Source organism: Gymnoscopelus braueri (assembly GCF_963280865.1).
Source record: "Gymnoscopelus braueri genome assembly, chromosome: 23".
Lineage (NCBI taxonomy): Eukaryota > Metazoa > Chordata > Actinopteri > Myctophiformes > Myctophidae > Gymnoscopelus > Gymnoscopelus braueri.
The window spans coordinates 767,173-839,261 of record NC_137625.1 but is presented as its reverse complement, the minus strand read 5'-3'; the positions used below and the strand labels follow the sequence as shown (position 1 = coordinate 839,261).

Genomic DNA, 72,089 nt, shown 5'->3' with positions numbered 1-72,089 from the left:
AAAGGGATAGTTCACCCCCAAAATGACTTATTTTCTATCAATTACAAACCCCACGTTTTTGTCTCATTCCTGAGACAATAATTTGATGAGTTGCGGCGGCTCCGGTAGGAGACACAAAGAGTCTCCTTTGTGTCTCCTACCGGAGACATTAGCATCTTTCCGCCGGTCATCAAATTATTGTCTCAGGAATGAGACAACATTTTTAAAAATATCCATGAATTCAAGTCTTCATGGGGTGACTAATTGATTGAAAATAAGTTTTTTTTGGGGTGAACTATCCCTTTAATGTGATTAACATACTTTTTGTTTCAATTAAATTGTTAAATTGTTATATTATCAAATCATATCTGTCTGCATTTCCCCAAAAGAAGCAGAGATTTAAAACAATAAGACATAAACGTGTCTCTCAGAGCGAATGCATTGATTCTCATGGGATTATAAACACAGTGCCATTTTGTCTAAAGTCTATTTTAATGTGAATAAAAAACTATAATATTGTCGTAAAACATCTGATTCAAACCAAAAAGCAAAAAAAAAAAAATCCTTTTTTCCAGATATGTATGGAGTTTGTAAAACACACAGAAAACACTTAAGTGGTTCTCAAAGCTATCAGGCCGTGACCCCCCAAAAATAATCATATTTGAACTGGGGACCCCCCCAAAATAATCATATTTGAACTGGGGACCCCCCAAAAATAATCATATTTGAACTGGGGACCCCCCAAAATAATCATATTTGAACTGGGGACCCCCCCAAAATAATCATATTTGAACTGGGGACCCCCCCAAAATAATCATATTTGAACTGGGGACCCCCCAAAATAATCATATTTGAACTGGGGACCCCCCAAAATAATCATATTTGAACTGAGGACCCCCCCAATATAATCATATTTGAACTGGGGACCCCCCCAAAAAATATCATATTTGAAATGTGCATGGACCCCCCAAAAATAATCATATTTGAACTGGGGACCCCCCAAAAATAATCATATTTGAACTGGGGACCCCCCCAAAATAATCATATTTGAACTGGGGACCCCCCAAAAAATATCATATTTGAAATGTGCATGGACCCCCCAAAAATAATCATATTTGAACTGGGGACCCCCCAAAATAATCATATTTGAACTGGGGACCCCCCAAAATAATCATATTTGAACTGGGGACCCCCCAAAATAATCATATTTGCCCCCCCCCCCAATAAAAGTAGGGGGTCCCGACCCACAGGTTGAGAACCACTGTGTTAAAGGAGGTTGGAGACGCAGAGTGGAGCCATGTCTGTCTGTCTGACTGACTGACTGACTGTAACACATTGTCTGAATATTAACATGAATTATCATTTTACAATGAATAAAGTTTGAATGGATTATGAACCTGTGCAGAGTCACTGTTTTTATGACTTCTTCTGTGCTTTACCCAGCTGATGTCTGCCCACAGAGGAGCAGTTATGAATGTTTTGCTCAGGCCTTATAGGGACACACTAGTCTCTTATAGGGACACACTAGTCTCTTATAGGGACACACTAGTCTCTTATAGGGACACACTAGTCTCTTATAGGGACACACTAGTCTCTTATAGCAGCAGCAGGGCCAGTTGCTTGCTCCCAACAAACCTTCTGGCATGTAATGACATTTTAAATTAATCTTATCTGGACTTCTGTGTGTGCTCCGGGTTGATCTGACAGGAACACCCAATCCCAGATCCTACCTCCTGCTGCTACTACTACTATTATTATTATTTCTAGCCTGGCTAGGTTTGTCTTTAGCCTGGTGGCTAGGCTAGAAGGCACCCTCCACTCAGTCGTGGTTTCCACTTGAGAGACTGAGTAACTCCGCTTCCCTGAACTTTCCATTTGTGACCCCCCAGTAGTGGATTGTTCACAAGAGAGACTAAATGGCCACGGAACTGTTGACCATTAAAACGGAGCTAAAATCAATTGAGGGGATAATAGATGAGCTTCTCCAACGACAAACCCTCCTCAGCTCCCGGCTGGCGGCGCTGGAGCCGACTGACAGCTGTCAGGTGAATCCCAGGGACGGCGGTGCCAGCGTGGACCCATCGCACCGACACCAGTGCAGGTGGCTGCGGGCAGAAGCGAAACCGTCTCGGACAACAATAATCCCTTCCGTGAAGCTGCCCCTACCCCCGATCACCCACAGCATGCCCCGACACCAGTGCAGGTGACTGCGGACATTGTCGTCACCAACTCGGTCAATAATGTCCCCCGTGTAGTCCCCCCTAACCCGGGTCATATTGGGCCAGGGGGATTCACGGTAAAACCCCCCAAAGTTTCTCCTTGTTGGGGATTCTATCATCAGGTCCGTTGTAATTCCTAATGGCATTACATATTGTTTTCCAGGTGCCAAAGTTTTAGATGTACTGGGAAATATTCCGCTACTCATTGAGCAATACCCCTCTGTCCAAACACTGATTGTTCATGCAGGTATATGCGACATAAAGTGCAAGCAATTATTCAAATTACAAAAAGACTACGAGCTCCTGGCGACAACAATTAAGAGCCTCGGCAGGAATTGCATTTTCTCTGGCCTAATCCCCACTCTGTTGAGGGGTTCAGAGCACTTTAGTCGCCTAAATACTATTGATCAGTGGTTGACAAATTATTGTATTGCCACAGGCCACGATTTTGTTAACCATTATGACTCTTTCTGGAAGAAAACACACCTGTATAAGAGAGATAATATTCACCCAAATATAAAAGGCTCAAAGATACTCACTGACAATTTTGCTTCCCACTTTACATGTTCAAGGTCAGGTTGACTACATGCCAACATTTTGCACCATCATCATAGTCACACTCCCTGTGTCCCTAGTTCAGTGGCTCTCTCCATTCCCACCCACATCACTGACAGGTGCAACCCTAGGCCCACTCACTGGCAGTAACCCACATAATCTAATAAAGATTAGCCAGACAGAATCTGTCTCTGCACATTACAGACCTAACATATTGTATTTTGCACTTTTGAATATAAGATCGCTGTCCATAAAGAAGATTTCTTATATTAATGATGTGATCTCTAATCATGGCCTATAAGCTTTTTGTTTTTAACTGAATGTTGGCTGTCATCTGCTGCATCAGCCACACTGTTAGAGGTTTCCCCACCAAATTACAGTTTCCTATATTCCATTAGACAGGGGAAAAAAGGAGGTGGAATTGCTACAGTCTAATGATTTCACCTGCACTAAATGCACCTTTGAATATCTGGCAACAATCATAAAAGCGCAGCAGTCTGTACTTATTGTTACTGTTTATCGGCCACCTAAGTATGACACCAATTTTGTATCTGATTTTTCTGACCTTATGTCCATTGTTCTCACCAGTTATGATAGACTGATCCTAATTGGTGATTTTAACTTTCATATTAATGACTGCACTAATTCAAGGGCTATGGAATTCATGGACCTCGCTGCAAGCTTTGACCTAGTCCAACATGTAACTGGCAGCACCCATGACCATGGAAACACGTTAGATTTGATTTTCACAAAGGGAATAGATATTAACATCTCATCAATCTCTGAAATTCCTGTTTCTGATCATTGCTGTATATATTTTAATGCCACAGTTTTAACATCAACAGATCGCTCTGAAACTGTTTTTAAAAAGCGAAATCTTGATGATACAGCCATAGCAAAATGTTCTGATTTAATGAGCACTCCTACTCCATCTAACATGACCTCAGTTGATAATCTTGTAGATTATCTCAATGACAAATTAAGACACTCCCTAGATACAGTGGCTCCTCTACAAATTAAGAAAAGGTATAAAAGCCATAAAACACCATGGAATAATGCCGCCCTCTGTCAGCTAAAAAGAAATTGCCGCAAAGCTGAGCGAAAATGGAGGGAAAATAAACTAGATGTCCGTCTTGAAAAGTTTAAAGAACACCTACATAATTATAACACTGCTGTCAGAAAGGCGAGACAAACCCATTTCTCAGACATAATTAATGGAAATCAAAATAATCATAAAGTCCTTTTTTCCACCATCAACAGTCTTTTAAATCCTAGGCCCACTACAGTTTTAAATGATCAAGCACTTGCTTTGAAATGTAATGATTTCGCATTATTTTTTAGGGATAAGATTGTCAATATCAGAGCTGAAATTGTTAATCCTATTCATAATTTCATCTCTAACTCCCCCTTAGGTACTCAATGGGATCTCCCTGGGCGGGGGCCTACATCGGCGATGACTTCATTCGAGCCTGTCAGTGTTGACTATGTCAACACTTTGATAGGAAAAATGAAGTCATGTACCTGTGCCCTTGATCCCATCCCAACCAAGCTTTTCAAAGCTACCTCCCACTATCTTTCCCAGGATACAACTAATATAATAAACTCTTCCATTCAATCAGGTATATTCCCCAAATCCTTCAAAATGGCCCTTGTAAAACCTCTGCTTAAGAAGCCTAATCTGGACAGCACTGATTTGCACAACTATAGACCCATATCCAACCTCCCCTTCCTCAGTAAACTCCTTGAGAAGATCAACTTATTAATCATCTTAACAATAACAGCATTCTTGACAAATTTCAATCAGGTTTCCGATCCCAGCATAGTACTGAGACAGCACTACTGAAAGTAGTCAGTGACCTCAGATCAGCAAGTGATAAAAATAGAGTGTCTGTCCTCATCCTTCTAGATTTAAGTGCTGCATTTGACACTATTGATCACTGTATTTTAATTGACAGACTAGAAAAATGGGTAGGTCTCTCTGGTAGTGTCCTTAACTGGTTCCGATCGTATCTAGCTGAACGACAGTTCTCTGTCTCCCTAGGTGATTTTGTATCGGATCCAGTTGAGACAGAGTATGGGATTCCCCAAGGAAGCATTTTAGGACCCATCCTCTTCTCACTATATATGTTGCCACTTGGTCACATCATTAGACGCCATAATATTAACTACCACTGCTACGCAGATGATACCCAGCTGCACATATCCGTCTCACCAGACGACCCCAATGCTTTAAGTGATCTTAATTCCTGCCTCAATGAGATCCATCTTTGGATGGGTAAAAACTTTTTAAAACTCAACGAGGGAAAAACTGAGATTCTCCTCACTGGCCCCAAATCAGAGAGAGACAAATTACAGGCAATGCTTGGCTCTCTGGCCAGACTGGTCAAAACAGAGGTCACAGACCTGGGTGTGATCTTGGACTCCGACCTAAATTTTAATTCCCATTTTAACAAGGTCACAAGAACAGCCTTTCTCCATTTAAGAAACATGGCTAAGGTAAGACCTTTTTTAAATCAGAGAGTCCTTATCCATGCTTTTATAACAAGCCGGCTAGATTACTGCAACTCTCTTTTTACAGGGCTACCAAAGAAATCCATTAGAAAAATACAAGTAATTCAAAATACGGCAGCTAGAATTTTAACCAACACTAGAAGAAGAGATCACATTAGTCCAGTCTCATCAACACTACACTGGCTACCTGTATCTTTTAGAATTGATTTTAAAGCACTTTTATTTGTTTACAAAGCACGAAATAACTTAGCACCTTTATACATAAAGGAGTCTAAATGTTATGTTCCAACCAGAACACTCAGGTCCTCCTCCGCTCTCCTACTAGTAGTCAGTGCAGTGCAGTGCAGTGCAGTGCAGTGCTGTACTGTACTGTACTGTATTGCTATTGTACAGCACAGTACTGTACTGTACTGTACTGTACTGTACTGTACTGTACTGTACTGTACTGTTCTGTTCTGCATTGTTATTGAACAGCACTGTACTGTATTGTTATTGAACAGCATTGTACTGTACTGTACTGTACTGTACTGTACTGTACTGTACTGTATTGTTGTTGGTTACCAGTTCACGATTTAGTGAAGAATCTAGGCCCTGAAATTTTTCACTGGATGTGATGTTGTGTTAGCCAGTGGGAAAAGGCAAAAAGACAGCATGGCAAACCCGGCAAGTGTGGCCTGAAGTGTCTCAGTCTTCCAGAAGCTCAGTCAATACCCACCAGTAACAGTGCATGACAAGAACAGCACTGCTGATAGGGTTGATGATGCAAGATTTTACCTGTTTGCATGGAAGCAGAGGTCCTATGATGCCATTCCACCTACAAGGGCATCTCTTGCACATCATGTGAAGCATGCCACTTATCAAGTTGCCCGTGTCTGAAGCCAGGCAACTGTATGTCAAATGCATACAGAGAGCCCTGCCAGCTGGGGATGGCGAGCAGAAGATGATATTTGGCAAGTAGCGTGGATGACACTCTACCAATTGCCCAGATTTGTGAACTGACAAAAATGCCGGTGCAAGACTGAATGTCGTGGTAGATGCAGTTCTACCGCTTTGGCCTTCAGTGCACACAGCTGAGTGCCAGCAAATGGGACGATTAGAACCATGTGTGATCCGGGGGGGGGAACTCATATGTTGATACCAAAATAATCCAAATCCAATCACAATCCAGGTCAAAATACACATAAAATGTCTTTCCCCAGCAGCCATTTTGGAAAGTGGCAGCCATATAGTTTTTTTTTTTGCGTGGCTAACGAGGGAGGGGGCGGGGGTCAAAACTATATTCTGATGCCAAAATAATCAAAATTGGATAATCCAATCACAATCCAGGTGAAAATACACATAAAATGCCTTTTGCCTGAAGCCATTTTGGAAAATGGCAGCCATATTGTTTTTTTTTTCACGTGGCTAACGGGGGGAGGGGGCGGGGGAGTCAAAACTATATGTTGATACCAAAATAATCAAAATCCAATCACAATCCAGGTCAAAATACACAAAATGTCTTTCACCAGCAGCCATTTTGAAAATGGCAGCCATATTGGATTTTTTTGCGTGGCTAACAGGCTTTTCTGCAAAAGTAGGTCCTAGGCAAGGTTCATGCCAAATTTGGCGCTTGTATCACAAAGTGAAAAGTATTGTAACATAAAAATGGACTTAGTGGCCCAGAGTATTCAATTCAATCTTTATTTCAGAGTCAGGGTCCATACAGCAAAACAGGATGACAATCACACAGTAAAAGCAATAAAATAATAAAAAGAAAGAAAAAAACACATAAAAACAGTCCAACTACAGCTTTTCAAAGTCAGTAGAGGCTGTTACGCCAATGTCTCCATATCGTGGAAGAGAACCGAGTAGAACTCTTGACAGGGTTAATTAAAATCTTAATAACATGATTGTCAGACTTTTCAAGACGACATATGAATTTGTACATTAAATTTCTTAACAGGGCTTGACAGGTAGCTACCCCCAGGTTTACAAACAGCTGGCTGGCACTGTGCCATCTTGGTACCCTCGCCAGCAACCGTAGAGCATCATTATATGCTACTTTTAGTTTTCGCATGCTGCTAGCTTTGTAGTTACTCCATAAGTGAGCCGTATACAATGGTGTACAGAAGGCTTTAAAGAGTGATACCTTGACATGTACAGAGCATTTGTGAAATTTCCGCATTAGTATGTTTGCCTGGGCATACAATTTGCATCTTTGTCTATGGATGTCTTTGTCACCAGAGAGATCATCGGATATACAGTGTCCTAGGTACTTAATCTCACTGCACACAAGTAGTATGTTGCTACTGAGAATAAAATTAGGAAATACTGCCTTTTTATCATCTTTACTTCGCACAATCATGATGCTACTCTTCTTGGCATTATACTTAATATTAAAATCAATGCCATACTGGGAGCAAACCCTGAGAAGCTGTTGTAAGCCTGCACTGTACGGGGAAAAGATAATTAAATCATCTGCATACATAAGGTGGTTGACTACAGAGTCACCTATGACACATCCAGTTTTACACTGGTTCAGTTTCCTAGACAGACCATCCATGTATAAATTAAATAATAGAGGAGATAAAATCCCCCCTTGCTTAACACCATTACCAACATAGAAATGTTCGGACACAGTATTTCCCCACTTCACCTGCATAGTCTGATGTGCATACCAAAAGGCTAGTATCCTTATAATGTACTTGGGTACCCCTCTTTGGCACATTTTGTCAAATAATTTGAAATGATTCAACCGGTCAAATGCCCTAGAAGCATCAATAAAACACAGAAACATGGTGGAATTCTGGCTTCTATATTTTGCAATAATGTCCTTTAAAGCAAAAATACACATATCAGTGCCGTGTTTCCTTTTAAAACCAAACTGGTTGTCAGCTGTGGTAATATACCTATCCAGTCTGTCCAACAGGATTTTCTCCAATACTTTGGAGAGAATACTAGCTAAAGCAATGGGTCTGTAATGATCAATGCTATTTATTTTCCCAGCTTTGTCCTTAATAACTGGCACAAGTAGTACAGCTAACATGGAATCTGGTAAGATACCATGGTTAAGGAAACCAGTAATACATAGAGCAAGCATAGGAGCAAGCTTCAGACTGGCATATTTTAAGTGTTCAGCTGAGATGTGATCCGGGCCACAAGCTTTGTTATTTTCTAGCTTCATTATAGTGTTATAGACTTCCTCAGCTCTAACTGTCACATTTTCAGTGGGGTCAACCTTCTCCACCAGAAAAGAGTCACTCTTAACACAGTTGAACAGCTCATAATAGTGTTGCCGCCACAGTTCTGCAATGTTGCCAGACCCACACACACCTTCAATGGAGGACGGTAAGGGAGTTTTACTACTGTTTAAGGTTTTGACCTCTTGCCAGAAATCAAAACAGCTGTTGTTGCGCAGCTTTCTGGCAAGTGAGTCAGCCCTCATTGTGTCCTCATTTTTTTTAATGAATCGGACAGCATACTTGTATTTGGCGTTAGTGGCCTGTTTCTGTTCAAACACAGACCCCTGTCTTGGCCTACCTGATTCTGACCATACTTTAAAAGCATCTCTAGCAGCAGTGTGTAGCTCAGTCACATATTCATTCCAACCAGGTTTTATACTGAACTCCTTTTTCTTACCCTTGTAAAGACCCTTACTTGAGGCATTTAAAATGCTAATGATAACATCATAAGTAGAACATAAATCTCTACCATGATGCACATTTTTACAGTTGATGTCACTGCACTGCATGGCTTCTCTAGGAAGTCTAACAGAGTCTAATGATTTGTCTGTGAGTGAGGTATAGTGATTAATATCCTTCTCACTTAGCTTAGTCCAATCCAGCCTCCCTGTGTATGTTTTACTGTTATCCACAGCTATAGCTGGGATATTTTCAACATTTAGGGTCATTATAATCGGGATATGATCTGTGGTGGCCAGATCATAGCAGATAGTTATGTTATCAACGGAAGCATGTGCATCAGCTGTGCATATACAGTGGTCGAGCCATGACACTGTATGCCATGCTTCACTAATATATGTATAGCTTTTCTCAGGTAATAGTGATTTACTTGTCAATATAAGATTATTATCATTACAATATTGCAGTAAACATTTTCCAAACAGAGATTTGTCATCCGATATATCAGCATTCAGGTCACCAATGATATAGACACAGGTTGTGGCATTGTCCTTGATGAATGCATTAATAAATGCCAATCTATTGCGATATTCGTCTTCATTTTGATATGATTCATAAGGTGTGTATATATTTACAATAATAAATGACCTATTTTCATACTTGATCTCTATACCAATGGCCCAGTTTACCTCTAGTCTAATCACTGTAACCAGAGGATCATATTTACTGTTCCAGAGAATCGCCACACCACCTGGTATTCTACCATGAGCTATTCTATCACAGAGGTCAGTAGTAGACTCTCCAACTCCATGAAAGTTAGCATGCAGTGAATTCAGCCTTTCTAGGTCTTGTTTAGGTAACCATGTCTCTTGTAAGCACAGAATGTCACATTCCTCCAATAGTTTGTCCACAACCAGCCGCCTCGCTTTGTCACCAGCACTGTGCCCCACACGTAGGCCCCGTGTGTTATAAGACACCACCCGCATCATTCTGTTTATGTACTACGGGCATTTTCATCCGTAGATGACTGATCCCCGTGTTGTACAGGAGCGATCACTTTATTTATATTATTCGTTGCAGTGTTTTCACCTATAAGCGACCCACTGGTAGCTGGCCGTCTTGGCTCATAATATCGTCTCACATAGATGCCTGCTGGCCACAGTTCTGGGTCATACATTTCAGCCACTTCATTACATTCAGCAGTGATGTGAAATGAGCTGAATCTACTCTGATGATGCGACTCAATCTTCCGACAAGTAACTGTTCGGTTAAGTTTCTCTTTCAGATACACAGCTAGCATGTTAGCTTCCAATTGTGGGGCGAACTTAGTGGCAAACACACTCACCATCTTCGTGTTTATGACATGTATGTCAGAACTCACAGGGCCAGTTCCAACAATACCTGGCGTCTTCTTCCTCTCCCGTTTCTGTGGTGCTTGTATTCCACGTTGACGTGCAGCTGGCGTTTGCTCTGGTGTCGCCTTGTTGCGTCGGTGTCCTGCCTTCACGACCCGGGACCATAGGGGAGACTTAGGTGCCTGTGGTGTAGACACAACTCCCACTACGCTGCTGGAGCCTCCTCCAGCCACTGCTACCTCCTGGTCGGCGTTCTCAGCTGCTGGCCTGAGAACTGGCCTATAGAGGTTCCCGATGCTTCTCATAAAAACACTGGTGAGGCTGCTTTCTGGGTCTATGGCCCTAAGTTGTGGAATACACTATCACTAGAGCTTAAAAAGGCAAGCTCTCTCAGTGTTTTTAAGAGTAAACTAAAAACCTATCTTTTTAATATGGCATTTATTTAAATTCATCTTGTGTTCACGTGTTGTTTTTATTATTTTTATTACTTTTATTTTGTATTGCTATTTCTATTTTTGATTGTGTATAAATCTGCCCTATGTTTACTTGATTTTTAGTTTAACTACATTGTTTAGTTATGTTTCTGTTTGCCAATTCTTTTTCTGCCATTCTACTGTTTATTGTCTTGATGTGAAGCACTTTGGGTTGCAATTTTGTATGAAAGGTGCTATACAAATAAAGTTATTATTATTATTATTATTATTATTATTATTATTATAGGGACTTTAACCCTTTTTTATAGAATTCATACACTGTGGTTAAACGTTCTTTATAGAATTCATACACTGTGGTTAAACGCTCTTTATAGAATTCATACACTGTGGTTAAACGTTCTTTATAGAATTCATACACTGTGGTTATACGTTCTTTATAGAATTCATACACTGTGGTTATACGTTCTTTATAGAATTCATACACTGTGGTTAAACGTTCTTTATAGAATTCATACACTGTGGTTATACGTTCTTTATAGAATTCATACACTGTGGTTAAACGTTCTTTATAGAATTCATACACTGTGGTTAAACGTTCTTTATAGAATTCATACACTGTGGTTATACGTTCTTTATAGAATTCATACACTGTGGTTAAACGTTCTTTATAGAATTCATACACTGTGGTTAAACGTTCTTTATAGAATTCATACACTGTGGTTAAACGTTCTTTATAGAATTCATACACTGTGGTTATACGTTCTTTATAGAATTCATACACTGTGGTTATACGTTCTTTATAGAATTCATACACTGTGGTTAAACGTTCTTTATAGAATTCATACACTGTGGTTAAACGTTCTTTATAGAATTCATACACTGTGGTTAAACGTTCTTTATAGAATTCATACACTGTGGTTAAACGTTCTTTATAGAATTCATACACTGTGGTTAAACGTTCTTTATAGAATTCATACACTGTGGTTATACGTTCTTTATAGAATTCATACACTGTGGTTAAACGTTCTTTATAGAATTCATACACTGTGGTTATACGTTCTTTATAGAATTCATACACTGTGGTTAAACGTTCTTTATAGAATTCATACACTGTGGTTAAACGTTCTTTATAGAATTCATACACTGTGGTTAAACGTTCTTTATAGAATTCATACACTGTGGTTAAACGTTCTTTATAGAATTCATACACTGTGGTTATACGTTCTTTATAGAATTCATACACTGTGGTTATACGTTCTTTATAGAATTCATACACTGTGGTTAAACGTTCTTTATAGAATTCATACACTGTGGTTAAACGTTCTTTATAGAATTCATACACTGTGGTTAAACGTTCTTTATAGAATTCATACACTGTGGTTAAACGTTCTTTATAGAATTCATACACTGTGGTTAAACGTTCTTTATAGAATTCATACACTGTGGTTATACGTTCTTTATAGAATTCATACACTGTGGTTATACGTTCTTTATAGAATTCATACACTGTGGTTAAACATTCTTTATAGAATTCATACTAGGTATTGATTGATGATATCCCTTTGAGATTTATTTTAAAATGGTAGTTTCTTTAAGGTATAACTTGTCACTTTAGAACTTAAAAAATGAGCAGATAGTCTGTTTACAGACTTTACACTTTATCTTCAACCTGTAAATAAGTAAAGAAGCAAAAGACGCTGGTATGGAACTCCTGGTTTACTGGGACGGGGTTCAATTCCCTGTGGTGTCTGCTGATTGCAGGTTAAAAGTGTATTTATACTGTAAGTGTAGTTTAATTTAAAGGTTAAAAGTGTATTTATATCGATGTATAATACTATGGGACTGACTAAACCACTACTTAGTCAGCACCAGAGTATTGATAGTTTTTTTTCTGTTCCAGGAATTAGTCATGCCCCGAGTATTATAGTTTTTCAGTTCCAGGAATTAGTCATGCCCAGAGTATGTAATGGTTTTGTTTGAAACCATTACATACTCTGGGCATGACTAATTCCTGGAACTGGAAAAAAAAACTAGAATACTCGGGCATGACTAATTCCTGGAACTTTTTTCCAGTTCCAGGAATTAGTCATGCCCAGAGTATGTAATGGTTTTGTTTGAAACCATTACATACTCTGGGAATGACTAATTCCTGGAACTGGAAAAAAACTATAATACTTGGGACATGAGTAATTCCTGGAACTTTTTTCCAGTTCCAGGAGTTAGTCATGCCCAGAGTATGTAATGGTTTTGTTTGAAAGCATTACATACTCTGGGCATGACTAATTCCTGGAACTGGAAAAAAACTATAATACTCGGGGCATGACTAATTCCTGGAACTTTTTTCCAGTTCCAGGAATTAGTCATGCCCAGAGTATGTAATGGTTTTGTTTGAAAGCATTACATACTCTGGGCATGACTAATTCCTGGAACTGGAAAAAAAAACTATAATACTCGGGGCATGACTAATTCCTGGAACTTTTTTCCAGTTCCAGGAATTAGTCATGCCCAGAGTATGTAATGGTTTTGTTTGAAACCATTACATACTCTGGGCATGACTAATTCCTGGAACTGGAAAAAAAAACTATAATACTTGGGACATGACTAATTCCTGGAACTTTTTTCCAGTTCCAGGAGTTAGTCATGCCCAGAGTATGTAATGGTTTCAAACAAAACCATTACATACTCTGGGCATGACTAATTCCTGGATCTGGAGAAAAACTATAATACTCGGGGCATGACTAATTCCTGGAACTTTTTTCCAGTTCCAGGAATTAGTCATGCCCCGAGTATTATAGTTTTTCTCCAGATCCAGGAATTAGTCATGCCCAGAGTATGTAATGGTTTCAAACAAAACCATTACATACTCTGGGCATGACTAATTCCTGGATCTGGAGAAAAACTATAATACTCGGGGCATGACTAATTCCTGGAACTTTTTTCCAGTTCCAGGAATTAGTCATGCCCAGAGTATGTAATGGTTTTGTTTGAAACCATTACATACTCTGGGCATGACTAATTCCTGGAACTGGAAAAAAAACTATAATACTTGGGACATGACTAATTCCTGGAACTTTTTTCCAGTTCCAGGAGTTAGTCATGCCCAGAGTATGTAATGGTTTCAAACAAAACCATTACATACTCTGGGCATGACTAATTCCTGGATCTGGAGAAAAACTATAATACTCGGGGCATGACTAATTCCTGGAACTTTTTTCCAGTTCCAGGAATTAGTCATGCCCAGAGTATGTAATGGTTTTGTTTGAAACCATTACATACTCTGGGCATGACTAATTCCTGGAACTGGAAAAAAACTATAATACTTGGGACATGACTAATTCCTGGAACTTTTTTCCAGTTCCAGGAGTTAGTCATGCCCAGAGTATGTAATGGTTTCAAACAAAACCATTACATACTCTGGGCATGACTAATTCCTGGATCTGGAGAAAAACTATAATACTCAGGGCATGACTAATTCCTGGAACTTTTTTCCAGTTCCAGGAATTAGTCATGCCCAGAGTATGTAATGGTTTTGTTTGAAACCATTACATACTCTGGGCATGACTAATTCCTGGAACTGGAAAAAAACTAATACTCGGGGCATGACTAATTCCTGGAACTGGAAAAAAGTTCCAGGAATTAGTCATGCCCAGAGTATGTAATGGTTTTGTTTGCTAGAAAAAAAACTATAATACTCGGGGCATGACTAATTCCTGGAACTGGAAAAAAGTTCCAGGAATTAGTCATGCCCAGAGTATGTAATGGTTTTTGTTTGCTGGAAAAAAAACTATAATACTCGGGGCATGACTAATTTCTGGAACTGAAAAAAAAAACATGAATACTCTGGTGCTGACTAAGTAGTGGTTAGTAGTCAGTACCAGTATTATACTTCGATTTAAACTACACTTAGGGCACGCTCCCACCGCACTTTTATTTTACCTCTGGGGCAGAATATGCCAATGCTTTGTCAATGTAAATACGTGGATTCACGCAAGAGCGGATCTTTCCGCCTGTCGCGCAGACCTTGCGTTTATCTGCTCTACACGACTTGTCCATTTGAAGCAGAAAACTGGTGGAGGCAGGAGCTGATTTTCCCCCTCTGTCCAATCGGGTGAGTTGAAGGCGGACCCTCCCAAGACTCAGGAAGCAGGCAGCAGGCGGTGCGGGCTACGGGGAGGGTCCTGAAAGTGAGTGACAGGCGCGTCACTCCCGTTTTTTAGAATCCGCTGGCTGCAAAAAACTGTGGCCGCGCACAACCTGCGTTTAACGCTAGCCGACCATGTTTTGGTGAGAGCGTGCCCTTACAGTATAAATACACTTTTAACCTGCAATCAGCAGACACCGCAGGGAATTGAACCCCATCCCAGTAAACCAGGAGTTCCATACCAGTGTCTTTTGCTTCTTTACTTAGTTACAGGTTGAAGACTTAGTGTAAACAGACTGCACATTTCTAAAGTGACAAGTTAAAAAGACGTTAAAAATATAAAATATGTTATGCAATAGAGGAACATTCCATTTGGGCTGTAGGGGTGCTTAGTGTCTGATACTTGTTTGGCAAACTATTAGTTAATTAATATAACAAACTAGGCCAATCTCAGTCGAATAATTTAAAAAAAGACTATTTTTCTTCATAATTAGACTAAAAGCTTGGCAGTCGACTCAGACACCCCTCGACTGATTAGTCTACTATTCGAATAATCGAGGCCTACTATGAACATAAAGAATAAAACAGACCACATAAGGGTAAATACAACACAATGAACATAAAGAATAAACCATGTAAGGGTAAATGCAACACTATGAACATAAAGAATAAAACATAGACCATGTAAAGCAGGGGTGTCAAACTCATTTTGATGTCCGGGCAAGATTGGTCAAATGGTGACTTGAGGTGGGCAGGAACCAGTTGCGGACGCACATGCGCGCTCACACGCATTCAGTTATACAGCATTGTTTTTCAATCTGTTGTCTTGTCTTGTCTTATTATTATTATTATTATTATTACCCTTATTATAAACCATTTTAAGTAGAATAATTCAATTTGAAATTAAACAATACCTGGTAATATGTGTGGGTGGTTAAATAATTACATTTATAGAACAGTGGTGTAAAGTAACTAATTACATTTACTCAAGTACTGTACCTAAAGATTTGAGTTTTACTTTACTAGAGTATTTCCAGAACTTTTACTTCTACTCCACTACATCTCAGTCACTGCTATAACTACAGTATATCACTTTAAAAAATGTTTTATGAAGATTAGCTACTTTAATTATTTACATTAAAATCAAACAATGCAATTTGTAATGAGCCCATCCATTTGAAATAGAACAATTAAATTACCTGGTAATGTGTGAGGTAATGTGTGTGGTTATGATAATGTTCTCATGAGAACGGCCAATAACATTTACATTTCTTGTTTCTGTTAGCTAATGTGTGCAGAAAACTGTTAGGATTTAGGAGACATTTGTAAAGATTTCCATGATTTTTCAAAAATAGCAGATCTACAAGCTCATAGTGCGAGCTCCTCCTTTCTCAGGGCAAGCTCGTGTGTGTGTGTGTGTGTGTGTGTGTGTGTGTGTGTGTGTGTGTGTGTGTGTGTGTGTGTGTGTGTGTGTGTGTGTGTGTGTGTGTCAGACAGACAGACAGACAGACAGAGAGAGATAGATCAGAGAGTATACTAGCCATTACTACTCGACTAGTTGAATAGACTGTTGGAATGTTGGCTGACTACCGGGCCATCAGAGGTACTTGCTGCAGCCAAGTACCAGTGGGGGAGGGGGGAGAGCTGCTTGGACGCTCAGCAAGGCAAAGTGCAAACTCCGATTCTATGTCTGTTAGAGGTAGTATCAATTCACTATTTTTAAAAGTATTTCGCGGGCCACACTGGACCTTTCCGCGGGCCGCAAAATGCCCACGGCCCGCGAGTTTGACACCCCTGATGTAAAGGGTAAATACAACACTATGAACATAAAGAATAAAGCATCAGTCTAAACAGTATAATAACACTATGAACATAAAAAATAAACTGGGCACAATGAACAAAGAATAAAACAAACCATGTAAGGGTAAATACAACACCATGAACAAAGAATAAAACATAAACCATATAAAGGGTAAATACAACACTATGATTAGGGCACTGCAGGGAATTGAACCCCATCCCGGTAAACCAGGAGAACCACACCAGAGCCTTGTTTTTGTTTTGTTGTCATTTACAATCACATGGTACCATTCACACATTTACATTTCAACAGTAAAGTCACTTCACAATTTAGCTATTCATCTATACTCTTTATCCAGAGTGACTTACAATAAACAAGGTAAACACATACATAGAATGCAGAGACAGTGTAGTCTCAGTAAACTAGGATCACAGGTAAACCAAGAACCTAGCATCAGTCTAAACAGTATAATAAAAATAATAATCTGTACATAGAAACTATAGGATGCCAGGTCAACTGAACAAACAAATGAACCCAGCATCTGAGCATCAGATCTTTTTTACTTTACTGGAGTATTTCCAATTTTCAGTACTTTCACTTCTACTCCACTACAATTACTACTGAAGCAGCACAGCTGTACAGTTACAGATAATGAGCCTATTGAGATTAGATACGGTAATGTTTAGTGATATAGCGCCTTTTATTTAAAAACAAAATATATACAATAAATAAACAATAAATATAATTCAAATAAAAAAAACATCACATTAAAATAGAATGGAAGTTAAAACACGTACATTACAACTTAAATAGCTATTTCCAATGATATTATCCATCAAAGACTAATGCTATTATGTAATTTTGACAGGCCTATGAAGTCATGACGACCAAGAAGAAAACAGGAAAACAATAGCACAAAATACATGTCAATAATACAATAAAAAAGGAGAAACTAAAACAAAATACAGATAATAGATACAATAAACTAACAGATATTCAAATTAATATTAGCAAAAAAACATCTATCCCGTCACAGTTCATCCATTTACCAATTTAGTTTAACCACTTAACACGGCTGCCATGTTAAAGGACAAGTCCTGACTAAAATAACAGCCTTTTTTCTACTTATATTGATCCCAATATGACTGGCCATGGAAAATTCATGAACAGACCATAAATAGGTAGCCATGTTTTCACTCCCCAAAAACCTTAAAGAAAACCCCTTAGACAGAGACTAAGCAAATATATAAGTGTTTTATTTTTTCATGCTCATAAAGTGCTCCAAGTGCTAAAAGTGAAAAGTGCAGCAGCAAACGTTTGGGTCAAAGGACCATCGTCAGTGCCTCGCCTACTGACCGGCGTGAATAATGAAGCTTTACCCGCAAATAACACATAAATCCACATCACATACAGAGCCTATGGTCATATGTGATGTGGACTGACGTGATGAAGACTTACCAGCAAATGACTTAAGTGACGTGAAATAAGACGAGACGCAAATCAAATTACGCGAAAATGATACGAGACGTAAATCCACATCACATACTACACTACACTACACACTATGGTCATATGTGATGTGGACTGACGTACTGAAGCTTTAACCGCAAATGAATAGATCTGATGATAAAGCACTGAAGATGGTCCTATGACCTAAATGTGTTGCTGCACTTTCACTTGGAGAACTTTATGAACATGACAAAAATAAAATAAAAATCGATTTTCTTAGTCTCTGTCTAAGGAGTTTTCCTTAAGGTTTTTGTGGAGTGAGTCTTTATTTCTGCCAGTTTTCCTTTGTTTTTGAGACCACCTTTTTCCTTTTAGTTTCCATTTTTTCTCATATTTCAAAAGAACCTCATACATTTAAGGCAACAAATGGACCCTGGTCCGCTGTTTCCCAAGTTATGGGTCGGGACTCAATTGTGGGCCGTGGACACATTTTCTTGGGTCATGAGTAAATAAACCCTCCCCCCCCCCCCCCCGAACCACTTAATAATGTATTCAATCAATCAAAGCTTCCAGCAGGTAATTGGCCGTGGATTGCACTTCATTGAACAGTGTAATTTATTAAATACATTTGAAAATTATATCCGTTTGTTCTGCATGGAGCAGATATGACATATTGGAATATTGTTGATGTCCCAAAAACATTATGAAAATTAAAAATAGACGATCTACAAGATCAATGTCACGAAAATAATCAAACATTCAAAATAATGTATTTTAAGAAAATGCTAAAAAGAAATTCCAGAAAAGAATAGAGTGAAAATCTCCAAGAGTGAAGATCTACAAGCTCACAAGCGCAAACAAATTTCATAAAGTAAATTGAAAAAAATATTATCAAACATTTATTTTCTTCATTTATTTAACATACAACTTACATTTAGTTGAAATTTAAACCAGTGATTCTCCGCCCAAGTAATTGGCAAAAACATTAAGATTTAATATAAAAAAGTGAAATACATTTTGTTCCAATGGATTGATTGTCATTAAAGCATGCTCTGAAAAGGCCCACCCATCTGTCCACTTAACACGGCTGCCATGTTAAGTGGTCAGATCCAGAATAAGGAGAAGCACTGATTTACACATTTCAAAGATCTACAACTACGGCAGATGAAAACATAACCCTATCGATTAACGCTCTGTATATGAGCAACATGTAATTAAGTTTCACAATTAAGATCATTTTTAAAGGAAAAACTATTTTATTCAACACGTTTTTTAAAGCTCTGTGGATTATTTGTTTCACTTTTTTTTTTTTAAACCTGATGCATTCAATCATCGGGTAAACAATACATCATATTTTAACAAAAAAACAAAAATATCCACATAACTTACAAGTGTGAAATACAATCTTGACTCAACAAAACAAAAAAAATAAAAAAAATGTAATAATTTCATCATTTCATCAAGCCATGTTAACATCTTTATACAAAAGGAAAACCGGTAGAAGAAAAGACTCACTCCACAAAAACCTTAAGGAAAACACCCTAGACAGAGACTAAGAAAAATAAATTGGTGTTTTATTTTTTCATGCTCATAAAGAGCCCCAAGTGCTAAAAGTGAAAAGTGCAGCGGCAAACGTTTGGGTCAAAGGACCATCGCATTGACCGCCGTGAATAATGAAGCTTTACCCGCAAATGACACAACACACAAATCCACATCACATACTACACTACACTACACATTACACTACGGTCATTATGTGATGTGGATTGACGTGATGAAGCTTTAACCGCAAATGATTGTATCTGATGATACAGCACTGACGATGGTCCTATGACCTAAATGTGTGTTGCTGCACTTTTCACTTTGAGCACTTGGAGCACTTTATGAACATGGAAAAAATAAAATAAAAATGTATTTTCTTAGTCTCCGTCTAAGGAGTTTTCTTTCAGATTTTTATGGAGCGAGTCTTTATTTCTGCCAATTTTCCTTGGTTTTTGAGACCAGCTACCGTCAGAAAATATTCCTCTTTTTCCTTTTAGTTTCCTACAATTTTTTAAATAAAATAAAACATTTACAGAAATAAAAAGTTCTCATATTTCAAAAGGACCTCATACATTTAAGGCAACAAATGGACCCTGGTCCGCTTTTCCCCAAGTTATGGGTCGGGACTCAATTGTGGGTCGTGGACACATTTTCTTGGGTCATGAGTAAATAAACACCCTGCGCTTCCCCCCCCCCCAAACCTGTTAATAAAGTATTCAATCAAAGCTTACAGCAGGTAATTGGCCGTGGATTACAGTTCATTGAACAGTGTAATTTATTAAATAAATTTGAAAATGATATCCGTTTGGTTCTGCACGGAGCAGATATGACATATTGGAATATTGTTGATGTCCCAAAAACATTATGAAAAGTGAAAATAGACGATCTACAAGATCAATGTCACGAAAATAATCAAAAACATTCAAAATAATGTATTTTAAGAAAATGCTAAATAAGAAATTCCATAAAGAAAAGAAAGAGTGAAAGAGTAAAAAAAAGCAATTCCATAAAGTAGGGAAAAGAATATTGGCAAACATGTATTTATTTTCTTCATTTGTTTAACATACAACTTACATTTAGTTGAAATTAAAACCAGTGATTCTTCGCCCAAGTAATTGGCAAAAACATTAAGATTTAATATAAAAAAGTGATACCAAATAAATAAGTTAGTTCCAATGGATTGATTGGTCTTTAAAGCATGCTCTGAAAAGGCCCACCCATCTGTCCACTTAACACGGCTGCCATGTGAAATGGTCAGATCCAGAATAAGGTTGAGAAGCACTGATTTACACATTTCAAATATCTACAACTACGGCATTTGAAAACATAACCCTACCATTTAACACGCTGTACATGAGCAAAATGTAATTAAGTTTCACAATGAAGATATTTTTTAGAGGAAAAACTATTTTATTCAACACTTTTTAAATCTGTGGATTTTTAAATAACCTTATAATGCTTTTAATCATCGGGTAAACAATACATAGATCATATTTTTTATTAAAAAAATATATATATATATATCCACAGAACTTACAAGTGTGAAATACAATCTTGACTCTTCCAACAATTGTTTAAATTTTTTTTTTTTTTATCATTTCATCAAGCCATGTTAACATCTTTATACAAAAGGAAAACCGGTAGAAGAAAAGACTCACTCCACAAAAACCTTAAGGAAAACACCCTAGACAGAGACTGAGAAAAATAAATTGGCGTTTTATTTTTTCATGCTCATAAAGAGCTCCAAGTGCTAAAAGTGAAAAGTGCAGCGGCAAACGTTTGGGTCAAAGGACCATCGACCGTGCCTCGCCTACTGACCGCCGTGAATAATGAGGCTTTAACCGCAAATGATTATATCTGATGATATAGCACTGACGATGGTCCCATGACCTAAATGTGTGTTGCTGCACTTTTCACTTTGAGCACTTTATGAACATGGAAAAAATAAAATACAAATATAATTTCTTAGTCTCCGTCTAAGGAGTTTTCCTACAATTTTTTTTACATGAATAAAATAAAACATTTAGAGAAGTAAAAAGTTCTCATGTTTCAAAAGAACCAGATACATTTAAAAACAAAAATCAAAGAAATTCCGTTTACAATATCAAAATAAGAGTAGTGAAAATAGCAGATCTACAAGCCAAGCTTGTAGATCTGCTATTCTCAATAGGTCCCAGGGAGACATCACATGTCTTTTGGGTCTCGAGCTAAAAGATATTATAATCCTTACACTGAAATGTTTACATCCCAGTGTGCTTTTGCCATTGTTTGTTTATTGTTAATTTCAGATCCAGATTCATTAGTGACTGCTCTTCCTGGGGTCAAATAGTAAAATTAAAATGAATTAAAAGTACATATAAGAAGCAAGCAAAAATAGAACATGTGCCATTTCGTGAAAAACAAATCTAAGCAATAAATTAGAAACAAAAAAAAAAGAGGTTGTGAAAATAGATTTACATGCTTGTTGTGAGCTTGCAAATCTATTATTTTCACTAGTTTGGGTCCTGAGCTAAAAGGTTTGGGAACCTCTACAGTGGCACAATGCCTGGTAGCTGTCAAATATAGAGCTTACAAATTTTGAATGACATCAGTTATGATTGTAATGTTTAGAATGCAATCACACAGTTATGACTAATGTTCATTTTATTTTCCAGAAGTAATAGTCTACAGTGACTGAACTGCCTCTTACACAGTGTCACAGTGGCTGCTAGCTGATGCCTATGAGTTCAATTCAAAGTTTACAATTGAATTGGTGCATTTATCTATAGTAGCTTTTAACCAAAGCACTTTGTAATGTGCATTACATTCACCAACCTACTCACCAGGGGGAGAGATAGAGAGATAAAAGGGATAGAGAGATAGAGAGACTCGTATACTTACGTCATTTGTGGACGATTGACATAAATTATACAAGGCGCATATGACGCAATGGCAGCAGCATTCTTTGCTTCACGTTCTCTGCATCAGTCTCAGTCCAGCATCAGTCCATTTACTTCATTATTCTCCTGCCAAATGACGAGCATTGTCCGCAAATAACGTGAAACGATGTCCACATCACATACTGGTCATATGGTCGTATGTATTGTTTATATTATTTTTTATTATTATTATTATTATTATGTGATGTGGATTGACGTGATGAAGTTTTACTCGCAAATGACGGCACAAATAACGAGTAACTATACGTGATGCACATGCCGACATCCGTCACACACCTTCACATCACATACTGGTCGATGTGGAAGTTTTATCCGCAAATGACGCAACGCAAAATCAATTGTGCCAATATCTGTAATACAGCAACAGCATGAAGAACATACAACACTATGAATGACATTAGTAAACAACATACAACACTATGAATGACATTAGTACACAACATACAACACAAGCAACAGGAATAACCAAAGTGATTAAATGCATATGATTGATGGCCCTACAGCTCTTCCTGTTCTGACCTAAACAACGGCGTGTACCTCGCCTAAAAGAAAACATTGCCGACCGATGTGAATGACGAGCTATCCGCAAATGTCGTTAAATAATCACACAATCACAAGTCCACATCACATACGACCAGTAATGTGATGTGGCCTGACGTGATGAAGCTTTACACGCAAATAACCTGCAACGGTACAACGCGAATTAAATGACGTGAAACGACACGCGACGTAAAGGACGACATGCATCACATACCTCCACATATGTTCATATGTGACGTGGACTAACGTGATGAAGTTTTACCCGCATATGTTGTGAAATGACACAACACAACACATACATCACATCAATCCACATCACATACGGCCCCTGTATGCATATGTGATGTGGGCTGACGTGATGACTTACCTGCACATGACGGACGTGACGTGAAAAGACACAACGTAAATGAAATATGAAGCTTTACCCGCATATGTTGTGAAATGACACAACAAATAGGCTACATCACATAAATCCACATCACATACTACACTACACTACACCATGGGCTTATGTGATGTGGGCTGACGTGATGAAGACTTACCTGCATATTACAGACGTGAAATCCTGAGACACGACGCAAATCAAATTAAGCGACGCAAATGACGCGCAGCGATACGAGACATAAATCACATAAATGCTGGCCGTCAACCAATAATAAAAAAACACTGGACCAGTCCCTTCTTACTTAATATTCTTCACGAATGACGGGCATTGGACGCAAACAACGCAAAACGCTGGCCCGCCACCCGTTAAGTGACGCAACGCAAGCGGCGCTACGCGAACGACACTTACGGTTAAAACTAAAAAATGTTTACTTGATACTATGACAGGGCAAAAAAGCTATATTTTTTTACTTCATCAAAAATAGCTAAAGCACAAATAGGTTTAACTATGTGACCAAGAGCCACATATACTGTACCCTGTCACTATATTATACAACCTAGTATACGTATACTGTACCCTGTCACTACATAAACAGCCTAGTATACGTATACTGTCAGTACACGGGTCCATTTGTACACACAAAAACCACTAGTGGAGAACTAGTGCAATAGACAGGCAAGAAGAAAGAAATGAAATATAGACTTTATAAAGATTGTTATTCTGAGTAATCAAAGACACACGAAAACAAAAACTAATAACTTTATTAAAGCAAATAATAGAGAAAAGAGGGAAAGTTAAAGTATGGAGGTCAGGTAGAAACCTTGTATGTCCAAAACTGTTATTTTAAAAATGGACAAAAAAGAACCTGTGTTCCAATGGATCCAATGTAATTATCATGATCTTTACGTTGTGAGCTTGTAGATCGGCTATTTGTACTGCTTTAGTGTGTGACACTGTAGTATGACCAAGTAAAGAAATTATATATATATATATATATATATATATATATATATATATATATATATATATATATATATATATATATATATATATATATATATATATATATATATATATATATATATATATATATGGAGATGCAAGGTTTCTGCCCGACAACCAATGATAGACCATGTCACTAATATCACTTACCTTCAACAGCAGCCACGACTCAAACAGCAAATGAAATAAAAAAAAACACTAAGAAAGGAAGCAAATGACACAAAGGACATCATTTGCTTTCTCTGTTAGTTTGCACAGACCTACAGCATAGATGGCTGTAAACACAGTGTTAATGAGGCTACATGCTACCATAATGATACCAGACATAAATCACATATCTCCACATCACATACATTTGTACACATAAACCACTAGTGAAGAACTAGTGCAATAGACAGGCAAGAAGAACGAAATAAGAAAGTGTTTTTCTAAGACAAGAAATCGATCAAATAACTCAGACACAAAAGTAAATAAAAACAAATAATTGTGTTATTGCTTTATTAAAGCAAAGAATAGAGGAAAAGAGAAGTTATGACCACATATGGTCGTATGTGATGTGGACCGATGTGACCAAAGCTTTTGACGCAAATTACGTGAGACAATAAATAAATCACATAAATCCACATCACATAAGGCACATGGTCCTATGTGATGTGGACCGACGTGATGAAGCTTTACCCACAAATGACGTGATGCAAATGACGTGAAACGATAGACGACGCAAATGACCACATACATGGTATGGTAGCATGTAGCCCCCTTAACAAGCAGCAGCTGCAATCAAAAAGTTCCTACCTTCCTGCCATCTTCACTGCACACAGCAAGGAGTTCCTACCTTACGGACGTCTTCTTCTTGTCATCTTCATGTTCTGTAAAGACACAAAAAAGAAAACAAAAACGTTGAGTTGAGCAGGCCTTACAGGGTGACATTTTGGAAGCCATGATGGTCTGTAGAGCCATAAGCTGGTCTCTGACAGGGCTGTGTCACCATTATGGCATTTTACTTGAGTAATTGAACATAAAAAAGAATTGCTGGCTTTTAAGCTTCGTAAACAGGGCAGATATGACAAATAACTTCTTAATTGAATGCCATATTACCTGACGTGACTTGTTTTTAGATTTTGGAAATCTACAAGCTCGAACGCGGCGCGTAGATCGGCCATTTCATCCATTTTATGAACATGTTTGAAAATAAATGAACATTTTTCAAACATAGAAACGAATAGCGATTACCTCAATCAAATGTGCGATTTTGTAACCAGAAGATTGGGCACCGGGAAAAGTGGGCCCTTCAATGTGTAATTGGCCATTTCTTTTCCTCAAAGTAAGTAATTAAGTAACTTAAAGGGATATTTCACTTTAAAAAAAACTTTTGGTCATTTTATCGTCCATTCAGGCTTTAGTGAGCCCCCAGACAGTTTATAAGTTGCTTGATTCAGTATTTAGATATTTGATATTCATTTTATCAGACACGCCCCCTTCCTATACAAACCCATTATAACTTCAAACTAAATTTTTTACATTTTAGATTCATCAAAAACACCCGTCCTTGGTTCTGGTGACTCATCCTGACCTACTAATACGCGAGGGGGCTGTGTTTTTAAGATTTTTTTTCATTTATTTTATTAAAATGTTTTATTTCATACATTTTTTTCATTTTCCAAAAACAATATTTAAAATAAATGAAAAAAGTTATCAAAAAAACACGGCCCCCTCACGTATTAGGAGGGCAGTGTGAGTCACCTGAACCAAGGATGGTGTTTTTGATGAATCTAACATGTCAAATTTAATTTGAAGTTATAATGGTTTGTATAGGAAAATGAAATGAATATCAAATGTCTAAATACTGAATCAAGCAACTTAAAAACGGTCTGGGGGCGGGGCTCACAAAAGCCTGAGTAGACGATAAAATGACCCCAACTTTTTTTAAAGTGAAATATCCCTTTAAGTACATAATTTGAAGACGCTTGAACATTCGACAATTGAGGCCTAATATTTCTACAAAACCGCCTACAGCCACTATGGGCATAAAACAGTAAGTTAAAGGTACACTTAGGTCTGATAATGATGTACCGTACATGTTCACATCATGTATACTTTACATTACTTAAAGGGATAGTTCACCCAAAAAAGTACTTTTTTTCTATCCATTAGTCACCCCATGGAGACTTGAATTATGGACCGGTAGGCAGCGGCGGTTCCGGTAGGAGACACAAAGGAGACTCTTTGTGTCTCCTACCGGAACCGCTGCCGGTCATCAAATTATTGGTTTAGGAATGAGACAAAAAAATATCCATGAATTCAAGTCTCCATGGGGTGACTAATACATAGGAAAAATAAGTCATTTTGGGGTTGAACTATCCCTTTAACACCATTTTGCAAATTCTTCATTTGTTTTACATTTTGGGAGAAAAATAACCAATTTAGCAAAGAGGTGCCGTCTGTTCCTGTATCAAACACCATGTTCAAGTAAAGTCTACACAATGCTTATCATTTCATCAAGTTTCAGAAACAACTAAAGACGGTGGCTCTCAAAAGTTTTCATATCAAGGACCCCAAATGAATATTCATTTGGCCAAGGATTGGGCCTCTTCCTTACTTCCTTCACATATGTTACCAATGATACTGATGAAGGCTCTGTTCTATTTAGTGTAACACAGTGGTTCTAATGAAGGCTCTGTTCTATTTAGTGTAGCACAGTGGTTCTAATGAAGGCTCTGTTCCATTTAGTGTAGCACAGTGGTTCTCAAAGGACACCCATAACTCTGAGAGTACAAATGGAACCGTAATTTGTTTCCATTTGTACACTTGAGTTAAACACCCACAAGGGGTGTTTGCAACAGAGCCTTCATTAGAACCACTGTACTACACTAAATGGAACAGAGCCTTCATTAGAACCACTGTGCTACACTAAATGGAACAGAGCCTTCATTAGAACCACTGTGTTACACTAAATGGAACAGAGCCTTCATTAGAACCACTGTGCTACACTAAATGGAACAGAGCCTTCATTAGAACCACTGTACAACACTAAATGGAACAGAGCCTTCATTAGAACCACTGTGCTACACTAAATGGAACAGAGCCTTCATTAGAACCACTGTGCTACACTAAATGGAACAGAGCCTTCATTAGAACCACTGTGCTACACTAAATGGAACAGAGCCTTCATTAGAACCACTGTGCTACACTAAATGGAACAGAGCCTTCATTAGAACCACTGTACTACACTAAATGGAACAGAGCCTTCATTAGAACCACTGTGCTACACTAAATGGAACAGAGCCTTAACCACTGTGCTACACTAAATGGAACAGAGCCTTCATTAGAACCACTGTGTTACACTAAATGGAACAGAGCCTTCATTAGAACCACTGTGCTACACTAAATGAAACAGAGCCTTCATTAGAACCACTGTGTTACACTAAATGGAACAGAGCCTTCATTAGAACCACTGTGCTACACTAAATGGAACAGAGCCTTCATTAGAACCACTGTGCTACACTAAATGGAACAGAGCCTTCATTAGAACCACTGTGTTACACTAAATGGAACAGAGCCTTCATTAGAACCACTGTGCTACACTAAATGGAACAGAGCCTTCATTAGAACCACTGTGCTACACTAAATGGAACAGAGCCTTCATTAGAACCACTGTGTTACACTAAATGGAACAGAGCCTTCATTAGAACCACTGTGCTACACTAAATGGAACAGAGCCTTCATTAGAACCACTGTGTTACACTAAATGGAACAGAGCCTTCATTAGAACCACTGTGCTACACTAAATGGAACAGAGCCTTCATTAGAACCACTGTGCTACACTAAATGGAACAGAGCCTTCATTAGAACCACTGTGTTACACTAAATGGAACAGAGCCTTCATTAGAACCACTGTGCTACACTAAATGGAACAGAGCCTTCATTAGAACCACTGTGCTACACTAAATGGAACAGAGCCTTCATTGGTAACACCTGTGAAGGGAAGTGAGGAAGAGGCCCAATTTATTTCCAATATGGCCGCCGATTCCAAAACTCAGTTTGTGCCTCCCTCCTACAATGGTGCCGGTGGTGTTACAGTGAAATTGGTGACCTTCAGAAAACATGTGACCATCTCGTAGACTTCACACAAACATCGATGTGACAGAGCAACTCTGTTCATAAACTAACAGCAGTGATTTACTTTGGATGTTTGACATGATGTGAAGTCCACAAGATGGACACATTTTTTGTCAGGTCACCAATTTCTCCAGAACACTGGAGTAGGCAGAATGTTGAGGGTTGGAATTTGAAACAAACACTAGACCTGTCACAATGACATGCATAATGCTCGCAATGTTTTGCACAATCCTCATAATCGTTACCATGTTCAAAATGTTCATATATTTTCAAACTTTTTTTTTAATGTGGGAATAGCAGATCTACCAGCTCCAAAACGTGTCACGTTGGGCTTGTAGATCGTCCATTTCCACTCCGCTAATTCCACTATTAATGTGATTTTTTGAAAGTATAAGAGTAATTAAATTATGTATATTATTATTTGTCATATCTGCCTTGTGCAACTTGTGTTTAAGAAGCCTAAAAGCGGGGATTTTTTTTTTGCATTCACATGTTCCAATGTTCAACACCAAACCCAATTAAATCATTAACCCTTTAAGACCAGGAACACGTCTGTGTCATTTTTAGATTTCTTTAGGCTATTAAAAAATTGCAGATCTACAAGCTCATAGCGTGGCACCGAGTGCCGTGCTATGAGCTTGTAGATCTGCAATTTTTTTGAAAGAAATCGTGAAAATGTGTGCAAATCTTTGAATATATATTTTTTAAGCGAACATTTGTAACTCAAATCTTTGCTTCTGGGGGGATTCTACAAATGTAGAAATCCTCAGACCCCCGCAGACCCCCCATCTCAAAATATTTTGTTCCAGAAGCAAAGATTTTAGTTAAAGGTAGGGTAAGTGATTTGCAATTATTCAAATAATTGCAAAATGGGTCTATGTTCTGATAGTGCTCGTTACTATAGAGTGTCCTGTCCATATAAGGAGTCTCCATGTCTCTCCAGCTCTTTATAAAACAGAAAATGCATTTTCGTTTCAGTTTCAGTTTCATTTCCAATTTTATCCAATCAGGATAGAGAACTCAATCAGGTTATAGATTAAACAAGTGAAATTGGAAGTGATGACACTAAGAAATGAGCAGGCAAAATTTGAACAGGAACACTATAAAAATGAAGCTTAAAAATGGGTACTTTCTCCTGATTGGCTGAGATTTTGACACCTACCAGAAAATGTATTTTCTGTTTATTAAAGAGCTGGAGAGACGGGGAGACTCCTGTTACTGAACAAACACTCTATAGCAATGATTACTATCAGAATATAGTGCTTTAACCTTTTAACAAAATACTTTTTGTTTTAACCCAAAAATATCACTTACCCTACCTTTAAGAATGTTAGTTAAAAAATATATAAATTCAATGATTTGCACAAATTCAAGATTTTTCAAAAAAATAGCAGATCTACAAGCTCATAGCGTGGCACTATGAGCTTGTATATCTGCCATTTGACACAGATGCGTTCCCGGTCTTAATGGTGACACAGCCCTATAGTTTATACTGTTCAGGTGTGATCCAGGTACGTACCGTGTGGGGTCTTCCACCGCGTGGTTGAAGATAGCTGGTATTAATAGAGCCGCGTAGGTTGTATGGCACCACGTCCCGAGCACCGTACGCCTTGTATCTCGGACGGAGAGCGTTCGTTGGCACCGTTATACGTTTCAGCTCTCAGGGCTCGTTGCTGCGTCGACTCCATCGAGGTTCCATCTTCAAGCCCCTTGTCCTGAGTTACAGACACTCTATTACCAGCTATCTCCTGATGACTCCATCCATCCAGGACCTTCACTGTAGAACTCATACAGCGAGTCAAACGCTGAGTCATAGCTAGAAGCCATGACTCAGCGTTTTTAACTCACTGTATGAAGTAGATTTAGTCCACTCTGCTGAAGGTCACCACATGATTAACCTGCAAGACACAGATATACACCATCATTACATTTAATATATTGTAGAATAATAAAAACAATAGAAAATCTAGTTTTTAAGTAGGCTATAGTGCAGGGGTGATGCAACTTTGATGATGTAGAGGACCACTATATTTACACACTCACTCCAGAGGGACACATTGCATATTGTTGCCGTCGGGCAGACCCTCTTATCTCCTTATTTTTCTACTTTTTTCGTAAATTAAATTCGTCATTCTAGTATGTCAAAAATAGCAGCTCTACAAGCTAAAAGCACGTTGCGACGCGTTTTGAGCTTGTAGATCGGCTATTTTGGAATTTCAATCCTGAAAAGTATTTTCTTAATTTAATTTCAAACACATTTAGTTATACTTAAGTTAACTTTATGAACTTAAATACAAATTCATTGGATATAAAGTAATTAAACTGATAGTATAGACTGAAGTAATTAAAGCGGGTCATGATTGCATGTTTGGAATCATAACAGCTGAAATCAATAATATATCACTATTCTTTATTAACCTGCGGGCCGCATTAAGTGAAGGTGGGGGCCGCATGTGGCCCCCGGGCCGCCAGTTGTCCATGTATGCTATAGTGTTAAAGGAGAAATCCGGACATTTTAAGTGTTATCTTTGATGTGTCGTTACTCACCTACCGACGTAAAAAGTGGCGTTGTTTTTTTCCAGAGATTCGCCTGTCGTCATTTTTTCAACCCCCTCCGTTGTCATAATTGGAGCGCGTGGCTTAGGGAAATTCGTCTATTATAACCGATGCGAAGTAATTTTTTTCTCTACTACTACTCATTGTGGAGTCTCATGATAGTCAAACATGCGCTGAAAGTTCCTGAGAGGCTACCGCTAATGCCGAACGATTTAACACTGGTTGCTTGTTTCTCTACCTGGCAACACCAAGTTGCCAGGTTCTGGGAGAGAAACAAGCAACTAGCGTTAGCTCGTTCGGCATTAGCGTTAGCCTCTCAGGAGCGCATGTTTGACTATCATGAGACTCCACAATGAGTAGTAGTAGAGAAAAAAATTACTTTGCATCGGTTATAATAGACGAATTTCCCTAAGCCACGCGCTCCCATTATGACAACGGAGGGGGTTTAAAAAATGACGACAGGGGAATCTCTGGAAAAAAACAACGCCACTTTTTACGTCGGTAGGTGAGTAACGACACATCAAAGATAACACTTAAAATGTCCGGATTTCTCCTTTAAGTATACGTTTGTTGTTGTCGGGCAGAAAGAAACCTCTCGTCCTATTTGATCAAACTACAGCGTCGCATAAAAAGCATCAACAGTAGCAGATCTACAAGCTTGAAACGCACAAAGCAACATGTTATGAGCTTGTAGATCTGATACTTTTGCCATTTTTGAATACTGAAAAGTAACAGTTTTGTGACATTCTGAGGTTTCCTCCCGATAGAGACCATATTATAGTTTCATCTTAGCATTGGATCAAGACTCATAGATTTATGGTTATCGATTTTGATATGGATATTTAGTTTAGATTACTTATTCTCCTGCCTGAGTGTTATGTTACAACGTAGCTCTCTTTTACACAGTGGTGGGAAAAGTACTCAAATGTTTTGCTTAAGTAAAAAGTATCAATACTGCAATGTAGAAGTACTCCATTACAAGTAATTGTCCGGAATTCAAAATTTACTTGAGTATAAAAAGTACAAAAGTATTGGTATCAAAATGTACTAAAAGTACCAAAAGTAAAAGTACTAAAATGTTTGAAAATAGCAGATCTACGATCACGACGCATCGCGACGGGCTGTGAGCTTGTAGATCTGCCATTTTCAAATAGCCTATATAGGTATAAAATAGGGCTGAAGTGGTTAACGTATGTTTTATAATGTAATAATTTATATCTGCAAAGTAACTACGGTAGTAACTAAAGTTTTCAAATAATTGTAGTGGAGTAAAGCACAATATTTGCCTCTGAGATGTAGTGGAGTAGAAGTAAAAGTACTGAAAATACTCCAGTAAAGTAAAAAAATACCTAAACATTCTACTTGAGTACATGTACTTTAATAGTTACTTTACACCACAGCAAACATAAATCCATAAATGTATACATTCTAAATATAAAGTGTTTATCCCAAAGCCACAGATGTTATCCCACCATACGGACCCTTTATGTTCAGTAATATTCCACATTATTCAATTAATAAATGGTTCAATCTGGTCTGTCTGAACATCACTGTATATCATTGGTTCTCAAAGTGGGGTCCGGGGACCCCCGGGGGTACTTGAGGGGGTTCCAGGGGGTCCCCAGCTAAATGATGGATAGGAACCAAATGGACCCTTATCTGTAACTCTGAGAGTGTACAAATGGAACCAAATGGACCCTAACGGGTCCATTTGGTTCCATTTGTACACTCTCAGAGTTAAATTAACATTGATTTTACAATATGAATTGGGGTCCCAGGCATAGAAATGCCATTAAATGGGGGTCCGTAGCCCTAATGCATGTCAAACTGGGGGTCCTTGAAATTAAAACGGTTGAGAATCACTGCTAGAGCCGTAAAATATCTTCTCTTATGGGGGTCCCTGGCTTATTTTTTCAAATGGGGGTCCGCGGGCTAATAAGTGTCAATTAGGGGGTCCTTGACATGAAAAAGTTTGAGAACAACTGCTGTATATATCATTCAATGGGTGTAAGTGGCGCTGTTGCAGCAGGTGAACGCCGGTATTACACCCCATGTAATCCAGGAAATACAATGACGTTCATCCACAGAGGGGATTAAAACACTTCTTTATTAAACTATACTGAACATTAACTGAACACTAACACCTCGTATGTACGGATAACATCTGTGGCTTTAAGATAATCACTTTATATTTACAATGCATACATAAATGTAGACGCACGAGCCTTAAACACAGAACTACAAACTATTTGGTAAAGTGGCGCTGTTGCAGCAGGTGAACGCAGGTATTACACTCCATGTATATGTGGAAATAGAACGGCGTTCCGACACACACGGGATTAAAACGCGTTTTTATTAAACTTTACGTAATATTATGGAACACAACAGACCCGTATGGACGGGTAACATCAGTGTCTTTGTGTTTAAACACTTTATGTGTTGGATTGGGTTCATTTATGGGGATTTATGAGCCGTTTAAAACTACCAACAAACATCAGACTCGATCACCATCAATAAAATCCCTGACCGTCTTGATCCAAGGCTTTAGTAGATTATAAACGCACATTAATGTATATATGGCGGGATTAGATCTACAAACCTCCTCACAGTGAGTGTGGTTTAAGGTTTAAACTTTAGGTGATCATTTAGTTTAGTGATCATTTGGAACAAATGTTTGTTTGATGATAGCCATGGATCAAGACTATAATAGATGAATTTTATAGATTTATACATTTCATTTCAAGTCAGACTCGATACAAATGACTAGTTTGATGCATTTTCTCCCTCGGTTATAAAACACAATATTTCACATATTTGTCCATTTTGGTGTCATAATAATTCACAGTCCTAGAACACCTTGAAAGCTTAAATAATAATGGTGTTAAATATTGGTGGATAAAAACGTGTCATGTTGATATAATTTACCTTCTACAGAACGGCGTGGCGCTCTGCACACCAAACAATTCAAAGCAAACGAGCGTCGTGCGCCTTCGTCCTCTTTAAACCCGTATTCACATCCGGTCTAAAGCCCCGCCTACTGGATCCGGTGTGTCGAACACGTTCACTTAACGTGGACGCACCGTTTCCGTTTTCTGACCGGATGTTCAACCTGCAGAGTGAATTGATCCCCAGAGACTGCTCTCTGTCATCAACACTTAAACCATCTACACCTGTGTGGTTCTCAAACTTTTTCATGTCAGGGACGCCCAAATTGACACTTATTAGCCCCTGCGGACCCCCCATTTGACAATATATGCCAGGGACCCCCATAAGAGAAGATTTTTTTTACGGCTCTAGCAGTGATTCTCAACCACTTTAATTTCAAGGACCCCCAGTTTGACATGCATTTAGGCTACGGACCCCCATTTAATGGCATTTCTATATCTGGGACCCCAATTTATATTGTAAAATCAATGTTAGATTTAACAGAGTTAAATCTAATTAATAGAGTTAATTGTAACAGAGTTAATTTAACAGAGTTACAGACCCATAAGGGTCCATTTGGCTCCTAAGTATCCATCATTTAGCTGGGGACCCCCTGGAACTCTCTCAAGGACCCCTGGGGGTCCCCGGACCCCACTTTGAGAACCAATGATCTACACCTGTATGTGTGGAGTCAGAAAGCTCCACATTTTTATACTTTGGCTTTTCAAAAAGATCAGATCTACAAGCTCACCGCGAAGTGGCGCGCGGTGAGCTTGTAGATCTGATGTGTTTTTAACGTTTTGAAAAATCTCAAAAATGTTTGGAAAAGTTTGAATAATGTTGAATTTCTTAACATAAATCTTCTCTTCTGGGGTCCCTGGCACAACATATTTTCAGATGGGGGTCCGTGGCCAAATGCATACATTAATGTAGGGGGCCTTGACCTTGACATGAAAAAGTTTGAGAACTGATTTATAGATCCATAATAATCTCCAGACACATGTAGTGTCTGCTGATGGCCACTAGATGGCGTCCAAAGAGCAGTTTTCCACTCTGTCCATGACAAGTCACTGTTTTTAAGTAAGTAACTAAGAACATTTACTCAAGTACTGTACTTAAGTACAATTTTGAGGTATTATTTTTTACTTTACTGGAGTATTTCCAATTGTCTATACTTTTACTTCTACTCCACTACATCTCAGAGGCAAATATTGTACTTTTACTCCACTACAATTATTTGAAAACTTTAGTTACTAGTTACTTTGCAGATATAAATTATTATATTTTAAAACCCTATTTTATACATAGGCTACATTTTATACATACCCATTTTTTGGGTACTTTAAGTACATTTTGATACCAATACTTTTGTACTTTTACTCAAGTACATTTTTAATTCCGGACTTTTACTTGTAACGGACTATTTCCACAATGTAGTATTAATACTTTTACCCAAGTAAGAAATGTGAGTACTTTTTCCACCACTGGCACAGACATCAAACAGTGAGGTGGGAGGAAGTGACCTCACCTGATTGTCATCGTTACCTTTTGGTTACATAAAAGTTCATGCGGGTGTTATTTATTTTGCCATAACCCCCACTTTTACTGTGTGGAAACAACGCCCCCACTGTACTGAGTACATCCATGAGTATTGGCTTCGGTGCCGGTGCTAGGCTGGACTTGAACCTGTGGCCTTGCTTGCAGAGATGGGAATCGAACCTGTGGCCACGGTCGCCGTGTGGCTTTCTGTGCCAAAGCCCACAGAGGTGTCCACTGACTATCCTCTGCCCTATGGCTCCTCCTCCACACATTACACACGTTTCTATTAGTGCTTTAAGTGTGGTTTCTGGAGGTTTGTGTTCAAAACATGCTTCAGAGTAAAGCAGGAGGATTTGAACACACAACCTTCAGGTCATGTAGACAGGGTTGCTTTTTATTAATTGAAGGTGGAGATATGGAGATAAAATGTATTTATAAAAAATACAACATATAGAGAGAATAAACAGACATTCCAATAGTCAACATGTATTTAAAAAAATAAATAATTGGTTCTTGTGTTTTAAACACAGTGAAAGGTTCATGTGTTTTGTTGTAAGAGTTTGTTATGGTCTTCAGGGTACTTAACCCAGGGGTCTTCAACAGGGGGTACGGGACCCCTAGGGGGTCCTCAGAGTTACTACAGGGGGTCCGCCAAATCTTTGTGTGATAGGATTTTTTTTTTACCTTAACCACTTGAACCCCAGCATCCCTTTTCTGAGGAGAACTTTAGCCAAAAATAGCAGATCTACAAGCTCACAACGCCTCGCAGCGCGAGGCGTTGTGAGCTTGTAGATCGGCTATTTTTGGCAAAGAGATAGGTGTAGAGGGGAAAAAAGAGCAGACCAAGTTTATCTGAAACACAATTTTATACAATATAGAGGGGGTCCCTGCTTCATCTCTCTCTCGGCTAGGGGGTCCTTGGCCTGAAAACGTTGAAGACCCCTGACTTCATTATCATTTTGGGGGTCCTGACATGAAAAGAGTTTGAGAACCACTGCAACCCCATACGTTTTTTCCAAAAACTGTAAAAATGTTCGCTTTGAAAATATACATATTCAAAGATTTGGAAACATTTTCATGATTAAAAAAAAAAAGAAGCAGATCTACAAGCTCATAGCGCGGCACTCCCATGTACCTGTCAAACTGCTTCAAAAGAGTGAGAAATGCCCACGGACATACCACCAGAGGGCGCTCCACTGATCTCATTCCCCCAAGATTTGGCACAAACCTGGGGATGAATTCATTCTACTATTATGCCACCAAAATGTGGAATGCCCTACCACCACCACTAGACATCACTAAGTGTGACTCCCTACCCTGAGTACCCTCCTTGAAAACCGCCATAAAAGTGCACCTGTCTGCAACTTGCAACCAGTGGTGTAAAGTAACTAAGTACATGTACTCAAGTACTGCACTTAAGTACAATGTTAAGGTATGTTTTTACTTTACTGGAATATTTCCAATTTACAATACTTTTACATCTACTCCGTTACATCTCAGAGGCAAATATAATACTTTTACTCCACTACAATTATTGGACAACTTTAGTTACTAGTTACTTTATAAATTTTAAATATCATTACAAAACATACATTAACCACTTCAGCAACAACAAAACATACATTAACCACTTCAACAACAACAACAACAACACTGATGATACATCCCAGGTGCATCCATGTGATGTATTCTTTATAGTTAGTGACTCTATTTATAGTGGCTCATAGGACTTAGACTATGTGACAACCAGGAATAGTTTGGTGACCACCGGAGAGACGGGTGACAGCCGGAATGTAGACGGCACACCGGGAGCAGTATGGGTTAGCGCCCCAGGCTGCGTCTTCCGTGAGGAAGGAGCCCAACAAACCCACGGTGAGCCTTTAGGAGGGTCATTCCAGCAGAGTGGAGCTAATACCATTGGACGGCCTAATCTAGTGGTATCGGCCCAAGGAACCATCACGCCAGAAGGAAATGTTTGGATCGGGGCGGTGCATGTCCATGTGATGTGTGAGTAAAGATATAAGATTATACTCTCAGGACGTAGTGAAGTCCATGTGATGCGTGAGTAAAGATATAAGATTATACTCTCAGGACGTAGTGAAGTCCATGTGATGCGTGAGTAAAGATATAAGATTATACTCTCAGGACGTAGTGAAGTCCATGTGATGCGTGAGTAAAGATATAAGATTATACTCTCAGGACGTAGTGAAGTCCATGTGATGCGTGAGTAAAGATATAAGATTATACTCTCAGGACATAGTGAAGTCTATGTGTGTGTGAGTGTTCCCAGAAAGATTGCTAAAACGTTAGATAGTTTCTGAAACGTTTTGCTTGCGATTTGAACACAATGGCCCTCATTTATCAACGCGGTGTAGACCAAATAATGGGCGTACGGCGAGATCAACGCAACTTTCGGCATTTATCAATATATCCTGACTTTGGCTTCAGCGTACCGCACGCTCAGATCTCACGTCAGGTCGGAGGCAGTTGTTGACTTTGGCTGAACCCGTTTGTTCCATCTTAGACGTGCAGAGCAGCATTGTCTGACCGTCTGACAGACATCTGGACACATGTATCCACTCCAACATGTATATCTACACACTAATAAATAATCCCTGTGAAAATATAACTTTTTATTAACTAATTTAAACAAACTGCTTTAACAATCATTCAGATAAGATTGCAGATCTGGCTGCATTGGCGATTTGAAAATAGCAGATCTACATATATATCCTGGGTTGAGGATATAAACCAGACGCTCCAAACCTTTGACCAGCGCAGGTTATTCTTCATGCTGTGGATTCATTTGGGCCGCCGCGGGAGATCAGACATTTACACTCCATACACACACCAGCCTTCATCCATTAATGTTTATAATTCATTCAATAATTGTAACAGAGTATTTCTACATGATGGTATTGATACTTGTACTTAAATTTAAAAAATGCAGTACTTTTTCCACCACTGCAAACAGTCACCATGAGACAGTGACCATCTGAACACTTATAGATCAGATATGGTCTAACAGTGACCATCTGAACACTTACAGATCAGATATGGTCTAACAGTGACCATCTGAACACTTACAGATCAGATATGGTCTAACAGTGACCATCTGAACACTTACAGATCAGATATGGTCAAACAGTGACCATCTGAACACTTACAGATCAGATAAAAACATAAAGTGTATAACTCAGTGTTTAACTTATTAAGGCCTGAGGTCCATCCTAATAGTTTATGTTTCTATATCAGTGGTCCTCAAACCTTTTCATGTCAAGGACCCCCAACATTATATGGATTTTGGCCGCCAACCCCCATCTCCAACTATATTGTTCCAGGGACCCCCATCTCCAAATATATTGTTCCAGGGACCCCCAGAAGCAAAGATTTGAGTTACAAATGGTACAAATATATATTCAAAGATTTGCACACATTTTTACGATTTTTCAAAAATAGCAGGTCTACAAGCTCATAGCACGTCACTTTGTGCCGCGCTATGAGCTTGAAGATCTGCTATTTTTGAATAGCCAATTATATATGTGCTATATTTGTATAGCTAAAATCAGTGGTGTAAAGTAATTAAGTACATTTACTCAAGTACTGCACTTAAGTACAATTTTGAGTATTTCCAATTTTCAGTACTTTTACTTCTACTCCACTACATCTCAGAGGCAAAAATTGTACTTTTACTCCACTACAATTATTTGAAAACTTTAGTTACTAGTTACTTTGTAGATTTTGATTTTGATTACAAAACATACATTAACTACTGCTTCAGCCCTATATACATTTCAGCCATTTGAAAATAGACAATTTACAAGCTCACAACACCTCGCATCGCGACACGTTGTGAGCTTGTAGATCTGCTGTTTTCAAACATTTCAGTGCTTTTACTTTTGATACTTTAAGTACATTTTGACACCAATACTTTTGTACTTTTACTCAAGTAAATTCTGAACACCAGCCTTTTACTTGTAACAGAGTACTTCTACATTGCGGCATTGATAATTTTACTTAAGTAAAACATTTGAGTACTTTTTCCACGGTTTCCACCACTAGTGGGAACGCACCCCAATGCATAGATGTGACTTCTATGAATATTAATACACAAGAACAATATCAGACTTTTAAGAATCCATTTATTAAACAATTAAACATCTACAGATGATCATTAATAACATGTGAAGAATGAGAATAATATGGAATGAATATGCAAATAAAAACAACAACATAATGATGTAATAATGAATCAATAGATGAACAATGAATGATTTGAATGTCATTAATGAATGAATGCAGACATTTAGTAGATGTTTGAATCTCCAGAGTGATTTACAAAGCTTTACAAGCTTTTACAAAGCTTTACAAGGCTCAAAACGCGTCGCTCGCGACGCGTTGTGAGCTTGTAGATCGGCTATTTTCAAAAGACTTTATATTCTTTTTATATTCTGCATAACTAGTACTTTTACTTTTGGTACTTTAAGTACATTTTAATGCCAATACTTTTGTACTTTTATTCAAGTACATTTTGAATTCCAAACTTTTACTTATAACAGAGTATTTCTAAATCGCAGTATTGATACTTTTACTTAAGTACAAAAACTTTAGTACTTTTTCCACCACTGCATGAGAGTAAATGACATGAAGTCTAGTTGACCAACAACATGCTCACAGCAGTAGGAGAGGAAAGAGTTAAACATATCAACCCTAGAGTCACTATTCTGCTGTTGTCATCATAGATCACAATGAGCTGAAAACAGCAGATCTACAAGCTCACAATGACCCCAGGCAGTAAAGTCAACAGGGTTTAAGTGGTTCAGTATAAAGGTTTATATACAAGAAACAACGATACTGTGATAATTACATGATCAAATATACACTGTTCCTCTGTCTATTGTGTCAAATATCACATATAAAACAATCACATGTCAAATAATAGAGTAGATGTGTTTACATAAGAGACACAAGTATGATACTGTGATGACATCATCATCATCATCATCATCATCATCAGTGTTGATGGACAGTATTTATGATACATATTTATAAATGTGTGGAGTGGAGGTTTGAGCAGCGCTGTCTGATTTAAATTAATCTGATCTGATCTGATCTGATCTGATCTGATCTATAATCTATAATCTATAATCTATAGTCTATAATCTAATCTAATCTAATCTAATCTAATCTAACCTAATCTAATCTAATCTAATCTAACCTAATCTAATCTCAGATCTAATCTCAGATCTAATCTCAGATCTAATCTCAGATCTAATCTCAGATCTTCTCAGATCTAATCTAATCTCAGATCTGAAGCTGTGGTGATGACTGATTTTGAGGGGGTCTCATTTACACACATGTTGATTTCATAGGGTTAACTTCTTCCTGTCAAGGACCCCCATCTGATCATAGTTTTAACCACGGACCCCTATACAAGACTTTGAACATTTGTTTCAAATATTCCACGTTTTTCACATTTCTTCAAGATTTTTTGACAACAGGAGATCTACAAGACCTGTAAGCAACCACAACGCTTGTCCCATGGCAGCGCGTTGTGAACTTGTAGATCAGCTATTTTTCAAATATCTGATGTATAAATAGAGGTTAAAGTGTTTGAACTGATTTTGATGCTATATTAATACTTTTAGCTGGGGACCCCCTGGAACCCCCTCAAGGACCCCTGGGGGTCCCTGGACCCCACTTTGACAACCACTGGCAGAGTTTGATAGTCTTTACACACACACACACACACACACACACACACACACACACACACACACACACACACACACACACACACACAGGATCTAACTGTGCACATTGTTTTCAAAACAATCTAGAAAACAGCCGATCTACAAGCTCACCACGTGTCCCATGGTGAGCTTGTAGATCGGCTATAATGATTGTCAGTGTTAATGTAACTGTGAGAGGGTACAAATGGAACCAAATGGAACGGTAAAGAGTTCATTTGGTTACATTTGTACCCTGTCAGAGTTACACAGTTACCCCCTCCACACACACACACACACACACACACACACACACACACACACACACACACACACACACAGGGTCTCAAAGTAAGGTCCAGGGACCCCCGGGGGTCCTGAGAAAAATTATTAAATATAAAACATAAAAATCACTTCAACCACTTTGACCATTTTATACTTCACTATTCCAAAATAGCAGATCTACAAGCTCACAACGCGTCGCATGGCGGTGCGTTGTGAGCTTGTGGATCGGCTATTAAGATTAACCCTTTAAGACCGGGAACGCATCCGTGTCATTTTAGATTTCTTTGGCTATTCAAAAATAGCAGATCTACAAGCTCATAGCGCGGCACCGAGTGCCGCGCTATGAGCTTGTAGATCTGCTGTTTTTGAAAAATCGTGAACATGTGTGCAAATGTTTGAATATATATATTTTAAAAACATTTGTAACTCAAATCTTTGCTTCTGGTGATTCTACAAATATCTTCTAAAACAGTTTTCTGAAAAACGTATGTTAATATAATATCAGTGGTTCTCAAACTTGTCAAATGTCAAGGACCCCCAAAATTATATGTATTTGGCCACAGACCCCCCCATCTCAAAATATGTTGTTCCAGGGACCCCCCAGAAGCAAAGATTTTAGTAAAAAAAAATTGCTTAAAAATATATATATATATATTCAAAGATTTGCACACATTTTCACGATTTTTCAGAAATAGCAGATCTACAAGCTCATAGTGCGGCACTCGGTGCCGCGCTATGAGCTTGTATATCTGCTATTTTTGAATAGCCAAAGAAATCTAAAATGACACAGACGCGTTCCCTTAACACATTGACCGCCGGGCCCGTAGTTCTACGGGCTGATAAATCCAACCGTTAAGCGCCGATCCCGTAGCCTACGGGCTAATGGTCTTTTTAGTGGTCCACGTTAGTTTACCCCCTCAGGCACATCGTCACAAAATATCATCAATCTAGACCACATAGAAGTTGAAAAATCTCGTGATCCAATCACATGATCACATAAAACCTGTTATAAAAAGCACTAAAGCTGCATAATGTCAGGGGGTCCGCCAATCTGTTTGTTTCAAACCAAAAGTGTGATCGAGCGAGCAGCCTCTCTCTCCCTGCCTGGCTGCATCACAGCCCTCACTGACTGTGAGTGTGATCAGTGGGTGAGTGAGTGCAGGCGGGGCGAGCGTGCGCGCGCTTGGGGCGTGCACACTCGCGGGGGAGGGGATGAACTTCTCCTGACCTCCTGCCTAAACCTAATGTTTACACAGATATGTCGGTGAGATCTGAGGCAATACATCGTGCGCGTATGTGCACAGGCGCGCGGGCGACGACTTGTTCCACACACACACCACAGGCAGGACAGACTGTAAGCATTCCACGTGCACTTTACCCCAAAGCTTTGATGTGATCGTCGCCACCATTGTTGTTTATAAAACAAACAGGGTCCTGCGCAGGTGTGCTCGCGCGCACACACACACGCACACACACGCACACACACACACACACACAGAGAGAAACGCGAGCGTGATCGGTCACATGACCAAAACAAATGCTTCAAAAGCGAGACGCGCGGCCCCGTCGTTCTTGCTTTTCCAAACCAGATTATATTCAGAGCCGATCGATACAGAGAGACAGACAGAGAGATAGAGACAGACAGATAGATAGATAGATAGTTCGGTAGTAGTAGTAGTAGTAGTAGTAGTAGTAGTAGTAGTATTAGTAGTATTAGTAGTAGTAGTAGTAGTAGTAGTAGTAGTAGTAGTAGTATTAGTAGTAGAGTTGCGAGATTGAGACGGAGTGAGTGAACGGGTGAGTTTGATTGTGTGAATTTGTGTGAAACGGTGAGTGAACGAGTGTGATCTGAGTGAATTGTTAGTTTGTGTGAGTGATTATTGTAGTGATTATTGTAGTGTGTAGTGTGTGAGTCAGATATTTACATAGTGTGAGTGATATATATATAAATCCCAGTGAGTTTTATATATATATATATATATTTATAGATAGAGAGGGCGTGGAGGTAAATAGGTGGAAGTAATAGGAGTATAGTAGGAGAGTTGATCGGCGATATAGGGAGAGTATAGGAGAAAAATAGGTGGTAATAGAGAGGAGAAAGTTTATATTTATTTATAGTGTAGCTACTGTGAGAGGGTAGCTATGTCAGGGAAGCGCACACGCAAGCGCAAAAACACCCCAGGATCTGGGCAACAGTCCATGGACCGGTTCTTGGTGGCTCCTGGTGGAGCACCTCCACAGAAGGAAGCTCGTCTGGTTCCACCTGTGGACCTCCAGCCAGGTCCGAGTGTCGGACCTGACGACACCAAGGACCGCAAGGTTCCGCCTGTGGACCTCCTGCCAGGTCTGATTGTCGGACCTGACGACACCCAGGACCGCGAGGTTCCGCCTGTGGACCTCCAGCCAGGTCTGATTGTCGGACCTGACGACACCCAGGACCGCGAGGTTCCGCCCGTCCGTCGGAGTGCACGGATCGCCACCGTCACCGTGCCTGTTGTTCGAGTCGCCACCGTGCCTGTTGTGCCTGTTGTGCCTGTTGTTGGGGTTCATGGTCCCGAGTGGGACATCAGTGACACAGAGAGTGAGATCGGGTTCGCGTCGGATTCTGAGGATTCCGATTCTGAGAATACCGACAGTGACTCCAGTGGTGCCTCTGGGGGCTCCGTTTGGCTACCGACGGGTGAGAGCCGTCTGGACCGTGGGGGCTATTGTTCTTTTTCCAGTGGTAAGCATACATTTTTTATAGTTTTATCTGTTACTACTTGATTTGATCGATTTGTATTCGTTACTAGTTGATTTGATCGTGTTTTTCATAGACCTGGTTGCTTATTAGTCTTCCACAATCTGGCAACGCAAAACGAAAAGCCCTTTTAGGCTCTGTACCTGTGGTTCTCAACATGTGGTTCGCGACCACAACGGAGCGAGCCTCGTACAACGCCTCGCAACGCGATCTATATATGCATCTATCTATCAGATGATGACAATGTTTAGGCTCTTATTGATTTATTGTGTAAAAAGAACACCTAAAAATAGCAGATCTACAAGCTTGTGAGCTTGTAGATCGGCTATTTTCAGATAGGTTTGAGCTTCTTTTGGGCTCGTTTTCATAGACCTGTTTGCTTATTACACTCCCACAATCTGGCAACTTAAAAAAACGACAGGCCCTTTTAGCCTCTGTACCTGTGGTTCTCAACATGTGGTTCGTGACCACAACGGAGCGAGCCTCGTACAACGCCTCGCAACGCGATCTATATATGCATCTATCTATCAGATGATGACAATGTTTAGCCTCTATTGATTTATTGTGTAAAAAGAACACCTACAAATAGCAGATATACAAGCTTGTGAGCTTGTAGATCTGCTCATTTTATTATGCTTTGTGAAAATGCCAGGTGCACTGCTCCCTCCCTCCCTCTGCACATGATGGCTGTCATAATATAAAATACATCAGAGTGTCCGTTCAGGTCAGGCCACAATAACAACAACAAAAATCCTGTTGGATCAAAGTTTTTTGTTGATGTTGTTGTTCTGTTCTGACCTGAACTGAAGCCTTTGATGTCTTTTATTGTGACATCCATGACCTGATTATGACCTGATCATCATGCAAGTTGATGATCAGGTCACGATCAGGTCATGTCCACAAAGTATTTGAAAAATTGCCTTTGTAATTCCACTATGACAGTAATGTAGTTACTATTTGATCTCATATGTGCCTATTGTAAGTAGCTCTGTCTGGATAAGAGTGTTTGCTAAATGCGTAATATTCACCCAAAGTATTTGAAATTGTATTCTAGATTCTGACACTGGTGAGGCTTTGGAGCCAATGGATGGAGGTGGACATGGTGGTGACCGTAGTAGAGGTGAGTGAGATGTCACAATCATATCACAGGAATAAAAAAAATGCTAAAACCAGGGCAATGGTAAATGTATATTTATTTATATCTCATATTTATTTATTCAGTGTGTATATATGTGGCATGTGGTCTATATGATGATGATAAATGATTTGCTAAAGATGCACATAATATTTATAAAAGTATATTTTATGTTATTCTAGGGTTACAGGCTGAGGTGGCTGTGGAGGAGTTGGAGGGAGCGGTTGGAGCTGATGGCGGTGGTTGTAGAGGTAAGAATTATTATCACTGGAACAAAAAATGCTAAATCCCCACAGGGCAATGTAAATGTATTCTCTCATATGTATTTATTCTGTATATATATGCATTCATGTGATCTATATGATGATGATAAATGCTTTGCTAAATGCCTGAATTGATGTGTTATTGCAGGGCCAGCTGGGGATGAGGGCGACATGAGTGTAGGAGAATCTGCTGGTCCTAGTCGAGGTGGGTGTGTGTGTGTGTGTGTGTGTGTGTGTGTGTGTGTGTGTGTGTGTGTGTGTGTGTGTGTGTGTGTGTGTGTGTGTGTGTGTGTGTGTTGTGTCAAAACAAATGTATTTTATGGTAATTATCTATTTCTATAATTCACAGGTGGTGGCAGGCCTCGAAAGGGCAAGGGTCCTCCCGGTGGTGGCAGGCCTCGAAAGGGCAAGGGTCCTCCCCCTGTGTGGCATGCCACAGGCTGGTGTCCTCGGGACATCCCCTTCTCAGCCGGGACTCCGGGTCCACAGAATGCGGCTGCTGATCTGCAGTCTGATGACCCTGTGGACTTCTTCGAGCTGCTGGTGTCGGATGAGATCCTGCTGGAGATCTGCGTCCAGACGAACCTGTATCACAAACAGCAGCCGCCCAGTGAACTGCAGTATAACAGAGCAAAGTCCTGGAAAGATCATGATCTCACTGTAGAGGAGCTCAAGATCTTTCTAGGGCTCTTTCTTCTAACTGGAGTCAACCCAAAGCCGGAACTCGAGATGTACTGGTCCACTGACGAGTACCTGTCGGCACCCGTCTTCGGCAAGATCATGTCGCGGAACAGGTTCCAGCTCATCTTGAGTGCCCTGCACTTCATCGACAACACCATGCCCCGCCTTGACCCTAAAGACAACCTCTGGAGAATCCGCCCAGTGCTGCAGTCCTTGCTGGCCAACTTCCAGAAAATGTATCTGCCGAGCGAGGACATCAGTATTGATGAGGGCATGCTGTTGTGGCGTGGACGCCTGGCCTTCAAAGTCTATGCCCCACAAAAGCCGATCAAGTACGGCATCAAGTCATACATATTGTGCGAGTCTGCAACCGGCTACGTCCACAACATGCAGCCGTACTGTGGCGTGCCGACCTCCCTACCTGACACAATTACCAACCTACTAGGTGATTTAGCAGGTTTAGGATATAGGCTATACATGGACAACCTGTATAATTCAGTGAAGACGTCCCTTATGCTCCTGAAGAAGGCGACCTACGTCTGCGGGACTCTCCGTAAGAAACGAGGGCAGCCACCAGCCATCGCCGAGGTGACCAATGAGAAGCTGCCACTTGGGTCGTCCATGTCACTCCATCACGAGGGCGTGATGGTAGTGGCATGGCGACCCAAGAAAACAAAGATTGTCACCATGATCTCCACCTTGCACCCTGACGAGATGCGGCCCGTGGCCTCGAATGAGAAACGGAAGAGGAAGAGGGTGACCGAAATGAGGCCAGTGTGTGTTGCTGAATACAACAAATTCATGAACGGGGTCGACAAGATGGACCAAAACCTCAGCTATTATATGTGCACCAGGAAAACCAAGAAGTGGACGAAGAAGTTCTTTTTTTACCTGCTCCAGATATCGATGTTCAACGCCTTCACAATCTACAAGGCCAGAAACCCAGGCGGCATTCAAGACTTCTTCTCCTTCATCGTGAAAGTAGTGAAGTCCTGGACCTCCCTCGGCCGCCGTGGGGGAGTGGCCCCTCCTCAGGAGGGTAGGAATGAGGCCCCGCCTCCTGAGGAAGGGGCCGAGGAAGAGGGTGAAGACCTTCCTCAGGAGGGTAGGAATGAGGCCCCGCCTCCTGAGGAAGGGGCAGAGGAAGAGGGTGACGCCGATCCTCAGGAGGGTAGGAGTGAGGCCCCGCCTCCTGAGGAAGGGGCAGAGGAAGAGGATGACGCCGATCCTCAGGAGGGTAGGAGTGAGGCCCCGCCTCCTGGGGATCGCCCCGGCAAACCAAATGTCCCACATGCTCCCCACCCAAGGCCACCATTGATTGACCCTCCGTCCAGGCTGTTAGGCAGAAGTAAAGATCACCTACTCATCAGATTCCCAAGTACTACTAAGAAGTACACACAAAGGGTTTGCAGGGTCTGTGCCCGATCCAAAGATCCAAAGATAAAGAAGAAGCGAGGGGAGGAAAAGAACCACCGGAGCGAGACTTGAGTGCAAGTCCTGTCTTGTGCCCTTGCACGAAGGAGAATGTACATGGCGTTACCACAACGTAGATAAGTATTAGTTTACGGGTCCATTTGGTTTCAGGGTAGGGAAAGGGTAGACGCACGCTGAAGAACTTTATTTTTGTTTATTTGCACTAATTGCACCAATGTATTGATTTGAATGATTATTATTTATTTTGATTTTATGTAGTTACATTTAGTTTGAAATGACTTGCACTTTGTGCTTTACAGTGAAACGGCTGCTACTTTGTTCAACCTACCTCTACACACTGCCGTATGCACAACACTGTTTAGACTTTTTATTTATTTATTTTGCACTAATTGCACCAATTTTTTGATTGAACTTTTTTGTTGTTGAACTCCCTAGAGATTCACAAATTGTCATAAATGGCATAAAGAAAAAAAGGCAAGCTATAGATCTGCTATTTGTTGCTATGAATGTAGTATGTTTGGAAAAGGAAGCTCTCGATGACCTATGTGTTGCACTTTGAACTTGGAATTATTATTATTTTATGTAGTTACATTTAGTTTGAAATGACTTGCACTTTGTTCTTTACAGTGGAACGGCTGCTTCTTTGTTCAACCTACCTCTACACACTGCCTAGTATGCACAACACTGTTGTCTAGACTTTTTATTTATTTATTTTGCACTAATTGCACCAATGTTTTGATGTTGAACTATTCACAAATTGTCATAAATGGCATAAAGGAAAAAAGGCAAGCTTGTAGATCTGCTATTTGTTGCTATGAATGTACTGTAGCTTGAGATTTTGACTGTTGCAAAAAGTTTGGAAAAGGAAGCTCTCAATGACCTATGTGTTGCACTTTGAATTTGGAATTATGATTCTTTATTTGAAAAAAAAAAAGTGATTTTTTTTATTTTTTTATTTTTATAAACAAGTATTGTTTACATGACTGATGTCAATGAAGGCGCAAAATAAATGTCAAACACTTTTGAAATCAAGTTATGCCTCTAAATGTGTGTCATTTACTAAAACGCTCATATCTCAGCTTCTGAAGAAAAATGCCTCTTTTTGGTGAAAACCAAGCTGTATTCAAACTCCTCTAGCTAAAAAACGGAGCATGGTATCAACTCACTTTTTTTTCAGATGAAAGAAGAGATTCTAAGCTTTCTTTTGAGATATTCTATGTTTTCATAGTCCTAATACAAAATCTTCTGTGGGCCCTCAAATATAAGTCAGAATGGTCAAAAACCTTGGCAGTGGGAAAGCCTGTTCTAGAAAACCCCTTGGCAGTCAATGTGTTAAAGGGTTAAATAAATATGAAGAAACGTGTTATAATTGTGAACATTTTTAACAACACAAACCCTCTCTTATGTCAGTGTGCTGCTTCTATACCGTTTTATTTATGATGACATCACTATGATGTCACCATGAGTCAGTCATGCCCAAATATGGAGTTCTATGACGTCAGACTTAGCATGGTGTCAAAGTATCCATGGTAACCATGACAACCTGGACTCACTCAAACATGTGGAGTAACCATGGAGACCTGATGTCCTCCTCACATAGAGACTCTATCTCTGCTCACACAGACGTACTGAGGAGGAGGGGTATAACCCGAACCCAGCATAGAGCGGTTCAGAGAATGTGTTGTGGAAGGTGAAGGTGTACAGGTGAGTCAGTGAGTCTGAGCAGACCTCATAAAAGGACAGATTCCCTAACAGACAGTCCAGATACACTGCTACTCTTTTGGAGCGCCTAGAGGGACGGACAGGGAGGACAGTGTCCTTACTATTGTGTCTGACAATGTAACTGTTAACATCACAGACCAGACTCCAGGACTTATCATTGTGTCCAAGCAGAGAGTCACCAGCACGTACTTTCCTAATGATTCCTCCGTAAGTCACTGCTATATGAACCTCTCCATTCCTCTCTACCTCCCAGTAACAGGGTCCAGTCAGACCCTCTGTACACAGAACCTGAGGATATCCATTAAACCTGTCAGGATGATCAGGATGATGCTGATCCTCTCTCCTCCATGTCGCCTTCCTGTTGTTCTCAGACAGAGAGAGGGTTTTGAATGCTGTGTTTGTGTTCAGTGTGAGATGAGAGAAATCTGATGAGAAAATAACACAATAAACATTAAACACATCATTCACTGAGACACACACACACACACACACACACACACACACACACACACACACACACACACACACACACACACACACACACACACACACACACACACACACACACACACACACACACACACACACACACACACACACACACACACAAAATGAAAAAATCTTGAAAATGTGAAATGGGGGTCCTTGACATGAAAAAGTTTGAGCACCTTTTTTTTAGCTACAGTGTTACAAACTCACTCGTCACAGAGCTGTTCTTTATGTAAGGAGTATGTTTGCAGAGACAGGACTAATGTGTGTTTAGCTACAGTGTTACAAACACACTGGTCACAGAGCTGTGAATGCTTGTAGATCTGCTATTTTCGTCACACATTTAAGTATAAAATCAGGCATTATTTAGGACGACATCAAGTCACGTTCAACACAGTCAGCCCACACATCAAATAGAGACGAGTGAGGCGTTATGAGCTTGTAGATCTACTTTTCTTTTAAATAAATCTTATCTACAAGATCATCTACAAGCTCACGATGCGAGGTATTGTGAGCTTGTAGATCTGCATTTTTTGATTTTAAATAAAGCTTATCTACACGGTGATCTAAATGCTTGTAGATCTGCATTTTTTCTTATAAATGAAGCGTATCTATAAGATCTAAAAGCTTGTAGATCTGCTATTTTTCTTTTAAATAAAGATGATCTACAAGCTCACAACTCCTCACATCGTGAGGCGTTGTGAGCTTGTACTGTAGATCTGTTATTTTCTTTTTAAATAAAGCTTATATACAAGCAGATCTACAAGCTCACAAGGCTTCACATCGTGAGGCCTTGTGAGCTTGTAGATCTGCTTGTAGAGGTTCCACTGCTCCAGTGAAGGTTGTGTGTATGTGCAGATATCTGCTCTTACTATCATTATTATTGGTGGAAATACTAATAATTTGTGCCTGAATGATCAAATCCTGTGTTGAGGGTCACACAAGAATAACATGCACTGTTTAAACACATTAAGACCAGAACCAGACAATTAAAAAAACAAGATGATCTACAACAGTGGTAACCAACCTTTTCAAGCACATGAGTACTTTTTATTCCAATGTGTAAGCTGAGATCGCGAGTAAGTAAGACGTAAGTAAGGCGTAAGTAAGACGCGCGAACGCTGGAAGCGAACGCAGCTCGAAAATATTGTGTATTTACAGACTTGTAATCCGTGTTATTTCACCGTGATGGGGAGAGAACATTGACAGTGTGAGTGTGTGTGTGTGTGTGTGTGTGTGTGTGTGTGTGTGTGTGTGTGTGTGCGTGTGCGTGTGCGTGTGTGTGTGTGTGTGTGGCAGGCTGGTGTGCATTGTCTAAATTCCTGCACTCTGGCGCACTCGGGTGGCTGCTTACAGGCAGTGCACGCATGTGAGTCACATGGGTGCATGCAGCCGATGAGAGGTGAACACAGACGGACAGACACACACAACCTGAGCAGGGTTACATAGTAAGCTCCACTTGGTCGGAGGCGCGGCGAACCTTCCGCGTTCGCAACTATGAGTAAGACATCATTTACTTTAGCAATTTCTGACAGGCTCAATGTATTTAGTTTGCATACATCCACACAAAGGCTAGTAGTCTAAATATGAATAAACAAAATGGCAATTTCTGGGGAAAAATTACAAAAGTTGACACTTTTTAGGTTACTTTAAAAAATAAATGAAAACACACAGGGACATTAAATACATTGTTATTACAGATATCTAATCTTCAAAGCACAATATTGACTTTCTCATCAATTAATATTCACATTTAGATATTCTGTTCAATTGATTGACCCGTCGCCTCCTCTCCCAATACACACAAACCTGTTTGTGATCGACTGTGATGGCTTTGAAGATCCACATGTCCACCGCTTGGTTACCAATGATCTACGAGCTTGTAGATCTGCTATTTTTATTTGAAATAAAGCTTATCTGCAAGATGATCTACAAGCTCACAACGCCTCAAGCGGATCTAAAAGCTCACAATGTGGGGTGTTGTGAGCTTGAAGATCTTCTGTTTTTCTTTTAAATAAAGCTTATCTACAAGATGATCTACAAGCTCACAACACGTTATGATGCAACATGTTTTTGCCATGAAGACGATCTAAAGCTCACAGTGAATAACTATTCTACTAGTTTTCAACTTGTAGATCTACTATTTTTGTTATTTTGAAACACATCCAATCTACAAGCTGACAATGCATTGTGATGCGACACATTGAGAGCTTTGTAGATCAGCTATTTCTGATATGTTTGAATTATAGCCGATCTACAAGACAGACAGACAGACAGACAGACAGACAGACAGACAGACAGACAGACAGACAGACAGACAGTGTGTAGGGGTGGGTGATCTCTCTTTTTATTATTAGTTTGTTCTGTTTTTGTCACTTTACATTATGTTTGTACATTAGGTTATATTTATATATTTGTATTTCTGGTTTCCTTTATGTTAGGTAAGAATAGGTTTTGTTGCTTCATAGTCCCACCCTGAGGTAATGGTACATGATGTTATCTTCATAGTCCCACCCTGAGGTAATGGTACATGATGTTATCTTCATAGTCCCACCCTGAGGTAATGGTACATGATGTTATCTTCACCCTGAGGTAATGGTACATGATGTTATCTTCATAGTCCCACCCTGAGGTAATGGTACATGATGTTATCTTCAATCTCTTGGTATTTTAAACCTGTGTGTCCTGACTGTTTGGGGAAGGAGGGAGTCCATGCTTTATGTTGCACCTAGTGACCCCTAGACTGGGTTTGATAGATAGATAGATAGATAGATAGATAGATAGATAGATAGATAGATAGATAGATAGATAGATAGATAGATAGATAGATAGATCTATCTATCTATCTAGATTAGTTAAAACACAACTAGAGAGAGGTAGAGAGCTGTGCTGCATGAGAGATCTATATTGACTGACATTGTTTCTGTCAAACCACATGACAGTCATGCTGGTGTTAAGGACCAGGTCAAGAGCAGAGAAACCTGCATGAATTCACTGGAAGAGTTTTCAGGACAGCATCCAGGGAGGGAGGAGCCAGTATAAAATGTCAATGTGTGATATTAACACAGACAGACAGACAGACAGACAGACAGACAGACAGACAGACAGACAGACAGACAGACAGACAGACAGACAGACAGACAGACAGACAGACAGACAGGCAGGCAGGCAGGCAGACAGACAGACAGACAGATACTCACATCTTGTAAGGAGTTGAGGATTATTCCAGTGTTCATGTCCTCCATGTTTCACTCTGTAGGAAGTACAACATCAAAGTTTTTCAGGAGTAATATATTAATATAACTTGTAATCAGTGCTGGGGGTGAACAATGGGTCCTAAATAATGGCATTACTTAGATTACATTATATTTCAGACCTATATTTTCCTGTTCCTTCTGTTGTCACAAAGGTAATTTTAAATCTATCCACACATTTGGGCCGTTTCCTGGTAAATGAATGAGCGCGTCTCTGTCAACGGAGAGTTGCACGGATGTTACACACAAATTGGTGATCACGTGCCTTGCCAACAGCCAGCAATCTGTGTTGATTGCGTAAACATTCTATTCAATAGGTCGTCACCACTTTTGGTGTGACAGTGTCACACGACTGACTGACTGGTTTGGTTTTGTATTACAGTAATTGGTCACACCTGTTGACATGACAGAGATTGAGAGAAGACAGAGAGGTTATCCTTTAGTACGGTCGTAGAAGTATTCACATGATTGTTGGATTTGTTGGTGTAAAGAGAAGGAAGAACGTCAATGTAAATTAGATATGTCAGTATGTTTGGTGAAGCTCAGCACAGCTCCACACTGTGGCCACTCTGATAGGCTGCTCTCTTGATTTTATGTTTACCAAACATACTCATAATGAGGGATATTATGTAGGTTATGTAATTCCTCACAAATGGGTTTTAATCTCCAGTAACGCAAAAGTAATCTAACAAAAGTAATACTGTAACGTAACAGAATACTTTTTTTAACGGCAGTAATCCTGTAACGTAACAAGTTACTTTTAAGCGTTACCCAAGACTGCTTGTAATGTAGTTCCATAAACAGTAGTTATACCTAAACATATTATATTACATTTCATTGCTTTTTATGTTGTAAAACAAAAGGGACAAAATTGTTTGTTTTTATATTTACTTCACTGACTCACTAAAAGTTCAAATTGACTCGTAAATCAGAGCTCAGAGGTGAAGTATTGTTTTGATAAAATAATAATAATAATAATAATAATAATAATAATAATAATAATAATAATAATAACAATAACAATAATGATAATGGTAATGATAATGATAATAATATTAATAATAATAGTATGATTCATTTGCATGTAGGTTATTGCACATTCATTTTACTCATATTCCCCCCCCAGCCTGCCCACCAACCATTGAAACATTCTAATAGAAACAGTGAACTAACAAACATGGACACAGTTCATTCTACTCACTGGAGAGTCTTCAGTCCAGAGAACTGCTGCAGTGCTGAGTCATTCAGGACGTTGAAAGGCAGGTCTAGTTCTTTGAGATGGAGGGATGGATTAGAAAGTAGAGCTGAGGCCAGAACTTCACAGGATCTCTCTGACAACCAGCAGTGAGTCAGTCTAAATGAAGAATCAAACATCAGACATTATATTATTACTGTCTAGAAAAACTAACCATCTATTTAAGGACCTGGGGCCTGTTCCTCAAAAGGTGAATTAGAGCTAAAGCCTGGCTGTTCCACCTATCCTGGCTTAATTTAGCCAGGATTAGAGCTGAGTCGGTTCCTCAAAAGGTGAATTATCTTGAAGATTAGTTTAGCCAGTTCACCCTGGCTAAGTTTAGCCTTATCCGATTCCTCAAAAGAGAATTGAAGCAAGCCTAGCTTAGTTACCATGGCAATTTAGCTGTGAAGTTAGCCTGGTCAGGAGCAGGCTAACAGCCAAGCTTACTTAATCTAGTGCCTTGTTCTTCAAGTTTTTCCACAGTTAATTCAAAACATGTGTTTGTATATGGACTCATTTTAATGACCCTGCATTCAAATAAAATGAAATAAATACAATAAGATATAATCAAATTAATTACTGAAATAGTGTGTGACCATGAATCATAATCATAATTGTTTCACAATGACTCATGTGATATGTAATTGTCACTCTGTTATAGTTAACACTATAGTTCATCTTGTTGTTAGATGTTTGATAATATATTACTTTTTTTTTTAAATATTATAAAAAAACATATACCCGTAACTAATCATTTATATATATATATATATATATATATATATATATATATATATATATATATATATATATATATATATATATATATATAAATTATTAGTTATGGGTTTAAAGGAGCCTCTTTGTAAGTCAATGAGGAGCATATTTTAAATTATCAATTTCTAGTCAATGGAGAAATTATTTTTTATTTCTTGTCCACCTTTGGAGTTACATCATGATGGCAAGGTAACTACACAACCCAAACCTCTACCAAAGTGGTCTTGCAAATGTGGGGTTATTTATTGCGTGTCTCGTCCCGTCCCGTCCCCCCCACTCATCCCGTCACGGCCCCCTGTCGAGGTCAACCACCCCCCCCCGTCCCGTCCCGTCCTGTCCCGTTGTGGCCCCCGTCGCAGTACACCCCACCCCCCCCCGGTCACGTCCCGTCACGCCCCGTCCCGTCCCGTCCCGTTCCCGTTCGTCCCGTTGCCCGTCCGTCTCAAACACACACACACACACACACACACACACACACACACACACACACACACACACACACACACACACACACACACACACACACACACTGTGTGTGTGCTTGCAATACTTTGCCATGCTTTCTCCCTGGATCTATTTATTGCGGTCGCGTTTCCTTTCTTGCTTAAATACATTTTACTTCCTTGTATGATTTCATGAGCTGCTGCAGTGCTGCTATTCAGCCACAGAGAAGAACGCTGCTCTGGTTTTGGACTCCGTGATTGGTCAAGTTCAAGGAATCTGCGCTCGAGTTCATGGTCTTTTATAGAAATACGTCGCCGGCGAATCGCCGCCCATTCAGCCTGGCTTCATTATCCTGGCTGGACACAGCCTGGCTTGACATAGCCTGGCTCGACAAAGTTGCTCCTTTTCAGCCTGGCTTGGCGTCTGAGGAACGGAATAAACGAGGCTTTTCGGACCCGACTTTGTCAAGCCTGGATTTGGCTTAAGGCCAGGCTTTTTTAATTCACCTTTTGAGGAACAGGCCCCTGGTCTAACTGTCAGGGTTTGGAGTAGAGATACAAGAGCTGAACTCTAACAGGCAGGAATAACATGAACTAAATAATCTTTACTTGATCTTAAAGAAAAAGGTAAACTTCCTGTTGATTTAGTCATTTTCACTGGAGGAAGGAAGGAATAAGACTGGATCTGCGGATGTGGATCTTCAAATGGTAAAATCAACAGAAAGTTTAAATGTTTCTTTGTACAGGGTTTTGTGTTATATACCTTCAGAATCAGCTTTGTTGGCGTTCATCACGCTAAAAGAGTGACTTTGAGAGCTCTGTAATCAACTGAGCAACGGAGCGATATATGTCGCCAATTGGACTAGTTACATCATGACAAGATAAGAACACAACCCAAAACTCTACCAAAGTGTCCTTCTTTAAGCCCTGACCAGCTGGCTCCTAAAATAATACACTGGACTGTGGCTTTACTATGATCATTGGCACGTTTGTGATGCTTGCGGAACTCGGCTCCGCCTTTAGTTATTGGCTGTAGAATATACCTTGTTCTTGCCCAAAATGCAGAAAAATACAAGGAGAAAGCAGAGACAAATATTTTTTTCTAAATCCTTTAACATTAGATCTGACGGGGCTGCGTTTGTTGTGATCACGTTATATCTCGGTCTACTCTTCTCCGGAAGTCATAGGATCATTCATAGATTGGCGAAGAGCGCCCTCTAGCAAAAACACTGAAAACACCAGCGTACGTCATAATACGTCAATGGCAGTGTGTGCGTTTGGATTGACATGTGTCAAAATACTTGGCAGTCAATTAGTTAATTCTTCCCTTTGAACTTAAAAAAATGCTCCAAAGATAGCCGAGCATTAGAAAGTTTGAAGGTTTGAAGTTTCTAGGTGAAAGTATGAAGGAGTCATTAGATGTGCTCTAGAAAAAAGAAAGATGATATTTAAAAAAAACTATAAAACATTTCTAAAAGTTAAATACACCCACACATCATCACTTATAGCTGAACATGTTAAAGTTTGAATTAAATATAAAGCAAAGTAGGCCTATGTGGAGGAAATAAGAGTAACAAATAAGTGCACAGAATAAATTCAGAAAGAAATTTAAAGCGGGAAGAAAATGAGTGTGCTCGCTCTGCAGCGAGCCCATAATAATAATAATAAAGCCATGTATCTCAGCATGGCTTTACATACTGTGGTCAGTGTACTGTATCATTATTCTAATCAGTGTTGGTTACCATGCTGTCAACCTTATTCACACTCTTTAAATAAGGTCTCACCACTGTATTAATATAATATTTACATTGTTAAATTAATCTGACCTGAGAATCTCCAGACAACAGTGTGGACTCTTCAATCCAGAACACAGCAGGTCCAGTGAAGTTCCCTCCCCCAGGTCGTAGTACCCCAGCTCCAGTTGTTTTAAATGTGAAGGATTAGAGCTGAGAGCTGAAGCAACAACTTCAAAGTGTGTCTCCTTGAGACCACAGTCAACAAGTCTGTAAATACACATTAAATGCAAAATCTGACATTAATAAAACAAAGGATACAACAGGTATTTCTGATAAAGCAATCTGAATGGTAGAAATCCTGATTGGTAGAAATAGGCTCTCTAGCCGTGCTCAAATGAGCATGACAGCACACCTCGGCGTTCTAAAATGAAACTAAACAAAATATAAAAATCATCTGTGCTGATAAGATGGAGTCTCAGCAGAGCAGAGCCAGCTAAGCGGCTAGGCTAGTAGTTTGCATGGGAAGTTCACAGACATAGTAGCTAAATCTGGCATTAAAATGTTTGAATTAACAGTTAAGTTGTGTTTCCCTATGTGTTCAGTTTGGTAAACGTTTTCTAGCTCACAACCATCTCAAAGTTGGGTCTGGACTGACTGAGTAAACAGGGACTGTTGTGTCTGTCAGACCCTATCATGTATTTACACAATAACAGAGATAACACTTGCAGAAAGGTTGTTATTTTGAGAGTGAAATGCCCCACAATATGAATACACTTGTATGTGTTTTATTTCGATGGTAAGTGTTGTATAATCTCAATATTGTAACGGCCGAGAAGTGCAGCGCCCCGAGCCGGAGTCGAACCCATGACCCACGGCTTACCAGTCCGGCCAACAACCCCCTGCGCCAAAGAAGCTAGCTCCCTTGGTGGAGGAAGTTGTGGCGCATTGGGGACGCTACACTCTCCCCTCGGTTCGAATCGAATCGCGCCCTTGCGCTTCTCGGTTCACCGCACACGGCCGGTCCCTCTCGTCCCTCACGCAAGGGCACATCCCACTTCTGACACCAATGTAACGGCCGAGAAGTGCAGCGCCCCGAACCGGAGTCGAACCCATGACCCACTGCTCACCAGTCCGGCCAACAACCCCCTGCGCCAAAGAAGCTAGCTCCCTCGGTGGAGGAAGTTGTCGCGGTTTGCAGACGCTACAATATTGAACATGAGGGTGGCTTTACGATGATTATTGGCACTTCAGTGATGCTTGCAGAACTTGGCTCGGCCTCCTTCCTGACTGTCGTGCCAATGATCACAGTAAAGCACACCCTCTTATGTAATATTGCTTAATTATACCCAGTTCACTGTAATGGAGGTTATCTGATGACTTCCTTATTCATGTTCCCACAGAGTTCAGAGAGAGAGAGAGAGACGGATGGTGGGCGGGGCCATCCTGCTCTGCAGACATACACTGTCTAAGCTCTGGAGTTGGATGCACCGTCTGTCTCCTCCTCCCCTCACACTTTGTGGGAGCATAAATGGGGCTTATTAATGTTATTATTTATAATAATAATAATGATAATAATAATAAGTATTATCATTATTATTTAATCAGCTTTATTTGTTTTGTGGGGTATTTGTGTCCTCTGCATTTAACCCATCCTAAGTATTAGGAACAATGGATGTCCATTAATATTAACATTAACATTATTACTGCAGCGAGCCCACAATAATAATAAAGACATGTATCTCAGCATGGCTTTACATACTGTGGTCAGTGTACTGTATCATTATTCTAATCAGTGTTGGTTACCATGCTGTCAACCTTATTCACACTCTTTAAATAAGGTCTCACCAGTGTATTCATATAATATTTACATTCTGGTAAATTAATCTGACCTGAGAATCTCCAGACAACAGTGTGGACTCTTCAGTCCAGCCCCCAGCAGGTCCAGTGACTTTCCCTTCCCCAGGTCGTTGCCACTCAGGTCTAGTTGTTTTAAATGTGAAGGATTAGAGCTGAGAGCTGAAGCAACAACTTCAAAGTGTGTCTCCTCGAGGCCACAGTCAACAAGTCTGTAAATACACATTAAATGCAAAATATGACATTATTAAAACAAATGATACAACATGTAGTTCCGACAAAGCAATCTGATTGGTAGAAACAGGCTCTCTAGCTGTGCTTAAATTAGCATGACATCACACCTCGGCATTCTCAAATCAAAATATACAGCTGTGCTGAGCAGAGCAGAGCCAGCTAGGCGGCTAGGCTATTAGTTTGCATGGGAAGTTCACAGACATAGTAACTAATTCTGGCATTAAAATGTTTTAATTTCTATTGAATATCTTAATCTTAATTACAATGAGATGTTAAGTTTTGTTTCTCTATGTGTTCAGTTTGGTAAAAGTTGTCTAGCTCACAACCATCTCAATGTTGGGTCTGGACTGACTGAGTAAACAGGGACTGTTGTCTCTGTCAGACCCTATCATGTATTTACACAATAACAGAGATAACACTTGCAGAAAGGTTGTTATTTTGAGAGTGAAATGCCCCACAATATGAATACATTTATTTAAAAAAAAAAAGATTATTACAGTATATATTACAATAATAATCTATTATTTGTTTTACATTTTGCTCCACTAGGGGGGGGCTACTGAGCAGCATCTGTATGAGACTTAGCCTGTCCTTTGTGCCTGTAGCCATGAGGATTTACAATGAGGCCCACGGTCACTCTGCTCAGTCAATAACTCTGGAGTAACACCAGTACGGGCTGATTGTGTTCATATAGACGCTCAACATGGACCACGGTGGATTCAAACCCACAACCTCTGTGGTGGTGGACAGGCACTTTACCACTGCACCACCCGAGCACCCTGACACTGCAACGTTATCAGTGTATTCTGTGATGTCATAACGACACTGTGACGTTATCAGTGTATTCTGTGATGTCATAACGACACTGTAACGTTATCAGTGTATTCTGTGATGTCATAACGACACTGTAACGTTATCAGTGTATTCTGTGATGTCATAACAACACTGTAACGTTATCAGTGTATTCTGTGATGTCATAACAACACTGTGACGTTATCAGTGTATTCTGTGATGTCATAAACGTTATCAGTGTATTCTGTGATGTCATAACGACACTGTGATTGTGTGTATTTGCTTACATATTGTCAATGCATAGGACAGGATACTGTACTGACACTGTGATTGTGTGTGTTTAGTTATGCATAGTGCAGGGTGACATTCTCAGTCAGTAAAAAAATATGTATATAGCAGAATTTTAAGCCTCAGTCCTGCTTCACTGGGGACTGGCCTTTATTTGCTCATAGCTACACACCACAATACACTATCTGGAAGGATCTGAGACCTAGTTATTATGTGAGCTTTTATATTAACCAATGAGTTATAGTGTTAGGTGTGAAGGTAGATTGACTCTGTTCTAGTATGTTTTCTATATGACTACTAACCGAGCCTTTCTGCTGTTCCTCACAGCTGGAACCAGTCTCCATCGCCCCTCCATTGATGTGTTGTATGTGTCCAGGTCCAACTCATCCAGAACCTCTGACATCTGTAGCAAGAAGGCCAGAGCTGAACACTGGGATGGATCCAGTTCTGTGTTTGATCTGTTCCCTGACTTCAGGTACTCTTGGATCTCCTGATGTACTGAATGGTCGTTCATCTCCATCAAACAGTGGAAGATGTTGATAATTCTCTCAGGAGAGTAATTTTTAGTGGTCATCTTCTTCAGGTTGTTGATGGCTCTCTGGATGCTTTCTGGACTGTTCTCTGTCTGACCCAGCAGACCTCCTAACAGCCTCTGGTTGGACTCCCGTGAGAGGCCATGAAGGAAGCGGACAAAGAGGTCCAGGTGGCCATTCTCACTCTCTAGGGCTTTTTCCATGGCTCTCTGCAGGAAGTCATCCAAGGAACTGACACTGCCCCCCAGGAATGGCTCCAGTACCTTCTTGTTCTTCTCTGTGAAACAGTGGAACAGGTAGACTGCAGCCAGAAACTCCTGGATGCTCATATGAACAAAGCTGTAGACCGTTTTCTGGAATTTCACACTCTCTCTTTTGAAGATCTCTGTGCACACTCCTGAGTACAGCGAGGCGTCTTTCACATCAAGACCACACTCTTCCAGGTCTTCTTGGTAGAACATGATGTTACCTTTCTTCAGTTGTTCAAACGCCAGCCTGCCCAGCTTCAGAAGAACTTCCCTGTCAGTGTTAGATTTTGGAGGATTGCTAGTTGTTGCACTCACTCCAAGTAGTCTTTGTGACGTGTTCTTCAACCAGGTCATCATCTTCGCCTGCATAGAATTTGCTCCTGGTTTTTGACTCATTGCTTTCGCACTCGGCCTCCTGTCACCATCACCCTTTACTGAGCTTGAATGCTGTTGATTCACCTCATGTGGCTCTTCATACTTCAGCGTCTTCCTCTTTGTCTGGACCAACAGGAAGTGGCCGTACATCCCAGTCAGGTTCTTGGGCAGCTCTCCTGTCTCGTCTGTCTTCACCATGTCCTCCAAAACAGTAGCAGTAATACAACAGAAGACTGGGATGTGACACATGATGTGGAGGCTCTTTGATGTCTTCAAGTGTGAGATGATTGTGCTGGCCAGCTTCTCATCACTGAATCTCTTCCTGAAGAACTCCTCCTTCTGGGGGTCTGTGAACCCTTGCACTTCTGTTGCCATGTCAACACATGCAGGAGGGATCTGATTGGCTGCTGCAGGTCTGGTAGTTATCCAGAGGAGGGCTGAGGGGAGCAGATTCCCTTTGATGAGGTTTGTCAACAACACGTCCACTGATGATGTCATTGTGACATCAGAAACAATGTCATTGTTGTCAAAGTGCAATGGAAACCTGCTTTCATCCAGACCATCAAAGATGAAGCCAACTTTCCAGACAGCGAGCTGCTCTGCTGTGACCTTCTTTAATGTTGGGTGGAAAACATGGATCAGTGTGAGAAGACTGTGCTGCTCATCTCTGACCAAGTTCAGCTCCCGGAATGAAAAGGGAACCAGGAGAATGACATCTTGATTTTCCAAACCCTTTGCCCAGTCCAGAGTGAACTTACGCACAGAGAATGTTTTTCCAATGCCAGCGATGCCCTTGGTCAGAACTCTTCTGTTGGGTTTGTCTCTGCCAAGGAGGAGGGGCTTAAAGATGTCAGAGCAGTTCATTGGTTTGTCATGGAGGGTCTTCTTGGAAGCTGTCTCAAGCTGCCAGACCTCATGTTGGTTATTAACCCCTTCACTCTCTCCCACTGTGATGTAGAGCTCTGTGTAGATGCTGCTGAGGGAGGGCACTTCAGTGACGTATGTCACACGATCAAGACTGTTCAAACTGATCTTATAATCCTTTAAATCATCCTGCAGACTGACGCCTGCAAAGATAAGAGAATGTATACATTTTAAACATTCAGTTATTTTATAATGTAAACATTTACAGCTGTGTTTGTACATGAAATAAATGCCCCCCAGAATATCGATAATTCATTAAGAAAACTGAAATATTCTGATAAAACAATTTGTAGTCTGACTATGTCTTCTGAAAAAAAAAATCCATAGTTATAGCCTATTGGCAAGCTCTCAACACACCCCAATGTGACATGTTGTGAGCTTGTAAATCGGCAAAATTATTATTATTATTTTTGTAATTATCTTTATTATTATTATTGATGTTTTTATTATAGTTAGTAAGTATACAGGGCTTAAAGGAGCAGTTCACCCATTTTCAACCTTATCTTCATATAATTGGTCCTCACTAATGCTCATTATAATATGTTATATGTTGTCTACTCACTCTGTGTCTCATTGGTGGGCTGCGGACAGTTCAGTAGGTATCATTTCCAACTGCACTTCAAACTTATTTTTTATGGAAAAACAACTTCTTCTTCATGTTAACTTTCCAGGAAGAGAAAGGCTGTAGTTTCTTGGAATCCCCATTGATTATGTCACTGTTAGGTACGTTTCTGAACTGTCCACAGGTCAGAGGTCACCGATGAGACAAATGGTGCCAACTAGGTAGGTCCACTTACTCATAGACTTACCTGTGGATTATACCAACTAGGTAGGTCCACTTACTCATGGATCTACCTGTGGATTATACCAACTAGGTAGGTCCACTTACTCATGGATCTTCCTGTGGATTATACCAACTAGGTAGGTCCACTTACTCATGGATCTACCTGTGGATTATACCAACTAGGTAGGTCCACTTACTCATAGACCTACCTGTGGATTATACCAACTAGGTAGGTCTACTTACTCATAGACCTACCTGTGGATTATACCAACTAGGTAGGTCTACTTACTCATGAACCTACCTGTGGATTATACCAACTAGGTAGGTCCACTTACTCATGGACCTACCTGTGGATTATACCAACTAGGTAGGTCTACTTACTCATGAACCTACCTGTGGATTATACCAACTAGGTAGGTCCACTTACTCATGGATCTTCCTGTGGATTATACCAACTAGGTAGGTCTACTTACTCATAGACCTACCTGTGGATTATACCAATTAGGTAGGTCCACTTACTCATAGACCTACCTGTGGATTATACCAACTAGGTAGGTCTACTTACTCAGACCTACCTGTGGATTATACCAACTAGGTAGGTCTACTTACTCATAGACCTACCTGTGGATTATACCAACTAGGTAGGTCCACTTACTCATAGACCTACCTGTGGATTATACCAACTAGGTAGGTCTACTTACTCATAGACCTACCTGTGGATTATACCAACTAGGTAGGTCCACTTACTCATAGACCTACCTGTGGATTATACCAACTAGGTAGGTCCACTTACTCAGACCTACCTGTGGATTATACCAACTAGGTAGGTCTATTTACTCATAGACCTACCTGTGGATTATACCAATTAGGTAGGTCTACTTACTCATAGACCTACCTGTGGATTATACCAATTAGGTAGGTCTACTTACTCAGACCTACCTGTGGATTATACCAACTAGGTAGGTCTACTTACTCATAGACCTACCTGTGGATTATACCAACTAGGTAGGTCCACTTACTCATAGACCTACCTGTGGATTATACCAACTAGGTAGGTCTACTTACTCATAGACCTACCTGTGGATTATACCAACTAGGTAGGTCTACTTACTCATAGACCTACCTGTGGATTATACCAGTGACAGCCACCTTATGTGGATTATGTGGTCGGCTCACGCTGACACTCTGCAGTTAATCACATGTACAACAAGCTGCTTTTTATTATTTTCACACCTTAAAGAGGTGGTGCCATGATTTTGCACTTTTTCAGTTTTTCATGTGTCTATGAGGTTGATAGAACTTCATTAAGCCCCCTGGTGGTGTTTTTATGGTGTTTTATGTCTTCTCTGACTATTTTGAGTTTCTTCCTGGAGGCTGAAACCTTGAGGGTCAAACGTGCCAATAGAGAACATGAGGCATGAGGAGGAGGAGGGACTAGGACAGGTGGGTGGTGTTAAGGTGGTGGAGGAGGTGCTAAGGTGAGAACCAGGTATACTTAATGAACTGGAGGCGTGTCCACATAAAACATAATTTAACACTTTCTGTACACTTTTTTGAAAAAAATCTTCTTCCTAGTATAACCACAATACCTGATGATTATGTTGTAGGGGGGGGGGAATCACTGAAAATCACGGCACCCCGTCTTTAACTAACGTCCATAACATGTCATGTACAGTATATATCTGCTGCTATGCTCACACACCTTATGTGTTACCTCAGGTACTTACCACACCAGATAGATATACTATGTGTAAATATGCAGATAAATAGTTGTTTTTAATTCTCTCTTTCCCTTGCCCCCCCCCTCCCTCTGCTTTCATTTCTTCTTGTAAATAACAAAAACAATGGAACTTTCTCAAAAACTGATACCACCCACTGTTTTCCACCTGTAAACCTGTTGATTCTGAAAATGGGTGAAATGCTCCTTTAAGCATCTCAGTTATTAACATGAAATGTTAAATAGTCTAAAGTGTGTCCAGTCTTACTTTGTCCTCTTGTGGTTTGACTGGGTGTGGTCAGAACTCTGTGGAGAGGAATATAATGTATTAGGACTATATAACAGACTTTATATTGCAGGATGAATGAACAATTCATTGCATAATGCACACAGAGATATTGATTTGTCATTTCTACATCATAATTATTTCTGGACGGACCCAGGATCACAGTCTGTCTTTGTCTCTCCCTGCCCCTAATGTGTGGTGACTGGAAAATATGCTGACTGGAATAGTTTTACAACCAACTCTACACACAGGAATGTCTCTGTATCACCCAGCAGTATCACCCAGAAGGGATTATATGTAAAGTGTAATATAATGTCTACACATGCAGGATTTGCTTGCATGTCACAAACACAACCCTGATGGAAATGACTATATATTCATTTTGGTGGAGTTGAGGGACAATAATATGTATGTTATTTCATACAGTATATTTCATTTAATCATATTTGCAGCTGGCTATTAGAAAGGGGCGTGCTAAGGAGCACAAATCTCTGCCAGGCTGGGTGGCTGTATTGCTTTTGGCTCCATACTCCTTATACGCTTAGATGATTAAAATGTGGGGTCAATCTGATAATGCATTAATGTTTCTCTGCTCTTTTATGTCCCTTAAAAAAAAAACAGGCCCTTCCATCAAACTTTGGAAGCCAGTTATAGCCAATCGGAATGGAAAACTAAAATGGTTTAATACATGTTTATCACATGACTCCAGAGATAATGCATGTTTATCACATGACTCCAGAGATAATGCATGTTTATCACATGACTCCAGAGATAATGCATGTTTATCACATGACTCCAGAGATAATACATGTTTATCACATGACTCCAGAGATAATGCATGTTTATCACATGACTCCAGAGATAATGCATGTTTATCACATGACTCCAGAGATAATACATGTTTATCACATGACTCCAGAGATAATACATGTTTATCACATGACTCCAGAGATAATACATGTTTATCACATGACTCCAGAGATAATACATGTTTATCACATGACTCCAGAGATAATACATGTTTATCACATGACTCCAGAGATAATACATGTTTATCACATGACTCCAGAGATAATACATGTTTATCACATGACTCCAGAGATAATACATGTTTATCACATGACTCCAGAGATAATTGCATGAGTTTTGAACAAGATCTGTAGAAGTAGTGGCAAAAAGTGTGTTTTGAAGAAAATGTGTAAATGGGTGTGGCCTATATGGGGAGTTGCATCAGGATCAAAGGGACAGTTTGATTTTACAATTGTTCAAGAAATATAGTTCACAATGTTAACCCTCTGGTGTCTGGCATTTTGTTTTAAAATACAAAATGACTACCGGTGCCATATGAGACTCATGTGACAAAGGGCGGCTGTGGCTCAGGAGGTAGAGCAGGTCGTCCATTGATCCGTGGGTCGGCGGTTCGAATCCCAACTCCTCCTGTCCACATGTCGAAGTGTCCTTGGGCAAGACACTGAACCCTACATTGCCTCCAATGATTCGGTCGGCGCTAGCTTGCCACCATTGGTGTGTGAATGTGGGAAAAGTGGGGACGCTGGCGTCGACTGTTCGCCGCTCCACCTCCCAATGCCCCCCCCTGTATGAATGAATGAACCATTGTAAAGCGCTTTGAGTAAGTTTGAGTACTTAGAAAAGCGCCATATAAATGCAATTCATTATTATTATTATTATTATTATTAATGGGCTGGTATAGCACTACCATGAGGCAGATTTGAAAAAATTATAATAATTAAAGCTGCAAGCAGCGATGACCGGGCCCTCGACGTTCTGTCCACTATACAAGTCTGTATGGCAATCAGCGAACTAGAGTTATGGCTTTTAAAAGCCCAGCCAATGGGAACACAGAGGGGGTGGGGCTAAAGCAATTTCAGCCTGTCCCTATTGGCCGTCTAAGTGCACCTAGGAAGTTTAGTAGGTTTTCGATGCTGGGAACTGGAGTTATGGCTGTTTAAAGCCCAGCCAATAGGAATTGTAGATCGGCTATTTTCACTTCCTGTTTGGCGTTGAAGTTTGACGCTTCGCCACGTTCACGCCGTTTTACGAAAACTCAAGCTTTTGATAACTTTTTGATAAATGTCAAACTCCAGTTCCCAGCAACGAATACCTACAAAACTTCCTAGGTACACTTAGACGGCCAATAGGGAGAGGCTGAAATTGTTTAAGCCTCGCCCCCTCTGTGTTCCTATTGGTTGGGCTTTAAACAGCCATAACTCTAGTTCGCAGCATGCTACCAAGTACAAATTTGGTATGTGGACTTAGACCACAAATAGGCGACGACCAGCTTGGTACCACTGTTTTTTGGTGAAGTTATTTTCTGTAAATTGAATTGAAGTAAAGAGGGTCTACGTGGTTACACTGAAGTGATAAATTCAATTCTCCGACACACCTGGGCATGCGTCTAGAGAGACGGACGGACGGACGGTAGGACAGACAGAGCATAGTGTATATTGTATAGGAGGATTCACATACTTTGTGTGTGGAGGCTCTGGTCCAGGTTCATTGAAGTCAGGAACTCCTCCTTTAGACCGGTCACTCTGCATAGACACACAGCTGGCTGCTGAAGACTCTGGTCTGTGGTGAACACTTCTGGAATCATACAAATGTTTCTACTATTATCATGTGAACAACATGTCATTTGTTCAAGTATAAAAGAGTAAGATTATTGGGTTTTGGGGGCTCCTTGACGTCGCAGCAATAAACAATAGAAGAATAGTAGAAAATAGGACTAAAACGGTACAATGACAGTGGCACAGATAAATGGACGGACAGACAGACAGACAGATAAATATTCCATAAATTGTTTCATAGATGCACACAAGCAACCTGTCTGTAGTTCAGCTTCACCACTGAACACTACATTGCTTTTTGATAAATGTCAAACTCCGGTTCCCAGCAACGAATACCTACAAAACTTCCTAGGTACACTTAGACGGCCAATAGGGACAGGCTGAAATTGTTTAAGCCCCGCCCTCTCTGTGTTCCTATTGGCTGGGCTTTAAATAGCCATAACTCTAGTTCGCAGCATGCTACCAAGTACAAATTTGGTATGTGGACTTAGACCACAAATAGGCCCCCTCTGTTTTCCTATTTACTGGCCTTTAAACAGACATAACTCCAGTTTCCAGCATGCTACCGAGTACAAATTTGGTATGTGGACTAAGACCACCAATAGGGACGAGCTATAAATTCTTAAGCCCGCCCCACTGTGCTCCTATTGGCTGGGCTTTAAACAGCCATAACTCCAGTTTATAGCATGTTACCAAGTCCAAATTTGTTTTTTGGACTAAGACCACCAATAGGGACAAGCTGTAAATTCTTAAGCCCCGCCCCCTCTGTCTTCATATTGGCTGGGCTTTAAACAGCCATAACTCCATTTCCCATCATCAAAAACCCACAACATTTCCTAAATACATTTAGACGGCCAATAGCATCAAAAACCTACAAAACTTCCTAGGTACACTTAGACAGCCAATAAGGACAGGCTGAAATTGCTTGAGCCCCGCCCCCTCTGTGTTCCTATTGGCTGGGCTTTGAATAGCCATAACTCCTGTTCCCAGCATCGAAAGCCTACACAACTTCATAGGTACGGTTAGACGGCCAATAGGGACAGGCTGAAATTGCCTAATCCCCGCCCCCTCTGTGGTCTTATAGGCTGGGCATTAAACAGCCACAACTCCAGTTCCCCGCATGCTAAACTTCCGAAACTTGCTAGGTGTGCGTTGACGGCCAGTAGGGACAGGCTTAATCACTTAAGCTATGTAGCTTAACTTTTCAGCTGATTGCATACAGGCTTGCATCATAAACAGAACGTCGAGGGCCCGGTCATCACTGCTTGCAGCTTTAATTAGGGCCCGAGCACTGCACAGTAGTGTGAAGCCCTATTGAAACGGCAATGATTATTATTATTCCGCTTCCTGATAATGAATCGGGAAAATAAAGGCTTACACATACTCAAAAAGTTACGCAACTGTGCAAACACATCACAAGTGGCGAACATTTACGTATTTAACAAAAGGGGGGGGGGGGGCTTGGCCTAATTTCTCAATAGCGCCCCATACAAAAGTTCGTGCTTCAAGCCCCACATTAGGTTTTCACCTACATGCATGCAAATGTGTACACATCTGTATCATGCCCCGACTTACAAAAATCTCTCTTGGAGCCATGGCCTAAACCAAACAGGAAGTCGGCCATTTGGAATTGATAGCGGCGTTTTTGTGTATTTCACGCCATTTTCACAGGTTGTACTTTAACAAACTCCTCCTAGGCGGATTGTCGGATCCGCCTCAAATTAGCTTAGAGTAAACACTCACCTTAACGATGAAAAGTTATCAAAAGCTTGAGTTTTCGTAAAACGGCGTGACCGTGGCGAAGCGTCAAACTTCAACGTCAAACAGGAAGCGAAAATAGCCAATCTACCATTCGTATTGTCTGGGCTTTTAACAGCCATAACTTCGGTTCCCAGCATCGAATACCTACGAAATTTGCTAGGTACACTTAGACGGCCAATAGGGACAGGCTGTAATTGCTTAAGCCACATCCCCTCTGTGTTCCTATTGGCTGGCCTTTAAACAGCCATAACTCCAGTTCCCAGTATCGAATACTGTAGAGCCTTTACCTGTAGCTATACACTGCGAGGGGCAACTGTGTTGCTTTTTAGTTAGACGTGTGCACCATGAAGTCAATGTCCAGAGAGTTTGTATACTGTCGGATATGTCAATCCATTTATTAATCATATCTTGTCATACATCACTCAAACAAATAACATTGAACGCCGACTAGCGTGGCGACATGTTCACGACACAACACGGACACGGTCAAAAACTGTTTGGCCTTTTTCCCCTTGCACACCTGGGGCTCGTCACCCAAAGCCAAGTATAAATGGGTAACCACCCCCTGTGGTGGTTCCCATGGTGACGGACAATGCCACACTCTCCTGTGGCGGTTGCCATGGTGACTGATAATGACACACCTCTCAACAAATACCTACAAAATTTGCTATATACACTTACACATAGAGGGTAGCACGGGTCCACCCGGAACCGAAAACCCGAGCCCCGAACCGAGAACCGAGCCGGTTGTCCCGGCTCGGTTCCGATGTCCCTCGGGCACGGGACGGATCAGTTCCAATTGCCACGGGTCTCGGTCGGATCCATTTGAAATGGATGGACCCGTGTGGACCTGTGAGGACCCGACGATCAGCTTTTTATTATTATTATTATATTAATCTCTTTAACCTTCGGTTTTAAAATGAGACCAATGCGTTGTAATTACGCTCCCAAATCCATATCATCTGTTCTCCCATAGTTTAATGTTAACAGCCTATTGAAATGCTACGCAGCCATTAACACATTGCCTGCCAATCGCGTAGATCTGCGTGAATCTAAATAAAGCTGCAGCGTAAAAATCGCGTAGATCTACGTGAAGTGGTCTTTATGTGGTTTAATAAACGATCGCGCTGTTCTCTGTACCATCCTTGATTTTTTTCTCTTCCCATTCGCTTTTCGACTTATCCTATGCAAAAATATCCGTAAACCGTTTCCTGTTTGCGGTTTTATCTTGAGTTAACTGGTTTTGTCCTGGTTTAGGCCAGAAATCATAGTTTTCACACGGTATAAAAAACTAAAGGAATGGTTTTGGGGCGAGTTTTCCGGGCGGCTACCCTGCGACCTGCGTAGGAACACCATGGAGTTTTTTTAGCAGGTGAAATGCAAACAAAAGCCACCGGGAAGATGCAAGTTGGAACGTCGTTTGTGTGGAGCCTGTTTATGGACATATCTGCGGGGACAGACGGTATAAAGTCGGCAAAATGTTCTGTCTGTCTGCAACACAGAGCAGAATGCACGAGACGCAGCTAGACTGTAATTACTCTGTTGGGGCGGGGGGAGCAGGAGCCGACAGACACATATGGCTAATCTGAATACCACGTTGATTTTAGATTTTTTAATGAGCTCCGGGTCCAGTACGGGTCTAGAGACCCGGTCTAATACATCTGAATTATCCTCGGTTCGTTTCGGAACGGGTCCAGTTTGCCTCGGTCCCATTTCGGGCCGGGTCCACCTATTCACGGGTCAGTTTCGGACCGGGTCCAGTAATTTAGAATTTTTAAATTCTAAATTCTAAAAATCTAAAATTCATTTTAAAGTGAAATCTTAATCTTTAATTAACAAAAAAATGCAGTGCAAATAGGACTTGGTTTAGAATGGCCTAAATTGTCTGTATGGTGTTATGGACACCTCATATAAATGACAAAATGTAAAGTATAATTACTACTATAGTAGGCTTCTACAGTATATTGTTTCAATTCAATTCCCCATTACAATGATATGAAAACTTTAGTTACTTTGTAGATTTTGATTAAAATTACAAAACACACTAACCACTTCAGCCCTATATATATTTCAGCCATTTGAAAATAGCAGATCTACAAGCTCACAGTGAGCTTGTAGATCTGCTATTTTCAAAAGATTTTTTGTACATTTTGAACTTGTGAAATGGGACAT

General features: G+C 40.1%; 1 protein-coding gene across 1 annotated transcript; it reads right to left on the bottom strand.

Moving 5' to 3' along the window:
* Positions 1-53,719: 53,719 nt before the first annotated feature.
* LOC308079155 (protein NLRC3-like) lies at positions 53,720-65,691 on the bottom strand (the record flags this gene model as incomplete). The annotated part of the gene is made up of 6 exons (XM_080420534.1): positions 65,554-65,691; positions 61,007-62,927; positions 59,426-59,602; positions 57,627-57,803; positions 54,545-54,697; positions 53,720-53,738 (listed from the first exon to the last, which is right to left on the bottom strand). The coding sequence occupies exons 1-6, from the start codon at positions 65,660-65,662 to the stop codon at positions 53,720-53,722; spliced, it is 2,556 nt and encodes an 851-aa protein (XP_080276660.1). The 5' UTR covers positions 65,663-65,691.
* Positions 65,692-72,089: the final 6,398 nt, after the last annotated feature.